Raw genomic sequence first — 56,694 nt, forward strand, 5'->3', positions numbered from 1 at the left:
TCCTTCTCCTTTGATGCTGCCTGACCTGCTGCGCTTTTCCAGCAACACATTTTTAAGCTCTGATCCCCAGCATCTGCAGTCCTCACTTTCTCCTAGTACATTTCATTCTGATCAAAATCAGAAATAGGTTCATATTTCTGGACCATTTTCTACTAAAATCAGTGCATTGTTAAAGCATGGTTAGCCAAGACTGATTTAAAATCTGGACTAAACCAACAGCACTCACCACTGCAAATTAAGGACATGTGATGAACTTCATGTCTGTTTAAGAAATAATGTAGCTGTAATGGAAGTTTAGAACTGTACCCTGGTTCAGTTTTGATTCCTGATCTACCCTTTCTTCTTGTTTTCAAAGACCCTGCTGGGGAGGAGACATTGCTAGTTCAGTTCAGAAGGATTTTGCATAAAATCAGCACAATTAATTCCTTCTGTTGTTTTCCTCCCTCTTCCCATGCCAATATCATTCCCTGGTTTAGATGTGAAAGTATATATTGAAACTCCTCCCTCACCTAAATACAAAATCTCAAGAATGAATTGTGGCTGATCACCCATTTAATGAAGCAGCACTTAATAGTTCCAGGGTTTGTAATACAAGTTTACTTGCTCCCTTCAGATCTCAACATGAAGGAAAGAAAATTCTTAAGAATAAACAAATGGAACTCATAGAATCATAGAGATGTACACCATGGAAACAGACCCTTCGGTCCAACCCGTCCATGCCGACCAGATATCCCAACCCAATCTAGTCCCACCTGCCAGCACCTGGCCCATATCCCTCCAAACCCTTCCTATTCATATACCCATCCAAATGTCTCTTAAATGTTGCAATTGTACCAGCCTCCACCACTTCCTCTGGCAGCTCATTCCATACACATACCACCCTCTGTGTGAAAACGTTGCCCCTTAGGTCTCTTTTATATCTATCCCCTTTCACCCTAAACCTATGCCCTCTAGTTCTGGACTCCCCAACCCCAGGGAAAAGACTTTGTCTATTTATCCTATCCATGCCCCTCATAATTTTGTAAAGCTCTATCAGGTCACCCCTCAGCCTCCGACGCTCCAGGGAAAACAGCCCCAGCCTGTTCAGCCTCTCCCTGTAGCTCAAATCCTCCAACCCTGGCAACATCCTTGTAAATCTTTTCTGAACCCTTTCAAGTTTCACAACATCTTTCCGATAGGAAGGAGACCAGAATTGCATGCAAAATTCCAACAGTGGCCTAACCAATGTCCCGTACTTCCCAACTCCTGTACTCAATACTCTGACCAATAAAGGAAAGCATACCAAACGCCTTCACTATCCTAGCTAACTGCGACTCCACTTTCAAGGAGCTATGAACCTGCACACCAAGGTCTCTTTGTTCAGCAACACTCCCTAGGACCTTACCATTAAGTGTAGAAGTCCTGCTAAGATTTGTTTTCCCAAAATGCAACACCTCGCATTTATCTGAATTAAACTCCATCTGCCACTTCTCAGCCCATTGGCCCAGCTGGTCCAGATCCTGTTGTAATCTGAGGTAACCCTCTTCACTGTCCACTACACCTCCAATTTTGCTGTCATCTGCAAACCTACTAACTGTACCTCATGGTTGCATCCAAATCATTTATGTAAATGACAAAAAGTAGAGGGCCCAGCACCGATCCTTGTGGCACTCCACTGGTCACAGGCCTCCAGTCTGAAAAACAACCCCCCCCCCCCCCCCACTACCATCTGTCTTCTACCTTTGAGCCAGTTCTGTATCCAAATGGCTAGTTCTCCCTGTATTTCATGAGATCTAACCTTGCTAATCAGTCTCCCATTGGGGATCATTGTCGAATGCCTTACTGAAGTCCATATAGATAACATATACTGTTCTGCCCTCATCAATCTTCTTTGTTACTTCTTCAAAAAACTCAATCAAGTTTGTGAGACATGATTTCCCACGCGCAAAGCCATGTTGACTATCCCGAATCAGTCCTTGCCTTTTCAAATACATGTACATCCTGTCCCTCAGGATTCCCTCCAACAACTTGCCCACCACCAAGGTCAGGCTCACCGGTCTACAGTTCCCTGGCTTGTCTTTACTGCTCTTCTTAAATAGTGGCACCACGTCTGCCAACTTCCAGTCTTCCGACACCTCACCTGTGACCATTGATGATACAAATATCTCAGCAGGAGGCTCAGCAATCACTTCTCTAGCTTCCCACAGAGTTCTCGGGTACACCTGATCAGGTCCTGGGAATTTATCTACTTTTATGCATTTCAAGACATCTAGCACTTCCTCCCCTGAAATCTGGACATTTTGCAGGATGTCACCATCTATTCCCCTACAGTCTATAACTTCCATATCCTTTTCCACAGTAAATACTGATGCAAAATATTTATTTAGTATCTCCCCCATTTTCTGTGGCTCCAAATTCACTTCAATTCACCACAGAACCAAATTAAGTTGGTTTAGCACAACTTTGAGAGACCAAGGTCATTTAACATCTTCGGATTCCTAACCTCAGCAGGTTCTCAGAAGTGAATTTCTGCTCCTTCTCTGATCTGTAGGTCAAGAGAAACATCCAAAACCAAACAATGAAAAGGAGCTCAAACATGGATTAGCAATAATTCTGAATGTTGAAGTGGAACCAATGAATGTTATCTCTAATAACATCTTTTCCAGGGCAGAATCTGCACCGTGTATTTATTCTGCAAATAACATTATAATTTCCAAAACGTGACACAGCAAATTGGTCAATGAAACTTGAAAAAAATGGATGTTTTACAATTGTGCCTATTTCAACCACACAATTTAAAAAAGTTTAACACTTTGTGTTACAGTATGAAATCCTCCTGCTGTTGTATCCCAGAAGTAATCGAGGGAATGTTGTGGATCAGGATTATTGCACTGATTCCACCAAATACTTGAAGCAGGTAAAAGTGAAGCATCTCCAAAGGAGAAAGGCGAACTGAAGGGTCCTGGTTCACTGGTGTCAGCTCGTCAAATAGTTGTGTGTTGGGAGTTTTGGCTTCTTCTTCTTGGTTTTCAATACAGGTGGCAGAGCAATTCTGAAAGCAGTCCTGATTTAATAAAAAAACATTGTCACCAAATCATATAAAAATCAAATATTCAAAAGAATTCAACCAACTGAATTGTATAATACTCACTCGCATGTAGTGCAAATGGGACTAAAGTTGCAAAATACTGATAATTAAAGAGAGAAATTAATTAATAACTAATTGCTGTTTCGTCAAGTAAAAACAAGACCTAGCTGTACTGAAACTCACTTGATAAGCAGACCGAACACACGTAACCAATTTCAATCAAATTACGGTGACAGAAACAGGCAGCTCGATAATCCACATGAACTGGAGGGGGTAGGACAAGCTGAGACCTCTGCTCAGGGTCTGGTAAAAATACCCACTGAAAGGAAAAAAAATACAAACAGAGGGTTAAAAACCCACAAGAACTTACAATTTAGCCTTTATTATTTTGATAAATCTTTGCTGAGTCATGTATCGATGGCTTATGGGACAACGGCAGGTAAATGAAATTGACATACAGGTGAGCCATGATCTAACTGAGTGGAAGTTCAGGATCCAGAGAAGTGTGAGCAGATGTATTTTGGGGAGTCTTCGAGAGCAAAGGAGTACACAATGAAAAGTAGGATCCTAGAAAGTACAGGGCTTCAGAGGGACCTGAGTCAGCATGTACACGGCAAGGAGAGATGGATGAAGCAGTTAAAAAGGTTTAAGGGATACTTGCCTTTATTAGTTAAGGTATCAAATACAAGAGCAGGAAGGTTATCTGGAGCTGTATAACATATTAAGTAGGCTGCAGTACTGTGAGCAGTTCTGGTTGCAGAGCTATGGGGAGGATGTCACTGCAGTAGAGAAAGTACAGAGGAGATGCACAGGGATGTTGCCTGGGCTGGAGCCTGTCAGTTATGAAAGAGAGACTAAATACACTGGTACCGTTTTCCTTAGAGCAGAGAATGCTGAGGGGAAGTTTGATTGAGGTGAACAAAATTATGAGGAATATACACAGGGCAGATCCAAACGTGGCTCCCATGGCGATATAAAGGCCCAGGTCAATATTGTCCACAAGTCCGATTCGATGTAATTTAAAAAGGGCCGCCACATCTTATAGAATGGTTCTGTTTTCTGGCGCACCACATTTATGAGATAATCTTGGGGGACGTGCTCAATCACCAATCTTCGCCTCCCCATGAGACCTGGGGGTGGGGGTTCTGAGATCTAGTTCATTAGAATGTCCTTCCTTGCACAGTGTGAGAGAATATTAAATAATCTCTTCCCATATTCCCATGCAGTGAAGGCAAATTTGGCAATCCCAAAAGAAGGGATACCGGATCCATCTTAACCTTGACTCCCAGAATCCCCTCCAACTCACTAACTATGGCACCCAATATCCACGGATCCTGTAAAATAACCATAAACACCGCGTAAGGGTGCTATGCTAATTTTACATTTTGGACATTCTGCAGATGCTCATTTCTTGAACTTTGCTAACCAGCCTGGAGCCATATAGGCCCTGTGAAGAATCTTCATCTACATAGCTTGCGTTTTATTGCATATCGAAATTTTGTTCACATTCTCCCATGTTTCAAATGAAATTTCTTCTCCTACTTCCTGACTCCAGATTCCAGAGTCTTTCCATATCCTCCAGGGCGCTCCCTCTCTGTAAATGGTGTAGGATACTGACTGAGTGCCTGCACACTGCAGCACTCTTCTCTCTATATCAGACTTATAGGGCTGAGCCATAACAGTGATCCTTCTCTGCATGTAGTCCTAATCTGGAAATAATGGAAGAGGTCCCTACTAGATTGCTCATATTTGTGACTTAATTGATCAAAAGACATCAGGAACTCTCCTTCAGATAAATCTCCCAAACAAGAGACTCCCTTGACCTCCCATGCCTTAAAGCCAGAGTCTATTGACCTCTGCCTAAATCCTGGGGCTCCAACTACAGGGGTGAATGGTGAGGTCTTATGTGAATTTCCCTTGTCCTGCCACATTATTCTCCAAACTTTGACCATTTTTAAGATAATCGGGCTTTTACAATGCTCAATCACGGATTTCATCCTATCCATAAACAGTACATTAATGAGGGGTCACCTTAGCTGCGAAGCTTTGATGTCAAGCCATATCAACCCCCGATCCTTGTGCATCCAGTCAGCCACATAATGCAAGAGGGCATCTGTTTGATATGGCTTCAAATCTGGGAGGTCCACCCTCTACACCACCTCACCCCCCCCACCCCCCACCCCCACCCCCACCCCCCCCACTCCCCCACAACCCATATCCTGCACAAAGTGCATCTTATTAAATGTAATGACAGGGTGTCTATGACACCAGATGAAGGACCCAAGCCAGCAGTTAACCTCCGCAGCACCTGTCTGGGCACCATTCTCATAGGAATTAGTAGCCGAGGAAGAACATTCATTTTAATCAAGGCTATTCGGCCTAACCAAGATATTGGTAAAACCCTCCCACCGCTGCAGACCCTGTCTTATCCCATCAAACAATTGCACAAAGTCAGCTCTGTACAGCTGATGGAAAATGGGAGTAATGAAAATACCCAAATAAAGAAAACTTATTTGCAACCATCGAAAGGGAAACTGTGTTCCATCCTCCAGATCAGACACTCCCACCAAGCCTCCCAAACAGCATAGCTTCCAACTTTGTAAAGTTTATTCCATATCCCGAGAAGATGCGCTTCGGCGGGTCGGTGTGGACTTGTTGGGCCAAAGGGCCTGTTTCCACACTGTAAGTAATCTAATAACTTTTTGTATTAACCGGACAACGACTTCTCCGGGTTACCAAAAATAGGAGAACATCGTCAGTGTAGAGAGTCATTTTGTGCTCTCCCATTCCTATCTTTGGCGCCACTATTTCAGGGTCCTTCCGAATGGCCTCTGCCAACAGTTCAGTTACTAAGGTAAATAATCGTGGCAAGAGAGGACACCCTTGTCGACTGCCTCTCCCAACACTAAAATTATCCAATTTAACACAGTTTGTAAGAATTGCTGCAGTGGGGTCATCGTTAGCACTGCCACCACTTCGCAAAACCATCCCCACCCCCACCCCCCCAAGACCAAAGTGTTCTAGGACACCAAAAAAATAGAAAGGCTCTACCCGATCAAACATCTTTTCGGGTCAAGGAGCCCACCAAATCCAGAATAACCTCTGCTGGCACACCTGCACTATGTTCAACACCCTCCTGATGTTAATGGCAGGGCTACGGCCCTTAATGAAGCCAGTCTAGTTTTCTGTTATAATAGTGGGCAGTACCTTTCCAATCTCAGGTCCAGCATCTTTGACAGGATTTTAAAATCTATATTCAGCAACGAGATAGGTCTATACAGGTATGATTCTGGATTACTGGTGCTGGAAAAGCACAGCAGTTCAGGCAGCATCCGAAGAGCAGTAAAATCGACGTTTCGGCTCAGGGTCTTCTTCTTTCTTTAGAATGAGGGAGAGATTGGCCTCCCTAAGAGAGGGTGGAAGGCAGTCTTGGTTAGAGGAGTGTTTATACATTCCCAGGATTGGCTTAGCCAACATGTTTATGAACCCCTTATAGAACTCACTCGGGAACTGGTCTGGGGCAGGTGCTTTTCCACTTAGGAGCTGGCTTACTGTCGCTTGAGCCTCCTGTGTTGTTAAGGGTGCATTTAAAATGGAGGCTTGCTCTGTAATTATGCCAGGAAGGTCCAAGTCCTCCAAGGGGATTCTATTCTTGCCACCCCATCCCACAGCCCTCCAAGCGGTATAAATCCGCATAAAATTTCAGAAATATGATGTTAATCTTTTTCAATTCGTGAGTGGTAAAACCACAAGACATAGGAGTGGAAGTAAGGCCATTCGGCCCGAGTCCACCTTGCCTTTTAATCATGGCTGATGGGCATTTCAACTCCACTTACATGCACTCTCCTCATAGCCCTTAATTCCTTGCGAGATCAAGAATTTACCAATCTCTGCCTTTAAGGCATTTAACATCTGGCCTCCACTGCGCTCCATGGCAATGAATTGCACAGGCCCACTACTCTCCACCTGAAGAAGTGTCTCCTCATTTCTGTTCTAAACTGACCGCCTCTAATTCTAAGGCTGTACCCACGGGTCCTTGTCTCCGCGCCTAGCAGAAACAGCTTCCCAGGATCCACCCCTTCTAAGCCATGCCTTATCTTACAAGTTTCTATTAGGCCTCCTGTCAACCTTCTAAACTCTAATGAATACAATTCCAGGATCATCAGCCGTTCAACTGGTACTAATACTGGTACTAACTGGCTCTCTCCCTAATGGACACAATGGACAGCAGAGCATTTTTCTTCCTAGCCAGATAAACCAGATATCTATCTGGCTTATCCCTGTGCTCAAATAACCTTTGCTTTGCAAAGGAGATCTCTCTCTTCACCGCCTGAGTAGGCACTGAAGTCAAAGCAGCCTGGACAGCCATGACCCTCTGTAGCCTGACCACAGACGGTCTATTGTAATACGCCGACTCAGCTGCTTTTAGCCGAGCCTTGAGCATCTGTTCCCCTCTCTGCCTTTTCCTGGTTGCTGAATGTGAGATAATCAAATCCCTTAAGTATGCCTTGGTGGTCTCCCAAAGCACCGACAAATTACTAGCTGTACCCGAGTTGATGTCCCAGAAGGCCCCAAACTCCCTTTTGAGGTACTCTATAAATTTACTGTCCTTCAAAAGAAACAGATCCATGCACCAATGCCATGCGTCTATTCCATTATCCTTAATCTTGACATCCAAATTCACTGCCGTATGGTCTGAGATATCTATGTTCCCAATCCTACAGAATAGCACGAAATCCAAACAGACTGGTGGAGCAAAGAACACATCAATTCTTCTGTGGCATGTGTATGGGTTGGAGTAAAAGGTAAAACTCCTTGCATTAGGGTGCAGGCATCTCCACACATCCATCAACCTCAACTCCCACTCCAGTCCACCAGCTTTTTAGATTGCAGGGAGATACCTGAGAGACCTCTTGGTAACCTGTCTACCTCGGGGTCCATGAGATGGTTAAAGTCCCCGCCTATGATCATACGGCGCACCCCAAGAGTCATTAATTTAGAGATTGCATCAATTAAGAATTTAAGGGGATGCGCTGGGGGACAATAGACGTTGAGGATGCCATACTCTTCCCCATGTATTAAGGGCTTGAGAATGATGAAGCACTCATATTCATCCTTAATTTGCTGGTATCTTTGTATTAATATGGCCATTCCTCTATTTTTGGAGTCGAAAGTGGAGAAGAATACCTTACCAAATCCTCCCTGCTGCAACTTCACATGTCCCCCGTCAGTTCAGTGTGTTTTTGCTGCAGCAGAGCTATGTCAACCCTTTCCTTTCTAAGGTTTGAGAACACCTCCTTTCTTTTAATCGGAGAATGGCTCCCTTTTATATTCCAGGTGCACCACCTAAACGAGCCGCTAGCCGTGATCACCCACAGCAACCCGCGGTCCCCTGAGAAGTAGCAGCTTATTCCTGGTGCGCCGATTGGAAAAAACACAGTACTTATAGGATCGAAAAATTATCTCTACAAATATTACTAGAATAAAAAAACTAACCACTGCACTTAACCTAACCGAACAAACATATAAACAACGAACCGCTGGAGATTTCCACCCTCTCCCACAGCGGGTATTCATCTCAAACCTTACAACCATACTAATTCCTTCTAGCTAAGGCCGTGCCCCAGACCCAGGCAATACCAAGCCAAAGAAAACCTATTATTTACACACGTGGGAGTTAACAGTAAGCATCCACCCCATCTCCTCCACACATTCACCTTACATAAAAGAAATAACAACCCCTTACCGTTGTACATAATTGCCTTTGTTTTTTTTCACCCGACCTAAATCGTTGATTTCAAAGAGTTCAAAAGTTCCTCGCTTTTTCTGCCGAGTCAAAATTAAGAACAGACCCTCCATGATTAAAGCGCAGTCCTGCTGGGTACCTCAAAGAGTATTGTATATTCAAGTCTCTCAATTTCTTCTTGACCTCATCAAAGGATTTCCTCTTCCCAGAGAATGTTTGATAAAGCAAAAATAAAATTTGATAAAATTTTCGACCCTTAGTACACCAAGGCCTGTGAATCTCTTCCCAGGCTTCTGGATGCTTCTGTTATCAGCTGCTTCTCTTTACAACTTAGGACTGGATGGGGGCACTGATCCAACCCAGACCTGCGTATCACATTCCAATGGGCCTGCTCCACACACACCTGGCCCAACTTGATCTCCAGCCCCAGAAGCTGTAGGAGCCACTGCTCCAGGAAGGCAATCAGGCTCTCACCTTCCTCATGCCCCGGGAGCCTAACCATCCATTGGTTTTGCCTCCGACCTTGATTCATGAGGTCGTCAACCTGACCCAACGGGTCCAATCCTGGTCTTCCAGTATTTGGATCTGCCCCTCCAAATTCTTCGCCGCAGTCCTTTGTTTGACCACGTTGACACGTCAATCCAATACTTGGATCTCCTACTCATGCTTCCAGCACTGAGTTGATTTTCTCTTGGAATTTAACAAACTCCAAGACGAGACTCTGCTGGTCCAACAGGTTCAAAGGCAGCACCGTGGGAGTCAGGGCCTCAGCTGCGGATGCCTTCCACACTGTTGGGGACTGCTCTGCTGGCTGCGATCCTTTGGCCCCCTTTCCTTTTTTAGACTTCATCTTATACCCAGATCGTCGGGATCCAAATTTAAAAGGTTCTAGGTACTTTAGATGTTATTTTAATGAATCTTTCTTACGAATGACTAGTGGTGGTGGTGGTGGAGTGAAAACCCATCTTACTTGGGTTTTGATGCAGAGCCCCAGCACAGCAGACCTCTCAGATCACTGCCACCTTGGATCTCCCTAGATGGGTTTTTTTGACAATCAATTCATTGTCATCATTAGACTCTTAATTTTAGATTTTCTCATTCAATTCAAATTTCATCTTCTGCCATGGTGGATTTCGAACTCAGGTCCCCAGAACACTACCTCGAGTCCCCAGAACATTAACAGTCCAGTGATAATACCAACGAGCCATTTCATCCTCTTAGTGGGATAAGAATAGATATGTGGTTGATGACCAGTGCAGACATGAAGGGTCAAGGGCATTTTATCGCGCTGCAATACTCTATTGACATAAATTAGAATTGAGAAAGAACAATGGGTTCTTGTCATTTATGACTTAACTCCAGGTGTAGCTGTGGAATTGCAACACCTGTCCCAGCCACTCACCCATGCATGTTCTGCACTGCTAAACAAAATTTGTAGGAAGCAACAAAGAAAGAACTGCTGATACTGGAGATGAGAAACAAAATAAGCAGAAATTGCTGGAGAAACTCAGCAGGTCTGGCAGCATTTGTGCAGAGAAAACAGAATTAACATTTCAAGTCCTGCTCAAGGCACTGGACTCAAAGTTAACTTTGTTTTTCTTCCTCCAAAGATAGTGCCAGTACTGCTGGGTTTTGCCAGCAATTTCTATTTTTGTTTACTTCAGGACGAGCAAGTTCTCTTTTTAAGTGATTATAACTTACCAGTAAATACTGTGAGAGTGAGAGCATCTGTGGTATTTTTAAATATAACCCTCCAGTTATATCAGACGCCTGTAGACAAAAAAAACTGTTTAATGAAAGGTTTAAGATTCCTACCCATGCCCGTTACTACACAACGATTTGTGCTAGATCAGATTCTGATGTCAGTATCCAGTTTTTACGGGCTCTGAAAAGGCGCACAGAGGATTCATGTGGTCGGGGGACTGCCCACTAGGTGCAAGAATCCTGCTGGTCATGAACTCAAAATTCTGAATGTGTTTCCTTCTCCATTCACCAAGAATGTACAAAGTAGGCTTCTAATCCTGACAGAGGGATTTTGGGGTGCTTGTCCACAGATTCCTCAAGATGACAGACAGGTTAATAGAGTTAACAGTTACGAAGCCATACAGGATTCCTTTATCTGCTGAGACATGGATTATAAGAGCAGGGAGGTTATGTTTGGATTTTGGTGAGACCACAGCTGGAGTACTGTGTGCATTTCTAGTCACCGAATTATAGGAAGGATATGATTGCACTGGAGTGGTTGCAGAGGAGATTCAGCAAAATGTTGCCTGGATTAGGACAGTTTAGCTATAAAGAGAAGCTCGATAGGCTTGGTTGTTTTCCTCATAGCAGAGAAGGTGGAGGGCAGGACCTATGGATAGGATTATGAGGAGTATGGACAGAGTGGATAGGAAGCAGCTGTAGCTGTTAGTTGAGTCAACAATACGGGTATAATTTTAAGGAGGTTTAAGAAGATTTGAGGAAAGGTTTATTTCACCCAGTGGGGCGTGAGAATCTGGAATGCACTGCCTGGGAGGCTAGTAGAGGCAGGAGGCCTCACAACCTTTAAGTAGCACTTAATGAGCAATTGAAATGTTACAACATTCAAGGCAGTGGTCCAAATGCTGGAAATCAGAATGAGCACAGGCACAATGGGCCAAAGACCTCTTTTAGGCTGTATGACTTTACGATAGGTGAACCTGGTGACACTGAGGCTTCCACAGGCAATAGAGATTAATGATCAGCAATTCCTGTCACTGCCAATCTCCATCCGTCTTTCAACACTAAGATTCTCCAAGAAACAACAGAATTAAACAGGGCAGATGCGTGGGTTGGTTCGCTCAGTTACTTGCAACATGCAGCAGAATAAAACCAACAGTGTTACTTCAATTCGTGCACTGGCTCACAAATATTTATGGAGGCCCTACCTCCTCACTTTGTTAGACACTTGCTGAGGACTGCTACCCTTCCAGTTATGTAGCCAATTCTCTCTCTCTCTCTCTCTCTCTCCAACCCCCCCAACCATCTTTTTGGGCTAAGGCTAATTAACTAAATAGAACAGGGCAGCTCAGTAAGAACACAGGTTTCCGCTTGAGAATCCACCATTAAACATTAAGTGCCCCTGAAGTGCTCTATTGTTACTTTTATTCAACCAGGTAATGTTGACAGAAATTTTTTAAAAAGTACTTTTTCCAAGGAGTTCATGTTCATGTCATGCTCTGCAGACTTTTAGTTTAAGGGTGTAAATACTAACTTACTTGCTGAAGTAACCCAGATTCGGAGTCCAAAACACATGCATCAATCAGAATATTCTGAAAAAGACAAAGTAACCAAATATTTTATATTGCAAAAACTTCTCTCTCTCTCTACCAATGGCAGAAATGTGTACTGTCAATTGAATACAACAACTCGCTGTTTCATTTTACATTCAGCAAGTATACCTTTAAGAGACACACTGATGACATCACTGTCATAGCATGAGATCCAAAGGTATAAAGGTCTCAGACTCCATCTTACCACAGATCACCTGAAAAATGACATTATACAGGAAGCATATTCTGGATCAGTGGTGCTGGAAGAGCACAGCAGTTCAGACAGCATCCAAGGAGCAGCGAAATCGATGTTTCGGGCAAAAGTCCTTCATCAGGAATAAAGGCAGTGAGCCTGAAGCGTGAAGAGATAAGCTAGAGGGGGGTGGGGGTGGGGAGAAAGTAGCATAGAGTACAATAGGTGAGTGGGGGAGGGGATGAAGGTGATAGGTCAGGGAGGAGAGGATGGAGTGGATAGGTGGAAAAGGAGATAGGCAGGTAGGACAAGTCCGGACAAGTCATGGGGACAGTGCTGAGCTGGAAGTTTGGAACTAGGGTGAGGTGGGGGGGAAGGGGAAATGAGGAAACTGTTAAAGTCCACATTAATGTCCTGGGGTTGAAGTGTTCTGAGGCGGAAGATGAGGCGTTCTTCCTCCAGGCGTCTGGTGGTGAGGGAGCGGCGGTGAAGGAGGCCCAGGACCTCCATGTCCTCGGCAGAGTGGGTGGGGGAGTTGAAATGTTGGGCCACGGGGCGGTGTGGTTGATTGGTGCGGGCGTCCCGGAGATGTTCCCTAAAGCGCTCTGCTAGGAGGCGCCCAGTCTCCCCAATGTAGAGGAGACTGCATCGGGAGCAACGGATACAATAAATGATATTAGTGGATGTTCAGGTAAAACTTTGATGGATGTGGAAGGCTCCTTTAGGGCCTTGGATAGAGGTGAGGGAGGAGGTGTGGGCGCAGGTTTTACAGTTCCTGCGGTGACAGGGGAAGGTGCCAGGAAAAGAGGGTGGGTTGTAGGGGGGCGTGGACCTGACCAGGTAGTCACGGAGGGAATGGTCTTTGCGGAAGGTGGAAAGGGGTGGGGAGGGAAATATGTCCCTGGTGGTGGGGTCTTTTTGGAGGTGGTGGAAATGTTGGCAGATGATTTGGTTTATGCGAAGGTTGGTAGAGTGGAAGGTGAGCACCTGGGGCGTTCTGTCCTTGTTACAGTTGGAGGGGTGGGGTCTGAGGGCGGAGGTGTGGGATGTGGATGAGATACGTTGGAGGCATCCTTAACCAAGTGGGAAGGGAAATTGTGGTCTCTAAAGAAGGAGGCCATCTGGTGTGTTCTGTGGTGGAACTGGTCCTCCTGGGAGCAGATACGGCAGAGGCGGAGGAATTGGGAATACAGGATGGCATTTTTGCAAGAGGTAGGTGTAATCCAGGTAGCTGTGGAAGTCGGTGGGTGTGTAAAAAATGTCAGTGTCAAGTCGGTCGTCATTAATGTAGATGGAGATGTCCAGGAAGGGGAGGGAGGTGTCAGAGGTGATCCAGGTAAATTTAAGGTCAGGGTGGAATGTGTTGGTGAAGTTGATGAATTGCTCAACCTCCTCGCGGGAGCATGAGGTGGCGCCAATGCAGTCATCATTCTAGCCGAGGAAGAGGTGGGGAGTGGTGCCGGTGTAATTATGGAAGATAAACTGTTCTACGTAGCCAACAAAGAGACAGGCATGGCTGGGGCCCATACGTGTGCCCATGGCTGCCCCTTTAGTCTGGAGGAAGTGGGAGGATTCGAAGGAGAAATTGTTAAGGGTGAGGACCAGTTCGGCCAAACGAATGAGTGTGTCGGTGGAAGGGTACTGTTGGGGATGTCTGGAGAGGAAAAAACAGAGGACTTTGAGGCCCTGGTCATGGTGGATGGAGGTGTAGAGGGATTGGATATCCATGGTGAAGATGAGGCATTGGGGGCCGAGGAAACAGATGGTTTAGTGATGGGGGGTGGGGTCATGGTCGAGGGGGCAGTAGGAAGAGGTGTCCTCGAGTTGGTGTTTGGCTTCAGCGGTGTAGAGGTCAGTGCGCCAGACTACCACTGCGCCCCCTTTATCCGCTGGCTTGATGGTGAGGTTGAGATTGGAGCAGAGGAATTGGAGGGCTGCGCGTTGTGAGGGTGAGAGGTTAGAGTGGGGGAGGGCGGTGGACAGGTTGAGGCGGTTAATGTCCTGGCGGCAGTTGGAAATGAAGAGGTCGAGGGCAGGTAATAGGCCAGCGCGGGGTGTCCAGGTGGATGCAGTGTGTTGGAGGTGAGCGAAGGGGTCCTCGGAAGGTGGGCGGGAATCCTGATTGTGAAAGTAAGCTTGGAGGCGGAGGCGACGGAAGAATTGTTCGACGTCATGGCATGTACTAAATTCATTGATGCGTGGACGGAGGGGGATGAAGATGAGTCCTTTGCTGAGGACTGATCGTTCGTCCTCAGTGAGGGGAAGGTCTGGAGGGATGGAGAAAACTCAGCAGGGCTGGGAGCTGGGATCTGGTGTGGGTGTGGAGCTGGGAGTGGGGGGGCGGAGACTCCTCTGTTGTACCCTTGTAGCTTAACACTAGCTCAGACACTTACATGGCTGAAGAATGTGATGTTGGTATATGATACTCACATGTAATAGCCATATGTTGGAATCATCGGTCCCAGAATAACAATAAAAGACCAAAGAACTGCAGATGCTAGAAATCAGAAACAAATTCATAAACTGCTGGAAAAGCTTAGTAGGTCAGGCATCATCTGTGGAGTGAAAGCAAAATTAACACTTCTGGTCCAATGACCCTACCTCAGAAATTATAGTAGCTAATTACTAGTTACTGTCGGTTCTGAAGAAGGGTCACTAGACCCAAAACATTAATTCTGTTTTCTTTCTACAGATGCTGCCTGACCTGATGAGTTTTTCCAGCAATGATGATTTTGTTGCCCACAATATCAAAACCTAGTTTACATGAAGGGGATAACATATACTTTATCACATCGGGTAAAACACACACATGAAGGAAAATCCTCTCTACTTGCCAAGGCTCATTTGACAGCACTTTCCAAACCCTCAATCTTTAACATATAGAAGAACATTCAACAGCACACATGTAGGAACTTCACCACTTGCAAGCTCCCTCAAGTCACTCACCATCCTGAATTAATAATCTGTCACAATTCCTTCACTATCCCAGAATCAAAATTCTGAAACATCCCTTCATACTAACATTACCACAGCATATGGACTGCAACGGTTCAAGAAATCAGCTCACCACCATCTTCTCAAGGAGCATTTCAAGAGGGGCAACAAATGCTCGGTCCTTTTTTTTATTCATTCCCTTATGGGACATAGGTACCACTAGCCAGCACTTATTGCCCATCCCCAGTTGCCCTTGAGAAAGTGGGGGTGTACTGCCTTCTTGAACTGCTGCAGTCCATGTGCTGTGAGTCAACCCACAATGTCCTTAGGGAGAGAATTGTAGGACTTTGATCCAGCAACAGTGAAGGAACAGCAATATATTTCCAAGACAGGGTGGTGAGTGGCTTGGAAAGGAATTTGCAGGTGGAGGTATTCCTATGTATCTGCTCCCCTTGTCCTTCCAGATAGAAGTGCTGGTGAGTTTGAAAGGCACTGTCCAAGCATGACTAAAGAAAAGGTAGAGTTGAGAGTGTGGTGCTGGGAAAACTCAGCAGGTCAGGCAGCACCTGAGGAGCAGGAGAATCAACATAAGCCCTTCATTAGGAATGAGACCGCTTATGTTCCTCGGATGCTGCCTGACCTGCTGTGCTTTGCCAGCACCATACTCTCGACTCTGATCTCCAGCATCTGCAATCCTCCCTTTTTCCTAGATACTGTAAAAGGTACAGAAAATCTACCTGTTTCTGTGCTGCAAAGATAACATTCATAAAATTCATATATTGGGCAGCAGAGTCCTCAGCAGCTTTAATAACCTATGGAGGGAGGAAACAAACAAAATGAACAGAAACCAAAGAGACACCAGCACAGCATTGCATTAATAGGTGGAACAGGTTTAGATACAGCAAACATATCACTGGTTTGTTGGAGAATTTGCAGATCTAGTTGAAAGTTCTCCTCTCCTCATCCTCCGCTCATTCTGGTTTCAGACAGTCTGGCTCCTGACCTCCAAGCATGACCACTTGTGGGCTCGATGGTGAAGAGATGTGCTTGGATGTCATAAGTTGATTACTCCACGGCTCATTTCACAGAGTTTGAATTAAATGCTGATCCTTTCACCCCTTGATGTAGCAACAAGTAAACAACAAACTTTGACTACAGTACTGTAGAACACTTACCAATATTCGGGAATTCAGCTCTTGCCCAACTGTATTGTATGGGAGGAAAAAGAAAACTCTTTTGTAACAAAACATGGGCTGTAATTTGCAAAAGAAACTCAAAACTATTACTAAGTCTGGGTACAATCAACACCATCACTATACCTGACACTCTCTCACACTACTTACTTATAACATTAAAACTAAATTTAGCTCGCAAGTGAAATATCATTGGATCAGGTTATCATGCCCTCAAATCTGTTCTACCATTCAGCTGGAACATGGCTGATCTGCATCTTAACTCCAGCTACCTTTTCAGTTCTGTAAATCTTAACATCCTGATCAAACAAAATTTGACGTATTTCAGTTTTGAAAAGTTCAACTGAACCCCAGACCCAGATGCATACTGGGGGAGACTGACACAGATTTCCATTACCCACTGTGTGAAAAAGTGCTTCTTGTCATTACCCTGAACCAATAAAGCTCGAATTTTAAGATTATGGCATATTATTTTGAATTCCTCCAGCAAAGGAAACAGTTTCTATCTACTTATCGGATCCTTTCAAATACTGCGGACAGCTCACAGGTGTCAAGGTTTACAGATTGTGGTAATTCCCATTCAGCAGTCATGAATGTGAACAGCAGCCTTAGTTGTCTTTCAAATCTAGGTATCATTGAATGTCATAACTATTTTCGGCAAGATTCTATTATTCACCACCTCCTCAAAGAGACTGATAACATAAAACAAACAAAGTGAATTACTTCAATTAAGAAGAAATTGTTAGTCATAGTCAACTAAGAATAATGATATAACAGATCAGTAAGCAATAATACCTTCCAACTCTTTATTCACCTTGTGAATATCTTAGTTCAGAAGTGTCAAGAAAAATGTCAACAGAACAGGGATGAAGAAACAGAAATATCTTGAGATAATAATGGATTAAAATCGATTGTTCAAATTAATCCAGAACTGCAATTCCCTTTCAGCCCAGACCCCACCAGAAGCATAGAAAATGCATAAAATAAAGTGGTTACTTATTAGAAAGAATTCTTTGAAAGTCTGAGGGAAAATTGATTTCCATCAGTGATTTTTGTTTGAAAAATTCGTACATGTTACCCGAGTGTCAGCATTTCCTGCCTGTCCTAGTTGCACCTTCAGAAGGTGGTGGTGAGCTGCATTCTCGAACAGCCACTGTCCACGAGCAGACCCACAATGAGGTAGACCCACAATGCCCTTCATGAGGGGGTTCCAGGATGCTGATCCAGCGGTATTGAAGGAATGGTGATATATTTCCAAGTCAGGATGATGAACTTGGAAAGGGTTTGCAGGTGTTGGTGGTCCCATGTATTTATTGCACTTGTCCTTCTAGGTGGAAGCGGTCCTGGGTTTGGAAGGTGCTGCATGAGGAGCTTTGGTGAATTTCAGCAGCGCATCTTGTAGATAGTACACACTCCAGCTACTGAGCGTCGGTGATGGAGGGAGTGGATGTTTGTGGATATGGTGCCAATTAAGCAAGCTGTTTTGTCCTGGATGATGTCGAGTTTCTTGAGTGTTGTTGGGGCTGCACTCATCCAGGCAAGTAGGGAGTATTCCATCACACTCCTGACTTGTGCCTCGAGATGCTGGATAGGCTTTGGGGAGTCAGGCAGTAAGTTAATCGCTGCAGGACTCCTAGTGTCTGACCTGCTCTTGTAATAACTGCATTTATTTGGTGAGTCCAGTGGAGTTTCTGGTCAGTGATGGCAACACCACTGAATGTCTGACTGGAGATGGTCATTGCCTGGCATTTGTGCAGCGTGAATGTTACTTGCCATTTTTCAGCCCAATCCTGGATATTGTCCAGATCTTATTGCATCTGAACACTGACTGCTCCAGGAACTGAAGAGTCGAGAATGGTGCCGAACATTGTGTAATCATCAAGGAACGTTGATCTTAACGGGATTCAACTTTATATCTAAAATACATATATAATTTTTAAAAGAGGTATTGTATTTACATTTTGTCAATTACCAAAGAGCTAGCTCTTCCTGTTCATGTTGAGAGATATAGCAACAACCTCAGAAACTCTGCAGTGAAAGAGGCCACCATTCGGCCCATTGAATCTGCAGCACCACCAACAAATGATCATCTCACCTGGTGCCATTCTCTCTCAAGCTTCAACATAACACTGCACATTCTTCCTTTTTGTAAAACTGTCCGCTTCCTTTTTGTAAGCCCTGATTTAACCTGCCTCCACCACACTCTCAGACAATGCATTGTGGACCTTAACCACATACTGCATGAAAAAGTGATCCTTTCACCAATGGAAACAGTTTCTCCCGATCAACTCTGTCCCGATCCCTCACATTTCTCTGCATTGAACTTGTCCCCCCATTCCACCAACTTGTCCATTTACTATTAAAGTTCTACACTATCCTCCTTCGAGTTTTCAATGCTTACAAGTTTGAATTGTTCACACTTTTGAAACTGTGCCCTATACACCAGGGTCTAGGTCATCAATATGTATCAGGAAAAGAAAAGGTCCGAACTCCTGGGGAACTCCATTATAAAGCTTCGTCAGCCTGAAAAACATCTATTAACCACCAGTTGCTATTTCCGGTCACTCAGCCAATTTTGTAATCAATCATGTTGCCCTGTCCCTTTTGCTTCTTGAACTTTAACCTTGTTCACAAGTCTGTTGTTGTGTCAAAACTTTCATCTTTTGAAAGTTATTGCACCAACAGAGTTACCCTCATTGACCCTCTCTGTTACATCTCCAAAACCTCTAGGAAGTTAGTTAAATATAACTTTCCCTGCATATATCCATGCTGGCTTTCCTTAATTAACCTGCATTTGCCCAAGTGGCCATTAGTTTGTCCTGAATTACTATGTCCAGAAGGTTCCCCACTACTGAACTGATTGGGCTTAACTGATTACTGCTGGGCTTCACATTAGACAATTCTTTGAATAGGGTGCAACAGGCTGATAGGTGTAGAGAATGCTGGAAAACTAGAGAAATTAAGGGTTTGGTTTAAAAAAAAGAAGGAAGCATATGTCAGGTATAGACAAGAGAGATCAAATGAATTCTTAAAAGTGTATAAAGGCAGAGGGAAATCAGGAGGGCAAAAAGGGGACATGAGATAGCTTTGGTAAATAGAGCTAAGGAGAATTCAAAGGATTTTTACAAATACATTAAGGACAAAAAGGTAACTAGGGACAGAATAGGGCCCCTCAAGGATCAGCATGTAGCCTTTGTGTGGTGCCACAGGAGATGGGGTAGATGCTAAATGAGTATTTTGCATCAGTGTTTACTGTGGAGAAGCAGATGGAAGATGTAAAATGTAGGGAAATAGATGGTGACATCTTGAAAAATGTCCATATTACAGAGGAGGAAATGCTGGATGTCTTGAAACGCATAGAAGTGGATAAATCCCAAGGACCTGATCAGGTATACCCTAGAACTCTGTGGGAGGCTAGGGTGGTGATCGCTGGGCCTCTTGCTGAGATATCTGTATCATCGATAGTCACAGTGAGGTGCCAGAAGACTGGAGATTGGTTAACGTGGTGCCACTATTTGAAAGATGGTAAGGACAAGCCATGGAACTATAGACCAGTGAGCCTGACGTCAGTGGTGGGCAAGCTGTTGGAGGGAATCCTGAGGTTCAGGATGTACATGTATTTGGAAAGGCAAGGATCGGTTAGGGATGGTCATCATGGCTTTGTGCTTGGGAAATCATGTCTCACAAACTTGAGTTTTTTGAAGAAGTAACAAAGAGGATTGATGAGGGCACAGCTGTAGAGTGATCTATATGGACATCAGTAAGGCATTAGATAAGGTTCCCCTTGGGTATGTGTAGGAAATGAGCTGACAGAGGAAGTGGTAGAGGCTAGTACAATTATAACATTTAAAAGGCATCTGGATGGGTATATGAATAGGAAGGGTTTGGAGGGATATGGGCTGGGTGTTGGCATGTGGGACTAGATTAGGTTGGGATACCTGGTTGGCACGGATGAGCTGGATTGACGGGTCTGTTTCTGTACTGTACATCTCTATGACTTGGCACCATCCAAGGTCTAAGAAAATTCTGACCAGTGCATCCAGAATTTCCACTTCCACTTTCCTCACAATCCTTGGATACATCTCCTTCTGTCGCTGATGCGTTATCAACCTGAAGTATAGATCACCTATCTACTACCTCCTCCTCTTTCACTTTAATTCATTCAAGTCTACTCCTCCCCTTTCAAATGGCAATGTCTCTACAACTGGAATATTATCAAAACATGAAAGAGGTAGGATTCCAGCAGTCAGTATTTATACACTGCTTGTGTTGAAAAGAAATTCAGTTACTAATCTTGCCGTGATTAGTAATCAGCACTTTCTCCCTGTGGGAAACGAAGCAGTTAACTAGTGAAAACCTCTGAATTAGGCAGAATTCTTTGCAGATAACTAATGAATTTTTTAATAAAATTATAAGTGGAAAACAATTTGCATCTTCACAAAGTTAACCATATTGTAACTAAAACAAAAAAAATCTCAAAGCTTCTGAAGTCATTCCTTATGCAAGGATACAACAAAGTGCCTTTGCCAAAGATCCTGCCAATAAAGTTTCTGTAAGTTGGGCTCTCACTTCAGCTGAAAAACAGCAAAGAAAGTTGTCACAAAAGTACATCCATTGTGCCCCAAAATCTGGGCAGAACAATGTCTCCTCTCATTTTGAAGTTACAGTACATTGATTATTGATGGGCAGCTCGACACTTACTCTTTGACATTAGATCTTTAATTTCCTCTGTGATTATGTCATTTCCAATGGCTAGGAGTTCGTATTTACCATCTTTGCTTCCAGAACAGTTTGATTCTGTGGAACCGATGTCACCACTTTCTGCAAAGTTTCCCATTTTCCAGTGTTTACCTGGATACAGAAAACGGCTGCAGGAACAAATAAAATGAAATATTGGAACATATATTGTGTTGTGGTCCTGGAGAAACAGCTACACAAACACAGATTTCTCCTAAGCTACTGGATGTAACAGACTTGCAGTGATCCTTACCTCTCCTGACTGTGACTTGCTATGATTGCCAGTCTGTGTTTGCGGCTCATGGCTAAATGGGAGTTTCCCATGACCATCACTGCATCCATACATTTCGACAGGGTGAACTGTAAAACATATCAATTCTATACAGCATGTTACTGATGGCTCGGGGTCCAGTCTCTCCCCACCCCCAACAAGTTAGTTAAAATTCCAATAAATACAAAATATTGAAAATGCTGGAAATCTGAAATAGCAACAGAAAATGCGAGAGAAACCCTGCAGGTCTGGCAGCATCCATGGTTAAAGAAATACAGCTAAAATTTCGGAAGAAGCTCTGAAGGTGCTGCAGACCTAGCCAGACCACCGTAGCAATTTTTGTTTTTATTTATAATTAAAATTCCACTTGGTTGGTCTCTAAAAATATACACAAGGGATGGGATAAACTACAAAACCAACTAACACAGCAACAATTTGAGGAGATCTTGGTTTTTCGGGGAAACACTAACAGATTTTTCTATCAATTTTCACTTAAGTGTCAGCTCCTACAGTTTCAGACACCATGCAAACCTTTTTCGCACATAAACTTCAACACTGATTCGAGGCAGACTGCGCCATTTTGAATGATGCTGCAGGTTAAAGGCTTGGATGTTGGAGGGTAGGTTGCTCAGGCTTTGGTTCTGATGTGCTATTACTTTTTTGATCAGTCTGCCATGAGGGAACCAATCAAAAGCCTTACTAAAGTCAATAAAGACCACATCAAATACATAATACTCTTGGATACCACCTCAAAGAAAAGATTAAATTTGTTAAATGTGAATTTCCCTAACAGATCCATGCTGGCTATTCCTGACTAGATTGTGCCTCTCCTGTACACTCTGTTCCTTACATTTTTCTACTAATTTCCCCACCAGTGAGAATAAATTCTGGCTGAGGTCTGTATCCCTTCATCCCATTTTTTTTTTAAAGATATTTTTATTAGAAATTTAATATTTTGACAGATTTACAAAAATAAACAGAACTTTCAAGCACAAACATTAATATAAAAATAGATCTTAAATATATAATCATCAAAATTCAAAGGAATGATACTAAAGAAGAAAGAAAAACAATGAAACTCAGTTAACTACTAATCTAATCCACAATTATCCAGAGTGTATAGTTGAGTCACTTACATCCTTCAAACAAGAGAAAATGTTCTCTAATACACTCATGACAGTATAATAAAAAGGAAACTATTTCCAAACAATAAGAACAAAAAAAACATGTTTGAATGGAGATCCTCCCCCTTGTTCTCAGGGGGCCTTACTTCCTTTGTAAAGGTCCACCATATCCTCTCCCAAACAGTGTCCCACCCTTGACCCGGGCGCTCCTTAATAGGATTTAGATATAATACCGAGCTAGAGTTAACAGTGAGCGCCCCACCCCTCCCCACCCATACCTGAGTATATCTGATAGCATCAATGCCACGTACAAACACACATAACTATAAAATTACAACTCCAACAAATTACAGTTAAGTATAATAACATAAAATAGCAAAGGAAGACAACCCTGCTCCCAGAAGCAAAAGTAAAGTAGAGTAAAGTATCCACTTCTCCCCACGGAGTGTGGAAGAGGCAAGCCAACATAAATTATCTCTTACGATTTATTTAAACGAGTCTAAAAGTTCCTTAGCCTCTTCTGGTGATCTAAAATTATACTCGGATCCTTCGTGGTTAAAGCATAACGTCGCTGGGTAGCGTAAGGTGTATTGAATATTTAAGTTCCTTAGACATTTCTTCACCTCATCAAACGCCTTCCTCCTTTGTGCCAAAGCCGGGGAGAAGTCCTGAAATAACATAATCTTGGATCCTTCATGGATCATGGCTTTAGGATCCTTTCCAAGATTTCTGGAGGCATCCAGGAGTATCTGCCTCTCCCTATAACTCTGCAGCCGGAACAGGACCGGGCGTGGGCGCTGGTTTGGGCCAGATCCGCGTACTGCGACCCGGTAGGCCCACTCCACCCTTACCCGGTCAGTTTCAGCCCCCAGGTTTAAAAGCTGGGGCAGCCATCGCTCCAGAAATACTGCTAACTGTCCTTTCCCTTCTTGTTCAGGGAGGCCCAGAAGACGGACATTCTTTCTCCGATTTCTATTATCCAGGTCATCCATGTAGATTTCAAAGGCCCGGACTCTCTGCTCCAGAGCTCGCACCTGTTCTGCAGCTGTTTGTGCTGCAGCCTCGGAGGTCGTGGCCTTTAGCTCTGCCCCCTTCACTCGGCCCTGCAGTTCCTCGAGAGCCTGGCTGTGCTTTTGTAGCTTTTCTTCGAATGCATTCCATCTCTGTCTGGATTCTACAATGAAATTGACGAGTGTCGTTTCCAGCCTGGCAATCATCTCTTCAAGGCCTGTTTTTACATCAGCTGCAGCCGGAGGAGGAGAGGAGGGTGGGGGAGGGGTCTTTGTTTTCTGAGAGCTGCGGGGTCCCTTTGGTTTACTCATTATCCACTTAATATTAAACTGCTTAAATATAATAGTAAGCAGCTAATTAAGGTTAGAAAATGTTTTTGGGTGGTTTGGTAAGTGAGGTGGGGGTGAGTAACTCACTTTACCCAGGTTTTGGGAAGAGCTCTGTAAACTCAGACTTGCTGAGTCGCCGCCATCTTGGATCTCCCTCATCCCATTTTTAATAATGAGACAACGTTAGCAGTCTTCCAGTTCTCTGGCACCTGACTTATAGCCATGAAAAATTTGAAAATTACTATCAGGGTGCCTGATATTTCCTCTTTTGCCTCCAACAATAGGCTAGGATATATCTCATCTGTGCCCATGGATTTATCCACTTTTAAGAATGCTAAATCCGAAAGTGTCTCCTCTCTTCTATGTTATATTTTACTATTTCGCTATCCAGAATCTTGGTGTCTATACTTGCTTTGTCCTTTTCCATTGTGAAGACTGTCACAAAGTAGTCACTGCAAGACAGTGCCACACATTCTGTATCCATGCACAGATTAACTTTATGGTCCCTAACGGATCCTACTCTTTTCCTAGTTCTTCTCCTGCCCTTTTTATATTTAAAAAAATCCCTTTGGGTTTCCTTTATTTTACTCAAAAATGCTTTCTCATGCACTCTCTTTACTTTCCTCGTGTTTTAAGCTCGCTCTGCACTTTTTAACAGTCCTCCAGCGATACTGCCATATTGGTATCTGTCATAATTTTCTGTTTACTTCTTAATCCTAACTTTTATGTCCTTTAACATCTAGGGTTCTTCGATCTTGATCTCGCCCTCTATCTTTACAAGAACACATTGTGCATGACCCTCGCTATTTCCCTCTTGAATGCCTCACACCACTTTGTTGCGATTTTATCTGCATCTAGCTGCTCCCAGTCCACTTGGGTCAAATCATATCCTGGTAAAATTAGCCTTTCCCCAGTTTAAAGCTTTTTACTCAATCCATCCTTGTCCTTTTCCACAACTATCCTAAATCTAACAGTGTTAGACCACTAACTCCGAAATGCTCCCTTACTGATATGCTTTCCATTTGCTTGGGCTCATTTCTGAAAACAGGTCCTGTACTGCCTCTTGCCTTGTTCAGCTTTCTATGTACCAACTAAAAGAGTTCTCTTGGAAACTATCTAAGAGTGTTGTTCCCTCTTAATCTAAGACTAATACACCGTTTTACAATGTCTATGATGAGGGGTCATAATTTTAAACGAATGAACACGAATATTTAAATGAAGGTGGACAAGGGGACAGAGTAACTGTCCCATGCTTGAAAATGGGAAGCCTTCAGAAATGTGATAGCGAGAGTCCAGAGAAAGTACGTTCCTGTAAGGGTGAAAGGAAAGGCTGATAGGTGGAGAGAAAGCTGGATGACTAGAGAAATTTAGGGTTTGGTTAAGAAAAAGAAGGAAGCATGTGTCAGGTATAGACAGGATAGATCGACTGAATTCTTAGAACAGTACAAAAACAGTAGGAGTATACTTAAGAGGGAACTCAGGAGGGCAAAAAGGGGACATGAGATAGCTTTGGTAAATAGGATTAAGGAGAATCCAAAAGGTTTTTACAAATACGTTAAGGTCAAAAGGGTAACTAGGGAGAGAATTGGGGCCCTCAAAGATCAGCAAGTCGGCCGTTTTGTGGAGCCGCAGAGATGGGGGAGATACTAATCGAGTATTTCGTATCAGTATTTACTGTGGAGAAGGACATGGAAGATAGAGGATGTGGAGAAATTGATGGTGACACCTTGGAAAATGTCCATATTACACAGGAGGAAGTGCTGGATGTTTTGAAACGCATAAAAGTGGATGTATCCCCAAGACCTGATCAGATGGACCAGAGAACTCTGTTGGAAGCTAGAGAAGTGATTGCTGGGCCTCTTTCTGAGATATTTATATCATCGATAGCCACAGGTGAGGTACTGGAAGACTGGAGGTTGGCAAATGTGGTACCATTACTTAAGAAAGGTGGTAAGAAAAAGCCAGGAGACGATAGACGAGTGAGCCTGATGTTGGTGGTGGGCAAGTTGTTGGAGGGAATCCTGAGAGACAGAATTTACACATGTTTGGAAAGGCAAGGACTGGTTAGGGATAGTCAGCATGGCCAAAAGAGAAATTGCTGTAAAATCTCAGCAGGTCTGGCAGCATCTGTAAGGAGAGAAAAGAGCTGATGTTTCGAGTCTAACTGACCCTTTGTCAAAGCGAAAGTAATTTGCTTTTATATATTCAGCATGGCATAGTGTGTGGGAAATCATGTCTCACGAACTTGATTGTGTTTTTTGAAAAAGTAACATAGAGGGTTTGTGAGGGCAGAACAGTGGATGTGATCTATGTGGACTTCAGTCAGGTGTTCGACAAGGTTCCTCTTGGGAAACTGGTTAGCAAGGTTAGATCTCATGGAATACAGGGAAAACTAGCCATGTCGAGAACTGGCTCAAAGGAAGCAGACAGAGGGTAGTGGTGGTCGGTTGTTTTACAGATTGGAAACCTGTGACCAGTGGAGTGCCACAAAGATTGGTGCTGGGTCCACTATTTTTCGTCATTTATATGAATGATTTTGATATGAACATAAGAGGTACAGTTAGTAAGTTTGCAGATGACACCAAAATTAGAGGTGTAGTGGACAGCAAAGGAGGTTCCCTCAGATTACAACGGGATCTTGATCAGATGGGCCAGTCGGCTGAGAAGTGACAGATGGAGTTTAATTTAGATAAATGTGAGGTGTTGTGTTTTGGGAAAGCTAATCTTAGAAGGACTTATACACTTCATGGTAAGGTCCCAGGAAGTGTTGCTGAACAAAGAGACTTTGGAGTGCAGATTCATAGCTCCTTGAAACTGAAGTTGCAGGTAGATAGGGTAGTGAAGAAGGTGTTTGGCATGCTTTCCTTTATTGGTCAGAGTACTGAGTACAGGTGTTGGGAGGTCATGTTGCGGCTGTACAGGATGCTGGTTAGGCCACTGTTGGAATATGGTGTGCAATTCTGGTCTCTGGATCAGTGGTGCTGGAAGTGCACAGCAGTTCAGGCAGCATCCAACGAGCAGCGAAATCGACGTTTCGGGCAAAAGCCCTGATGGTTTTTTGCCTGAAACGTCGATTTCGCTGCTCGTTGGATGCTGCCTGAACTGCTGTGCTCTTCCAGCACCACTGATCCAGAGTCTGGTTTCCAGCATCTGCAGTCATTGTTTTTACCTCATTAATTCTGGTCTCCTTCCTATCGCAAGGATGTTGCGAAGCTTGAAAGGGTTCAGAAAAGATTTACAGGATGTTGCCAGGAGTTTGAGGATCTAAGCTGTAGAGTGAGGTTGAATAGGCTGGGGCTGTTTTGCCCGGAGCGTCGAAGGCTGAGGGGTGACCTTATAGAGGTTTATAAAATCATGAGGGGCATAGATTGTATAAATAGACAATAAATAAATTCACCCTAGGGTGGGGGAATCCAGAACTAGAGGGCATAGGTTTAGGGTGAGGGGGAAAAGATATAAAAGGACTTAAGGGGAAACGTTTTCACGCAGAGGGTGGTACGTGTATGGAATGAGCTGCCAGAGAAAGTGGTGGAGGCTGGTACAATTGCAACATTTAAAAGGCATCTGGAGGGGTATATGAATAGGGAGGATTTAGAGGGATATGGGCCAAGTGCTGGCAAAGGGGACTAGATTAGATAGGAATATCTGGTCGGCATGGACAAGTTGGACCGAAGGGTATGTTTGTGTGCTGTACATCTCTATGACTCTATGATACTGGCTGAAAGAGATTAGACATAGCATTGCTCGCCAGCCCCCACATTAAGGAATATTAATAGGGTCATAAGGGAAAGAAGGGGCAAAAAGATTGAGGATCATACGCTACCCTATCTCCTTGGGGGATGTTTCCCTGTATCAGTCAGACTGTTGACACAACAGTTATACAAGTCATCGAACCAGGAGCTGTTTTGGAGAATTGTTTTTGGATCAGTGAAGCATTCTTATCTGTCATGGCTTGTATATGTTTCTTTCTTTGACTAATTAACTAATGTACCATATATAAACTGCTGCTTCTAAACTATCATAAAATTACTATAATTCATTGATGCCTAGTCTTGGGTAACAGTGCTCACAAAACCCCTACAATCAAGATTGAGGGAAGCATTTAGGAACGAGACGCCCAGCGTCACCATTCATTCCCAAAGAAAACTAATTTCACCACACACCATCACTCAAATTACATTCTGAAATTTTACCTTCTGAAACTAATGTATTAATTTTCATTTGAATGAAACAACATTATTTCCTTCAATGTGTTCTTCTTACCTGGGACTCCTTCAAGATCTGCTGACCCCACCAAATAGGATTTACATCCACCACTATAACAAGCAGACTAACATCACCATCTGCAGGAAAACAAACAAAGAAAATATGAGCACATGTCTGTTGTTTCTCTGGATTGTTGCAAGTCTTTGAATGCAACAAAATCTACAAGCTTCAACGCAATCAGTGAGATACCAACTATGTTGGAAGTGAACACCAATGCACAATGAAGCAGAACTATGAAGCAGAAAAGGGTCCTTCAAACCCCTTTAGTTTGCTCTATAATTTGAATACATCATGAGTAAAATGATGCTTGGACAGAGAGGTTATGAAATAAAAGCTGTTCTTACAGAGTCAGGCCCAATTTAGAATCATGAGGGGCACAGATAAGGCGAATAGCTGAGGTATTTTCTCCATGTATGGGAGTTCAAAACAAGAGGCAATAGGTTTAAGGGGAGAGGGAAAAGATTTAAAAGGGATCTGAGGGGTAACTTTTTCATGCAGAAGGTGGTGCAAGTATAGAACCAGCTGCCAAAGGAAGTGGTGGTGCCTGGTACAATTCCAATATTTAAAAGGCACATGGATGGGTATGTGAATAGGAAGGGTTTAGAGGGATATGGACCAAATGCTGGCAAATGGGAGAAGATCGGGTTGGGATGTCTGGTCAGGGTGGACAAATGGGCTGAAGAGTCCCTTGGGTCCAACCTGTCCACTCTGACCAGAAATCCCAATCTGATCTTCTCCCATTTGCCAGCATTTGGTCCATATCTCTCTAAAACCTTCTTATTCACATACCCATCCTTGTGTAAAAAAAAGATATATGTTAGAGTCCAACCGAAGCACAGTCCCCATAACTTGTCCTACCTGCCTATCTTCTTTTCCACCTATCCACTCCACCCTCTCCCAACCTATCACCTTCATCCCCTCCCCCTTCACCTATTGTACTCTATGCTACTTTCTCCCCACCCCCACCCTTCTCTCACTTATCTCTCCACCCTTCAGGCTCTCTGCCTGTATTCCTGATGAAGGGCTTTTGCCCGAAACGTCAATTTTACTGCTCCTCGGATGCTGCCTGAACTGCTGTGCTCTTCCGGCACCACTAATCCAGAATCTGGTTTCCAGCATCTGCAGTCATTGTTTTTACCTTCGGTCCAACCCGTCCATGCCGACCAGATATCCCAACTCAATCTAGTCCCACCTGCCAGCACCTGGCCTATATCCTTCCAAATCCTTCCTATTCATATACCCATCCAAATGCCTCTTAAATGTTGTCATTGTACCAGCCTCCACCACTTCCTCTGGCAGCTCATTCCACACACTTACCATCCTCTGCGTGAAAAAGTTGCCCGTTAGGTCTCTTTTATATCTTTCCCCTCTCACCCTAAACCTATGCCCTCTAATTCTGGACTCCCCCACCCCAGGGGGAAAAGACCTTGCCTATTTATCCTATCCATGTCCCCTTGTGATTTTATAAACCTCTATAAGGTCACCCCTCAGCCTCCGATGCTCCAGAGAAAACAGCCCCAGCCTGTTCAGCCACTCGCCATAGCTCAAATCCTCCAACCTTGCCATCAACATCCTTGTAAATCTTTTCTGAACCCTGTCAAGTTTCACAACATCTTTCCGATAGGAAGGGGGCCAGAATTGCACACCATATTCCAACAGTGGCCTAACCAATGTCCTGTACAGCCGCAACATGACCTCCCAACTCCTGTACTCAATACTCTGACCAATAAAGGAAAGCATACCAAAGGCCTTCTTCACTACCCTATCTACCTGCGACTCCACTTTTAAGGAGCTACGAACCTGCACTCCAAGGTCTCTTTGTTCAGCAACACTTCCTAGGACCTTACCATTAAGTGTATAAGTCCTGCTAAGAGTTGCTTTCCCAAAATGCAGCACCTCGCATTTATCTGAATTAAACTCCATCTGCCACTTCTCAGCCCATTGGCCCATCTGGTCCAGATCCTGTTGTAATCTGAGGTAACCCTCAGTGCTGACCATTTTGCATTTCTATTTGGTAAAATAGTTAAAAATCTACTGGGGTGGGGTTCTTACTTCAAATCTACATCTGTTGCAGACTCGGTGATAAAGACTGCTCACTGGAAATTGTCAATAACTCCATGGTCATTCTAATTTGTAACTACCAGAATAGAAAAGGGGACACTCTGTCAGCTTCAATCACTTTTGTCTCTCATCATTCCCTCCCTTTACCCGCTCCCCTCTCTTCACACTCCCCTCCATTTACCCCCTCTCCTCCTCCTTCCCCCCTCTCTCCCCCCCTCTCTCTCTCTCCCCCTCTCCCCCCCTCCCCCTCCTCTCTCCTCCCCCTCCCCCTCTCTCCCCCTCCCCCTCTCTCCCCCCTCCCCCCCCTCCCCCTCCCCCCTCTCCCCCCCCTCTCCCCACCCCCTCCCCTCTCCCCCACCCCCTCCCTCCCTCCCCTCTCCCCCTCCCCTCCCTCCCTCTCTCCCTCCCCTCTCCCCCTCCCCTCCCTCCCTCTCTCCCCCCCTCTCTCCCCCCCCCTCCCCTCTCCCCCTCCCTCTCTCCCCCCCCCCCTCTCCCCCTCCCTCTCTCCCCCCCCTCCCCTCTCCCCCTCCCTCTCTCCCCCCCCTCCCCTCTCCCCCTCCCTCTCTCCCCCCCTCCCCTCCTCCCCCTCCCCTCCTCCTCCTCCCTCTCCCCCCCCTCCCCTCCTCCTCCTCCCCCTCCCCCCTCTCCCCCCCCTCCCCTCTCTCCCCCCCTCCCCTCTCCCCCCCCTCCCCTCTCCCCCTCCCTCTCTCCCCCCCCTCCCCTCTCCCCCTCCCTCTCTCCCCCCCTCCCCTCCTCCCCCTCCCCTCCCCCCCTCCCCTCTCCCCCTCCCCTCTCTCCCCCCCTCCCCTCTCCCCCCCCTCCCCTCTCCCCCTCCCCTCTCCCCCCCCTCCCCTCTCCCCCTCCCTCTCTCCCCCCCTCCCCTCTCCCCCTCCCTCTCTCCCCCCCCTCCCCTCTCCCCCTCCCCTCTCCCCCTCTCTCTCTCCCCCCTCCCCTCTCCCCCTCCCTCCTCCCCTCCCTCTCTCCCCCCTCCCCTCTCCCCCTCCCCTCTCTCCCCCTCCCTCTCTCCCCTCCTCTCTCCCCCTCCCTCTCTCCCCTCCCTCTCTCCCCCCTCCCCCTCCCCCTCTCTCCCCCCTCCCCCTCCCCCTCTCTCTCTCCCCCCTCCCCCACTCTCTCCCCCACTCTCTCTCCCCCCCCACTCTCTCTCTCCCCCCTCCCCCCTCCCTCTCTCCCTCCTCCTCCCCCTCCCCCTCCTCCTCCCTCTCTCTCCCCGCCCTCCTCCCCCCTCTCTCCCTCCCTCCCCCCTCCCCTCCCTCCCTCCCCCCCTCCCCCTCCCTCCCTCCCTCCCTCTTCCCCCTCCCCCTCCCTCTCTCCCCCCCCCTCCCCCTCCCTCTCTCCCTCCCCCCCCTCTCTCCCCTCCCTCTCTCCCCTCCCCCCCCCTCTCTCCCCTCCCTCTCTCCCCCCCCCCCCTCCCCCTCCCTCTCTCCCCCTCCCTCCCCCTCCCTCCCTCTCTCCCTCCCCCCCCTCCCTCCCTCCCCCCCCCCTCCCTCCCCCTCTCTCTCTCCCCCCCTCCCCTCTCCCCCTCCCTCCTCCCCTCTCCCCCCTCCCTCTCTCCCCCCTCCCTCCCCTCTCCCCCTCCCCTCTCTCCCCCTCCCTCTCTCCCCTCCTCTCTCCCCCTCCCTCTCTCCCCTCCCTCTCTCCCCCCTCCCCCTCCCCCCTCTCTCCCCCCTCCCCCTCCCCCTCTCTCTCTCCCCCCCTCCCCCTCCCCCTCTCTCTCTCTCCCCTCCCCCTCCCCCTCTCTCTCTCCCCCCCTCCCCCTCCCTCTCTCCCTCCTCCTCCCCCTCCCCTCTCCCCCCCCCTCCCCCTCTCCCTCCTCCTCCCTCTCTCTCCCCGCCCTCCTCCCCCCTCTCTCCCTCCCTCCCCCCTCCCCTCCCTCCCTCCCCCCCTCCCCCTCCCTCCCTCCCTCTTCCCCCTCCCCCTCCCTCTCTCCCCCCCCCTCCCCCTCCCTCTCTCCCCTCCCCCCCCTCTCTCCCCTCCCCTCCCCCTCCCCTCTCTCCCTCCCCCCCCTCTCTCCCCCTCCCTCTCTCCCCTCCCCCCCCCTCCCCCTCCCTCTCTCCCCTCCCTCCCCCTCCCTCCCTCCCCCTCCCTCTCTCCCTCCCCCCCCTCCCTCCCTCCCTCCCCCCCCCCTCCCTCCCCCTCCCTCTCTCCCTCCCCCCCCTCTCCCCTCCCTCCCTCTCTCCCCTCCCTCCCTCCCCCCTCCCCTCCCTCCCCCTCCCTCTCTCCCTCCCCCTCCCTCTCTCTCCCCCCCCTCCCTCCCTCCCCCTCCCTCTCTCTCCCCCCCCCCCCCCCCCTCCCTCCCTCCCCCTCCCTCTCTCTCCCCCCCCCCCTCCCTCCCTCCCCCCCTCCCCCCTCCCTCCCTCCCCCCCTCCCTCTCTCCCCTCCCCTCCCCCTCCCTCTCTCTCTCCTCCCTCTCCCCCTCCCTCTCTCTCCCCTCCCTCTCTCTCCACTCTCCCTCTCTCTCCTCCCTCTCTCTCTCCCCCTCCCTCCCCCTCTCTCCCCCTCCCCCCCCCTCTCCCCCTCTCTCTCCTCCCTCTCCCCCTCCCTCTCTCCCTCCCCCTCTCCCCCTCCCCCTCTCTCCCCCTCCCCCCCCCCCTCTCCCCCTCTCTCCCCCTCCCCCCCCCCCTCTCCCCCTCTCTCCCCTCCCCCCCCCTCTCTCCCCCCCTCCCCCCCCTCTCTCCCCCCCCCCCCCCCCCTCTCCCCCCCTCCCCCTCTCCCCCCCTCCCCCCTCTCCCCCCCTCTCCCCCCTCTCTCGCTCCCTCTCCCCCCCCCTCACTCCCTCTCCCCCCCTCTCTCTCGCTCCCTCCCCCCCCCCTCCCCCTCTCCCCCCCTCTCTCTCCCTCCCTCCCCCCTCCCCCTCCCCCCTCCCCCTCTCCCCCCCTCTCTCTCCCTCCCTCCCCCCTCCCCCTCCCCCCCCCTCCCCCTCCCCCCTCCCCCTCCTCTCCCTCTCTCCCCCCTCCCTCCCCCCTCTCCCTCCCTCCCCCCTCCCTCCCCCCTCTCCCCCCTCCCTCCCCCCTCTCCCTCTCTCCCCCCTCCCCCCCCCCTCTCTCCCCCCTCTCTCCTCCCCCTCCCCCTCTCTCCTCCCTCTCCCCCCCTCTCTCCTCCCTCTCCCCCCCCTCCCCCTCTCTCTCCCCCCCTCCCCCTCTCTCCTCCCTCTCCCCCCCCTCCCCCTCTCTCCTCCCTCTCCCCCCCCTCCCCCTCTCTCTCCCCCCCCTCCCCCTCTCTCTCCCCCCCCCCCTCCCCCTCTCTCTCCCCCCTCCCCCTCTCACCCCCCCTCTCCCTCTCACCCCCCCTCTCCCTCTCACTCTCCCCCCCCCTCCCCCTCTCTCCCCCCCTCTCCCTCCCCCCCCTCCCCCTCTCTCTCCCCCCCTCCCCCTCTCTCCTCCCTCTCCCCCCCCCTCCCCCTCTCTCCTCCCTCTCCCCCCCCCCCCCCCCCCCTCCTCCCTCTCCCCCCCTCCTCCCTCTCCCCCCCCCCCTCCTCCCTCTCCCCCCCCCCTCCCCCTCTCTCCTCCCTCTCCCCCCCCTCCCCCTCTCTCCCCCCTCCCCCTCTCTCCTCCCTCTCCCCTCCCTCTCCCCTCCCTCTCCCCCTCCTCTCCCCTCCCTCTCCCCCTCCCCCTCTCTCCCCCCTCTCGCGCCCCCTCACCGTCCGCCATGTCGCTCTGCTCTCAGTCCGTCCCCCCCCCTGCCGAGTGCAGCGATGAAGTCTGTCCGGGTGTCTCCGGCCCGCTTGTCGCTGGCAGTGTGTTCCGGGGGAGTGGATTGTCGGGTGCCCCCGGAGCCGGGGTTGTGTTGACGGTTGGTGTGGAGCGCGGGCCGGTGTGAGGATGGAGGAGGAAGGTAATCGGCCAGGATTATCCATCAACCCTGGGGACTGAGGCCGCACACTGTCCGGGAAATTACAGAATAATGCCCGGAGACTGGGATAGAGTTTAGTTACCAGCATGGACTGACAGGCTGAACGGTCTCCAGGATTCCCGTGACACTTAGTTGGGTCAGTGTTTATTGCCCGACCCTAGTTGCCCCTTGAGGAGGTGGGGGTGAGCTGCAGTCCATGTGCTGTGGGTGAATTCACAATATCCCTGAGGGAGGCGAGTCCAGGATCCTGACCCAGTGACAGTGAAGGAATGGTGATAGATTTCCATGTCAGGATGGTGAGGGGCTGGGAGGGGAGCTTACACAGGCTGGTGTTCCCATGTATTTATTGCCCCCTGTCCTTCTAGATGGAAGTGGCCGTGGGTTTGGAAAGTGCTGTTTTAGGAGCCAATATGAATTTCTAGAAACATAGAAAATCGGAGCCGGAATAGGCCATTTGGCACTTCAAGACTGTTCCACCATTTACTTCCATCGTGACTGATAAACTGAAGTACCATGTTTCTGCTTTTACCCATATCCCTTCAGCATGTGCTATATCCAACTCTTGGAAATCATACAACGCTTTGACATAGTTTGCTTTTTGTGTTAGGGAATTCCACAGGCTCACCGGTCTCGGAGTTTGGAAATTTCTCCTTCGTTTCAATCCTAAATAGTCCACTGTGTATCCTTAGACAGTGACTCTTGGTTTTGGGCTCTTCCCATCCCACCCCCATAACCACACTACCACGATCAGTCATTGGGAACTTATTTCCTGCATCTACCCTGTCTAGTTCTGTTAGAATTTTGTAGGTTTATATAAGATCACTCATTCCCCTCAACTCCAGTGAATATAATCCAACCCAATTCAACCTCTGACAAATGGCAGTTGATTCTGGATCAATTGTTAATTTTAAATCTGAGGTAGATATATTTTTGGTGAGCAAGGGTATTAAGGGATATGAGCCAAGGGCAGGTGTATGGAGTTAGGCCACAGATGAACCTTGATCTCATTGAGTCATTGAAAATACAGCACAGTACAGGTCCCTCGACCCTCAATATTGTGCCAATCTTTTATCCTACTATAAGATCAGACTAACCTACGTACCCTTCATTGTACTATCTTCCATATGCCTATCCAAGAATCGCTTAAATGTCCCTAATGTATCTGACTCTACTATCACTGAGTGGCACGGTGGCATAGTGGTTAGCACTGCTGCCTCTGTGTGGAGTTTGCACATTCTCTCTGTGTGGAGTTTGCACATTCTCTCTGTGTGGAGTTTGCACATTCTCTCTGTGTGGAGTTTGCACATCCTCCCCATGTCTGTGTGGAGTTTGCACATCCTCCCCATGTCTGTGTGGAGTTTGCACATCCTCCCCATGTCTGTGGAGTTTGCACATCCTCCCCATGTCTGTGTGGAGTTTGCACATTCTCTCTGTGTGGAGTTTGCACATCCTCCCCATGTCTGTGTGGAGTTTGCACATTCTCTCTGTGTGGAGTTTGCACATTCTCTCTGTGTGGAGTTTGCACATCCTCCCCATGTCTGTGTGGAGTTTGCACATCCTCCCCATGTCTGTGTGGAGTTTGCACATCCTCCCCATGTCTGTGTGGAGTTTGCACATCCTCCCCATGTCTGTGTGGAGTTTGCACATCCTCCCCATGTCTGTGTGGAGTTTGCACATCCTCCCCATGTCTGTGTGGAGTTTGCACATCCTCCCCATGTCTGTGTGGAGTTTGCACATCCTCCCCATGTCTGTGTGGAGTTTGCACATCCTCCCCATGTCTGTGTGGAGTTTGCACATCCTCCCCATGTCTGTGTGGGTTTCCTTCGGGTGTAAAAACAATGCCTGCAGATGCTGCTGGAAACCAGATTCTGGATCAGTGGTGCTGGAAGAGCACAGCAGTTCAGGCAGCATCCAACGAGCAGCGAAATCGACGTTTCGGGCAAATGCTCTTCATCAGGAATAAAGCTCCTCCGAGTGCTCCAGTTTCCTCCCACAATCAAAAATGTGCAGGTTAGGTGAATTGGCCACTACATTGCCCATAGTGTTAGATGAAGTGGGGAATGGGTCTGGGTGAGTTGCGCTTCGGCAGGTCAGTGTGGACTTGTTGGGCCGAAGGGCCTGTTTCCACACTGTGAGTAATCACTGCTGGCACTGCATTCCACGCATCCACCACTCTGAGTAAAGAGCCTACCTCTGACATCTCCTCTCAACCTTCCACCAATTACTTTAAAATTATTACCCCTCATGATAGACATTTCCCCCATGGGAAAATATCTCTGGCTACCCACTCTATCTGTGCCTCTCAACATCTTGTACACCTCCATCAAGTCACCCCTCACCCTTCTTCACTCCAGTGAGAAAAGCCCTAGCTCCCTCAACCTTTCTTTATAAGACATGCCTTCCCGTCTAGGCAGCAAGCTGGTAAATCTCCTCTGCACCCTCCTAAAGTTTCCACATCTTTCCTACAATGACGCGACCAGAACTGAACACAATATTCCAAGTTTCGTCCAACTAGGGTTCTGTAGAGCTGCAGCGTAACTTCGCTGCTCTTAAACTCAATCCCTCTGCTAAAGAAAGCGAACACACCATTTGTCTTCTTAACAGCCCTATCAACATGGGTGGCAACTTTGAGGGATCTATGGTCATGGACTCCACAATCTTTCCATTCCTCCACACTGCCAAGATTCCTGCCTTTAACCCTGTATTCTGTATTTAAATTCCACCTTCCAAAGTGAACGTATTCATACTTCTCCAGGTTGCACTCTATCTGCCACTTAGCCCAGTTCTGCATCATGTCAATGTCTCGTTGTAACCTACAACAGCCCTTCATACCATCCACAACTCCACCAACATTTGTGCCATCGGCAAACTTACTAATGCACCCTTCCACTTCCTCATCCAAGTCATTTATAAAACTCACAAAGAGCAGAGGTCCCAAACTGATCCATGCGGAACACCACTGGTCCCCAAGCTGCAGACTGAATATTTTCCATCAACCACCAACCTCTGTCTTCTATGGGCCAGCCAATTCTGTATCCAGATAGAATGGTCTCCTACTTTTTTTTCCTTCTGTTCCTATGTTTGGGACATTTTATTGTACTAAAGTAAATGCAAGTTGTTGATTGAAAACCTGTCCTAGTAGTCAAAAATAATGGTCTGCATAAGGAAAATAAAACGCAATGTTGGTAAATTAGTTGAATTTAAAAAGTGGTACCTGGCCTGTTGCAGATCTTGTGGACTATTTCAAAATCCAGATGAAAGAGAATGAGGATGTTGCTTCAGCTGTTGCAGCCATTCGCACCTTGTTGGAGTTTTTGAAGAGAGACAAAGGTACTTGAGAACAGAATTATTCTAACACTTTAAACAACTTTCATACATACAGGGTTGTTGAGTCTGTGCAATCTTACCATGTTAGATTTTATATAACGGATCTAAAATCATGCTGAGATTTATGTGTAGAAAAGGATTTGGAGGAATATTTTCAGTTTTTTAACTGAATTGACGTTTCCATGGATTTCTTTTAAGAACTGAAAATTCTGGAAAGAGTATTTTCCTTTTCTGCTCTGGGCTATGGGTCTGTACTGTTCTATAGAGTCATAGAGATGTACAGCACAGAAACAGACTCTTCAGTCCAACCCGTCCATGCTGACCAGATATCCCAACCAAATCTAGTCCCACCTGTCAGCACCCAGCCCATATCCTATTCATATACCCATTCAAATGCCTCTTAAATGTTACAATTGTACTAGCCTCCACCACTTCCTCTGTCAGCTCATTCCATACACGTACCACTCTCTGTGTGAAAACGATGCCCGTAGGTCTCTTTTATGTCTTTCCCCTCTCGCCCTAAACGTATGCTCTCTAGTTAACATAGAACATTATAGCTCAGTAGAGGTCCTTTGGCCCTCGATGTTCTGGACTCCCTGACCCCAGAGAAAAGACTTTGCCTATTTACCTTATCTATGCCCCTCATAATTTTGTAAACCTCTATAAGTTATGGGCGGCACAGTGGTTAGCACTGCTGCCTCACAGCGCCAGAGACCCAGGTTCAATTCCCGCCTCAGGCGACTGACTGTGTGGAGTTTGCACATTCTCCCCGTCTCCTTCCAATAGGAAGGAGACCAGAATTCCTTGCAATATCAATGTCCTGTACAGCCACAACATGACCTCCCAACTCAATACTCTGACCAATAAAGGAAAGCATACCAAACGCGTTCTTCACTATCCCATCTACCTGCAACTCCACTTTGAAGGAACTATGAATCTGCACTCCAAGGTCTCTTTGTTCTGCAACACTCCCTAGAACCTTACCATTAAGTGTATAAGTTCTGCTAAGATTTGCTGTCCAAAAATGCAGCACCTCGCATTTATCTGAATTAAATTCCATCTGCCACTTCTCAGCTCATTGGTCCATCTGTTCAAGATCCTCTTGTAATCTGAGATACCCCTCTTCGCTGTCTACTGCACCTCCAATTTTGGTGTCATCTGCAAACTTACTAATTGTACCTCCTATGCTCGCATCCAAATCATTTATGTAAATGACAAAAAAGTAGAGGACCCAGCACTGAACCTTGTGGCACTCCACTGGTCACAGGCCTCCAGTCTGAAAAACAACCCTCCACCACTACCCTCTGTCTTCTACATTTGAGCCAGTTCTGTAGCCAAATGGCTAGTTCTCCCTATATTCCATGTGATCTAACCTTGCTAATCGGTCTCCCATGGGGAACCTTGTTGAATGCCTTACTGAAGTCCATATAGATCACACCTACCGCTCTGCCCTCATCAGTCCTCTTTAGTACTTCCTCAAAAACTCAATCAATTTGTGAGACATGATTTTCCTGATGAAGGGCTTATGCCCGAAACGTCGAATTTCCTATTCCTTGGATGCTGCCTAACCTGCTGTGCTTTAACCAGCAACACATTTTCAACTTACCACACATAAAGCCTTGTTGACTATCTCTAATCAGTCCTTGCCTTTCCAAATACATGCACATCCTGTCCCTCAGGAATCCCTCCAACAACTTGCTCACCACCGACGTCAGGCTCACAGGTCTATAGTTCCCTGGCTTGTCCTTACCACCCTTCTTAAACAGTGGCACCACGTTTGCCAACCTCCAGTCTTCCAGCACCTCACCTGTGACTATCAAAGATACAAATATCTCAGCAAGAGGCCCAGCAATCACTTCTCTAGCTTCCCACAGAGTTCTTGGGTACACCTGATCAGGTCTCGGGGATTTATTCACCTTTACCTGTTTCAAGAAATCCAGCACTTCCTCCTCTGTAATATGGACATTCTGCAAGATGTCACCATCTATCGGACGGCACGGTGGCACAGTGGTTAGCACTGCTGCCTCGCAGCGACAGAGACCCAAGTTCAATTCCCGCCTCAGGTAACTGTCTGTGTTGAGTTTGCACATTCTCCCCGTGTCTGCGTGGGTTTCCTCCGGGTGCTCCGGTTTCCTCCCACAGTCCAAAAATGTGCATGTTAGGTGAATTGGCCATTCTAAATTGCCCATAGTGTTAGGTGAAGGGGTAAACGAAGTGGAATGGGTCTGGGTGAGTTGCTCTTCAGAGGGTCAGTGTGTAGTTATTGGGCCGTAGGGCGTGTTTCCACAGTAAGTAATCTAAATTTCCTTACAGTCTATATCTTCCATATCCTTTTCCACAGTAAATACTGATGCAAAATACTCATTTAGTATCTCCCCCATTTTCTGCGACGCCACACAAAGGCCGCCTTGCTGATCTTTGAGTGGCCCTATTCTCTCCCTAGTTACACTTTTGTCCTTAATGTATTTGTAAAATTTCTTTGGATTCTCCTTAATTCTATTTGCCAAAGCTATCTCATGTCCCCTTTTTGTCCTCCTGATTTTCCTCTTAAGTATACTCTTACTTCCTTTATACTCTTCTAAGGATTCACTTGATCTATCCTGTCTATACCTTACATATGCTTCCTTCTTTTTCTTAACCAAACCCTCAATTTCTTTAGTCATCCAGCATTCCCTATACCTACCAGTCTTTCGTTTCACCCTGACAGGAATATACTTTCTCTATGTTATATGCTGTAACGTGGCTCAGGCAATCCCTTGGAAATCTGGTAAAACACTTGTTGATGTCTAAACTAATAGCATTGTTTTCCACTCTCAATGAGCTGTAAGCAGTCAATTTTGTTTGTTTTCTGGAATTAGGTGAAACCATTCAGGGTCTGAGAGAGAATCTGAAGGCAGCTATAAAAACCCTGACCAGTGTAGATTCTTCAGTGGCAGTGTCTTCTGGTGGTGAACTTTTCCTTCGTTTTATCAGTCTCACATCCTTGGAGCACCCGGTATGTACTGGGTGTGTGAAACCCCCCATGTTATATATTTTTAAAAGTAAGCTCTTGAATTTTCTCTTTTCACCTCTGTTGTATCTGCTGCAATAATGCATGCCTCTGAATTACCTCCTTGTTCATGATTTTGGTCACCTCTTTACGTCTCTTGGTGTCAGGTATCAGTCCTATGAAGAGGCTTGCGCTGCTTTATTTGCTAAGATGCTAGATAAAATGTATCTTTTTTCAGCAAGCATTAAGGTAAAGTTGCCCTAGTCCTAATGGACCATGGAGAGAGATGAGTCGTGGTTTAACCTGTGAGCCTCAGGCAAGAGGAGAGTTTGAGGAGAGTCCTTTATGGTAACCTCAGTCGGTGATGGGAATTGAACCTACGCTGTTAGCTAAGTATACTCAAGGGGACAATATAGATTATAGGTGCTCTAAATTGTAGCTTTTGGTTCAGACACACCCAGAGGTGTCAGAGAGCTGGCGCTCAGCCTCTGCAATGTAGAGGTCAGACTGCCAGACAGCAACAGTGCAACCCTTGTTGGTAGGTTTAATGACAAAGTCAGGATTGTATCTGAGAGCACAGAAATGCAGTCAGTTCAGATGGAGATTAATTCAAATGGGTAAGGCGACAGATGTCACGTCATCAGTTCTTAATAAAGAAATCAAGTGCGGGTAAAAGGTCAGAGGGAAGGGTCCAAGTGGAGGGGCAGTGTTGGAAGTGGGTGAAGGGATCTGTGGATTGGGGAGAGGACTTGTATCCAAAGAAATGGGCACTGAGGCGAAGGTGATGGAAGTTCAATGTCATGTCTAGTCCGAGATTCTTCGACGTGGGGACGTAAAGGTAAGACCTTTACTGAGTACAGAAGGTTCAACATCAGAGAGAAGAAAGTCAGAATAGCTAGTAAATACCTGACAAGTAATGGGATCAGGAAAAAAGATGGAATCAGAGAGAAGGGGAGAGGAGGAAGGTTCCAGAGAGGTGTGGGTATCTCTGAGTTGTTCCAACTTGTGTTCCTTAATGTTTGAAATGAAGATAAGTATTTCTTTTTAGAACATCAAACAAGCTGGAGAATGAAGTGGAACTGGAGGGCAGGACCCTCTGAGACAGCGTGACATGGTGCTGATGGAAAGGGAGATTGGGAGTGTGCATATGGCAGTGCATACCACTAAGTGTGGTTCACAGTTAACCTTATGTTAATTTTGATAGATGCGTAGTATTGCATACTCTCAGTGGATCCTGCAACCCTATACAAAAACTCCTTTATTTGCCTGTAGCAGTTGTTTTTTGTGTCTTGATTGTTCCCCTGATCTGAGCTCTTTTTGATTATGATCATCAGTGAGTGATGTTACCAATGTCTCATTCCTGGATATGGAATTTCTAAAAGTCTCTCCAGCCTTGGATCCATAGAAACGGAGTTCAACGAAGTACAACTGGGCAGGAGTTACAAAACTCCATCTCAATTGAGTTCTGAGAACTCTCTTTGTGCAGTGACTTATGAAATAGTATTTGTTCTAAGTGTGTTTCAGCTTATGCGGATATCTGTTTTTATGCCAACCAATCAGTTTAAAGTCTTGTTTTGACGTTTCCTGTCAATTTCTTTTTGTTATAAATTCCCTATCCACATTTGTAATTAAAAATGTGACAGTGTAATTCCAGACCTCTTCTACTGGAGATGTTGTGCTGCTTTAGGAGCTAAGGATACCATTGCAACATGAAAAGTTTTCACAAACAGTTTACATTATAGATGCAAACATATAAATTTAGAATGAAAGTATAAAAATAAGGACAGAATGCCTAACTTAAAATGGAGCTGAATTAAGTTTCAGGGCTATGGCTCGTGGGTCTCGGGTTTGTGGTTATATGTGACAAAGATGGGAGAAGTCCTGGGTTCATATCCTGGATGAGCCCCCATCACCTGTTCCCGTTTTTAAGGTATTATCGCTGAAATGTTAACCCCGAGATCCAAGTTAAGTCCTGGGGACCTGAGTTTGAATCCTGCCATAGCAGATGGTAGAATTTGAATTCAATAAAAATCTGGAATTAAGAGTCTAATAATGGCCATGAATCCATTGTCAATTGTCAGACAAATCTATTTGGTTCACTAATATCCTTTAGGGAAGGAAACTGCCATCTTTACCTGGTCTGGCCTACATGTGACTCCAGACCCACAACATCTCCAGTTGACTCTTAACTGCCCTCTGGGCAGTTAGGGATGAGCAGAGAATGCAGGCCCAACCAGTGATGCCCACATCCTGTACATGAATACGTATTAAAAAAAAATTCCCTGATCTCATTCCTGACCTAATTCCTACTTCAGGGAAAGATACATAGAATTCAAATGTGTGCAATGTTTCAAGATTAATTTTGGATATTTTTGAGATTTCCAGTTTTTCTTTCATTCTTTAGTATCTTGGAGTTTGACCTGATATTACTTTGTTATTGCAGGATTTTTCAAAATGCAAAAAGACAATGATAGACAGAGGAGAGCTTTACTTGGAGAAGATATCTGTCTCGAGGAATAAGATTGCAAATCTATGTCACGTATTTATAAAAGATGGAGCTGTAAGTACTGAATCAGCCTGATGATGATCTCTGTTGCAGGGAATAAGACCTACATAGCTAATTGAAAGTTGTGTCACAGGGAGACGGTAGTAAAGAAGGCGTTTAGAACACTTGCTTTAATTGATCAGATCATTGAGCTTAGGAATTGGGATGTCATGATGCAGTTGTACAGGACTTTGGTGAGGCCACTTTTGGAACGCTGTGTACAGTTCTGGTCGCCTTGCTATAGGAAGGATATTATTAAATTGGAGAGGGTGCTGTAAATATTTATAAGAATGTTACTGCAGAGTTTGATTTATAAGATAGAGTCAATAACTTGGGACTTTTTTCACTAGAGCATAGGAGTTTGAGGAATGACCTTATAAAGGTTTATAAAATCATGAGGGCCATAGATAAGATGAATAGTAACAGTGCTCTCCCTAAGTTTGGGGAGCTTAGAACTAGAGGGCATAATTTTAAGATGAGAGGAGAAAAATTTAAAAGGGAATTGAAGGGTAACCTTTTCACACACAGGGTTGTTTATATGTGGAATGAACCGCGAGAGGAAGTTGCAGATGAGGTACAGTTACAACATTTAAAAGACGTTTACAAAGATAAGAAAGGTTTCGCGGGATATGAACCAAATGCAGGCAAGTGGGACTAGTTTAGTTTGGGAACCTTGGTTGGTGTGAATGAATTGGACCGAAGGCTCTGCTTTTCCATGCTGTATGACTCTCTGACTCTACTCGAATTCCTCCCAGTTCACCTGGTTTGATGTGCCTTACTTGAGCTCAACACAGTCACTTCAGCACAAGACGAACCCATTTGACCCATGTGTCCATGCTGGCTCTCAGCATAGCAACGGAGTCAGTTCAGTTTTGTCCTGCTGTAGCTCTGTAATCCTTTAAGATTATATCCCTCAAGTTTCCATTTCAAATCATTGATTGACGCTGTTTCCACCAGCCACACAGGCAGAGAGTTCCAGGTTGTTCACACTTGCTGCAAAAAAATTCTTCCCACATCTGTCCCTGGTTCTCATGCCCTGAGCTTTAAATTTGTGTACACTAGTCCTTGTAACATTGTGATGGAAATTTCTTTATTGTCTGCCTTGTCTAAACCTGTCTTAATTTTCTTGTATGCTTCTATTAAATCTTTTTTCAATTTTCTTTGCTTTGTTATGAACACAGCTTTTTGTTACACCAGACAAGTCAGGTCTCGGATAGCAACCTGGCTTCATAAATCATAACTTTGTTTTGGTTTTTACTAAGAGCTCTCTTGCTGAAACATCACTTTATCTTCAAAACACCACATATATAATACTTACGCCAGAGTCCCTGTATCTAATACCTCAGTAGTTTTAAGTCACTCGGGATTTGAAATATGATGGCTTTTTTCTGGAGCTATCGTAAACTTGAACTTTGCTGCACTTAGCTTACGCAACCAGTCCTGGATCTTTAATTGTTCTAAAACCAGCACTGATGTCATTCTGAGGACTAACTCACCAAATCCTTATTTTCGCAGGTACACTGCTCTAAACAGTGACCCTGTTTCAATGTCATCACAGGAATGAAATCACTACAGAGTGAAATTAGTGTCTCTCTCTGTAATGGGCATTTCCCTTGAGCTTAAACGAAACCCCAGATTACAGAATTCTCTAACGAATGTTTGAGGCCCCATTATTTACCCTGCTGGCTCACAATTATTGTAAAATGAACAAAAGTCTATTAGGGCACAAAACACATTCACTCTATTGCCAGGCTTCATTTAAAAAGAAATCACCATGGTTACAGAAATACTGATAAGTTAACTCCTAACTTGAGACACACAGAAAAATCCACTGGGTACTAATTCAAAAACCAAACCTAAACTCACCACAAATATTTTAAAAATTATGAATGTAAATCCCACAGTTTGCATCACAGTTCTGAGGAGAACAACCCTAGCTTATTCAGTCTAACCTTACAGCTAAAATCTCTCATGCCTGGAACCGTTCTTGGTAAGTGTCCTCTACACTTTCTCAAGAACTCTTAAATCCTTCCTTGGTTTGTGCTGACAAAAATGGGCACAGAACTCTCGTTGTGACCTGACTCGAACCTCATAAAGGTTCAGTCAAATATCCTTGCTTTTGTGCTGAACAGCTCTACTTATTTCTGATGCCCATAGCCTTGTATGGTTTTCTCATTACTTCCCCTCCTTCAAAGATTGATGCATGTGAACTGCATACTCTCCACCCAAATATCCCTTCGTACTCTAGATATTTGCCATGAGGTTTTTATTTTGCTACTCCCTATCCCTATACCAAAATACTCTGTCTCATTTTCTGAATTAAAGATAATCTGCTGTTTATCTGCCTCAAATCTTAATGATGATTATTTCGGAACAATACCTGCCTACCCAAAAAGCATTGGATCCAGCACTGACTCTTGGGGAGCACCACTGTCCACCATCCTCCATTTACCATTACTCATTATTTTCTCTTTTCTTTTTAAAGACATATTGACACAATCCTACTCAATGAGCCTCTTCATCTATTTGAGGCCTCACGCTACCTTTTACTTCCTCTTTACTATTTACATGCAGTAGAAAATTTTGGAGTTTCTATTCAATAGCTATTCTCATATTGTCTCTTTGCAAGTGTTGTTTTCATTTCCTCTTCTCAACTTTGTGTATTTGGCCTGATTCTCACTTGAAGGATTTACTTGTTATGCATCATATAGTCTGTTTTGATTTAAAAGAAAATTTATCATTTTCACTATTGTTACAATACAGAATAAACCTCTCTGCTAATTTAAACCCGACACAGAGAGGCTTACCTCACGCTGTAATCTGTTAAATTTGAAAGGCAAAGAACTATCCCAGATTTCACTGTTTAAAGTGAAAATTAACACTTTCATTCTTTACTCAGCGAATCGTGAGTTCGTGGAATGCCCTGCCAGTAGCAGTGGTGGACTCTCCCTCTTTATGGGCATTTAAACGGGCATTGGATAGGCATATGGAGGATAGAGGGCTAGTGTAGGTTAGGTGGGCTTGGATCGGCGCAACATCGAGGGCCAAAGGGCCTGTACTGCGCTGTATTTTTTCTATTTCTATTTCTATTTCTAAGTCCTAGAGAGAACATGAAGACCACTATTTACAACTCCTTTCTCTTAAACCTATCTTGTACCTCCCACTCCACAATACTAGTCCGATTTTAAAAAAACCCTGATAAAGATATACAAAAAACATCACGTTTCAAAATCAGTCAGCTTTGTCAATTTTCCTCTGTAGATTTTCCTGGGTCATCTCTTCTTCGGTCTTCTGCTGCACAACTTTTCTTATGGACAGATACCTTTCAGAGAGCTGTTCAACTAGCAGTCTGTACTTGTTGGTGTTCTTGGTAGTTCTTCTCCTAACTGTTCAAAATGTCCAGTTTAATACCCCAAAACATCAGATCATTTCATTGGTTTGATGTCATAAAAATACTAAATTCAAACTTGAATAGATGTTGGTATCTGGAGCATAATTTAAACTGATTGACAGAATTTGAATTTGTTTTTGTTCCATGGCAATGCAACTCCAAATATTTGTTTCAACCAAGTGTTATATTTTCACCTTGTTGATCACTTTCTCTGCTTTCAGTCAGTCCTTGCCAGCTTCCTCTCTCTCTTAAATGTATAGTACACACCTACACCTTCACAACACTACTCCCTTAAGAAAATATGAACCATGATAATGAAAAGATGGTTTCATTTTTCTCTACTCCTTAATCAAATTATCATGACATACATATAACATTAATTTAAGTTCACATTAACTTCTTCCCACACATATAACATTGAATAGATACCAATCTGATCTATACTTTATCAGTTAAATCCGTGATAACGCATCTGAAATTACATTCTTATGACCCGCATCATGTAGGATTTATAAATTAAAAGTCTGTAACATAAGACTCCAACAAAATAGTTTCATATTATTGTCTTTAAAGCATTCTAAGAATGTAAGCGCATTGTGATCTGTACGCACAACTGTTTCCGACACATTGTTCGTGACGTACACATTAAAATGTTGTAAGGCCAGTACCAAACTCAATAGTCTTTTTCGATTGTGGACTATTTCTTCTGGTGGCTGTTGAATTTTTTTGTAAAGTAACCAATTGACAGTTCAATCCCATCATCATCTTCCTGTAGCAGTACAGCTTCAACCCCTATGTCACTAACATCAATGGCAACTTTGAAAGGTTTCAAGAAGTTTGGTGCAGCTAAAATTGGTGCGGTGGTTAATATTGCTTTTAAATGGTTGAATGCTGAAAATGTGTTGCTGGTTAAAGCATAGCAGGTTAGGCAGCATCCAAGGAATAGGAAATTCGACGTTTCGGGCATAAGCCCTTCATCAGGAATCAGGAATTCCTGATGAAGGGCTTATGCCCGAAACGTCGAATTTCCTATTCCTTGGATGCTGCCTAACCTGCTGTGCTTTAACCAGCAACACATTTTCAGCTGTGATCTCCAGCATCTGCAGACCTCATTTTTTACCCTTTAAATGGTTGAATGCCTCCTTGCATTGTCTGCCCACCAAAACTTTGTGTTCTTCTTCAGCAAATCGGTTATTGGTGCCACTACACTACTGAAGTTTGGAGCAAACTTCTGATAGAATCTGCTTAGTCCCAGAATCCAAGCACCTCTTTCTCCAAGGTTGCTCGTGGAAATTCTGATTCCTACCTATGTCTTCATACTGCAGTAATAAATCTTTCAACTGTGTTCTTTATTCCTGAGACAGATAGTTTACTAAACTATCCCACTCCTCAAGGACTTCATCATTTTTTAACTATTTTGAGGCACATTAAAATCCACAACATCTGGATTTGATTCCTCACAGTGGGGCAGTAACTAACACCTGTTTCTCCAGTTCTTTTTCTCTTGTAGTTCTCTGGAGGTGACCTACACAATCAATTATAACCTACGTGAAAAGTTCTGCAAATGTGGGAATTGGCAACAAAGGTGTTGGTTTTATAGCCGCCTGTGGCTTACCTATCATTTGGCATGTATGACACGTTTGGCAAAAGTTAACCACATCTTTGTGCATTCCAGGCCAGTTAAAAACGTTTTTGTATCTTAGCCTGAGTCATTCTTTCCCCTAGGTGACCTCCTTCAGGTAATTCACGTGCTACCCATAACACTTCCTTCTGTATGCTTCCGGCAACACAATCTGGTGCACTTTGGCCCATTTCTCCTCTGCACTAACCTGCCGTGGTCTCCATTTCCATCTTAGCATTCTATCTTTCAGATAATAACTCTCCAGAATATTCTCTGTCTCCTTTTCAGAGTACACATCCACATATGTATCTTTTATCGTCTTGTCTTTCTGCTACAAGTCCCTTAGTCTTTCACGGCTAAACACTTCTGTCTGACCCTCTGCCTGTTCAGGTTTTCCCTGCACCATTACTTCAAACAGGGTGTCAACCTCAACTCCTTCATCTTTCTCTTTAGTTTTTGCTTCGTGCTGTGGTTTATGATAGTAGGATCTTGTTATTGCACAGTCTGGGAAATACCAGGATATTTTTCATTTAACTCTTCAGTTTCTTGGTCTTCCTTGGGCTTTTCCAAAACAAGGGTGTCACTCCCATTTTGGACCCTGCTAAATCATTCCCAAGAACAAACTGGATTCCTGGAACTGACACTCTATCAAGCACTCCCACCATTACTTTTCTAGTCTTGAGTTGGCACTCCAACCTGATCTTACATAGGGGAATGCTAAATTTCTGTCCTTCCATCTCACAAATTATCACACTCTCAGGTAACAGATCAGAAAGAGTGCAAATTCGCTCATCTCCTACTATTAGAGACTGGTTAGATCCTGTATCTCTCAAAATTATGACCTCTTGTCCATCTCCCTCTGTTCTTTGAGTAATCTTAACCACAGAGGTGAATTCTTTATAGAGATCAGGCACTAACTCCATACCCAGCCCCTGTCCAGGCTGTGCACTCTCCTGCAGATTCTCGGCTCTTCTTGGGGTTTCCTTTACTACCTTCACTAATGCCACTGATTAGCTTCTTTTACCACATCTTTTCCCACAGTGCCTTTCTTTAACGACCAGCACTGTGACTTTACATGTCCCACTTTACCATAGTGGAAACACCTGAGGCCTTTCACCTCCTTTCCACCTTCTTGGGCTTCTTTGTTAACCTGTGGTAAACACCTACCAGTGTTCTCTACTCATTGTTTCGTACCCCTCACAGGACGAAATTTTGGCTGGAAGCTTGTCTTATGCACCAACATGTATTCATCTGATAATTCTGCTGCCTTTCTCACTTCTTGAACTTTCTGTTCCTCCACATGAATTCTTATAATCTCTGGAAGTGAGTTTTTAAACTCCTATGGTAGAATAATCTCTTAGAGCCTCGTAGGTCTTATCTATCTTTAACCCATTTATCAAAATGACTCCGTTTAATTCTTTTGGAACTCAACACAAGTCTGACCTGGTTCCTTTATGTTTCTGAACCGCTGTCTATATGCTTCTGTTCCGAATTCATAAGAACTTAAAATAGCCTGTTTGACCTCTTCCTAATCTCTTGACCCCCTCATCTGACAGCATGGCAAATATCTCACTAGCTCTGTCTACCAGTTTAGTCTGAACTAGTATTACCCTTTAATCCTTGGACCATGCCATCTGCCTAACCAATTTTTCAAATGAAATAAAGAAGGCATCATCATCTTTCTTATCAAAATGTGGCAGAGTTTTGACATATTTGCATATATCACTAACTTCTCTTTTAATCTCCATCCTGTTAACTTAATTTGCTAAGTTGCAACTTCTCAAGTTCTCTCTCTCTCTCTCCCTTTGTTTATCTTCTAACTCCATTTTCTTCAATTTTAATTTAAGTTTTTCGAACTCTACTGCCCTTGTCTGTTTCTCTGGCACACCTAAATGTTTGAGTAATTCCTTTACAATTTCAGCTTTACTTTTGTCCTTGGTTAAATCCAATCCTAACCTCTTTGCTGATTCTAAGAGCATGGTCTTTTCTTTCTAAACTTTCTTGGCAAATTTGGGAATCATCTTCAAACCCTAGAATCTCTTTAACAATTTTAAGAGCCATTTCTCTCACTTTTAATTTAACCAACCCCAAGTCACTGAAATTAAACAAATTGTCTCATCTACGTTTATTTAAAGATATAGGACACTAATAAGCAATTGTTTAAATCCATTGGGCTTGTCTTTCGTACCCTAAATCTATTCAAATCTGTCCAAATCTCAGACTAGATCTAAGTGGACGAGAGCTCCCAAGCTGTTATGACACAGGGTAAGTCCCCTCTGCTCATTTAAACCCAACACACCTTGCACCGTAATCTGTTAAATTTCGAGAGGCAAAGAACTGTCCCAGATTTCACTATTTGAAGTAAAACTTAACAATTTTATTCTTTAAGCCCAACAGAGAACATTGAAACCACCATTTACAACGCCTTTCTCTTAAACCTATCTTTTACTTCCCACTCCACAATACTGGTCCGATTTTTAAAAAAACCTTGATTAAGATTTACAAAAAAAATCACATTTTAAAACCAGTCAGCTTTCTAGATTCTTCTCTGTAGATTCTCTGCTGGGTTTTCCTGGGTTGTCTCTTCTTCAGTCACTCTTATTGGACTGTAGAAAGCCTGTATCTGGAACATCTCCTCCTTGAAGATCACCCGTTGTTCTCTTATTTTTCTTGTCAGCCTTTGACTAGATCCCTTCTCATCCCATTGAATTAGACCTCTTCCAGTTTAGAGGTTCTACTTCAAATTGTTTATTGCTGTTCTGTCTGAACCTTATAATAGGATGATCACTCTTACCTCAGTGTTCCCTCAGACACTTGGTCCATGTCATTCTTCAGTCCCACTAGACCCAGCAATATCTCTTTTGTTAGTTATCAATATGAAATGATATGACCAAAGCAGTTGCTATAAATATCTTTGTATTGATTTGAATTTGCTCAATTGTCTGGCCTTTCTTTCCAAATGATAGATGGATACTACAGAAAAAGGCCATTCATTGATGAGACAGATTAATATCAAGGTTTCTTATTTGATGGATTCATGTAACTTCTCCACAACTAGCATTAAACTGACATCCTTCAGTTTCTGATATCTTTCTGTTTCTCTCAATCAATAGAGCAGCAGTTTTCTGACCCATGTGATCAATTCCCAATTCTGAAGCATTTCTTAAAATTATGGCTGTGCTTTTCTCACCTTTTAATACTTTGCACTGATAAACATCAGTTCTTGCAGACTTACCTACTCCAAGTCCAACTATTTTCTTTTTTTAAAAACTTAAATGAAATCCACTAGGTTCCTCCTCCTGATTTAGCTTAACGTCCATGGTCTTTATGGTATTTTGACCTCTTTCTCTACCATGGAAACTGAAACATAATATGGAGGTGGAAGGCTGAATGTCCTGTTGATTTGAAGATGTCCTGAGATGCTTGCCCCTTTCTGAAGTAATCTTTTGCTGCATTTGTTACTTTTCATTACAGGACAGGTTTAAATGATGAATAATTTGACAATTAAAACCCAGAGTTTGACATATTGTATATAGAATGAGTATGCTCTGCACTTCAGTCCATATTCTTTTACAATTTTAATCTCTTTAACAGAAAATATTAACTCATTCTTCCTCACGGGTTGTGCTGCGAGTGTTGGAGAGAGCAGCTGAAGCCAAGAAACGCTTTAGTGTTTATATCACAGAATCACAACCTGATTTAGCAGGGTAAGTAAAACATGTGGAGTGTGCGCTTCTTATACTAGTCACTCAGAGAAACTCCTGTGCAGTATCTGCTCCAGAAGTACAATACTCTCATTGAACGATTCTGCCTGTGCCATACAGCTGACTAACAACATCTCTGCTCAGTTACTGCCATGACAAAAGTATGTTAGCAGGGGCAATGTTAGCTTTGTATGGTACCCATACAACAAATCAGTTGGATATTTCTACATTTTACTCAGCAAAGATATTGACTGTTATCAACAGCTCTGCTCGAATTCCTTTGTGATTGCCAATATTTTGAATGTTACATTGTGTTGCGTTCTTACCCCACTGCACTTGACGGTGATTCTTGCGTCCACCTTATCCTGGACGTAAATTCATCTGTTTTTAGAAGTCCTTCATTGTGCATCATTTGCTGCTCAGTTATCAGGAACTTTGTTCTGGCATAGAGTTTACTATTGATTTTTCCATGTCAACATCAAAGCCTTAGCCCCTAATGGACTCTGTAGAATTTGTTTATTAAGTCATTGCCCAGCATTGTACATTAAAAGTTTCCACTTCAGCAGCTTTGTGGGCTTTTATATAAAATGTTTCTTGTTGTGTGCAGTCAATCAGTTTTGCTATTTGCGTTACAGACTGAAAAGTGCAGAAAAGCTGCAGAAGCTGAACATTCCTGTAACAGTGATCCTGGATGCTTCAGTAGGGTATGTTAAAGAACATTGTTTTTGCTAGTTTGTACCAGATATGGTAATGTTACTTATGCTGTGTTAAATGAATTAGTAACACAACTGATGAGATGATTAGTGATAATGCGGCAGCAATCACAGAGATTTTTCCCTTTGCAGGTACATTATGGAGAAAGTGGATCTGCTGCTGGTTGGTGCTGAAGGGGTGGTGGAAAGTGGAGGCATCATTAACAAGGTAACAGTTTGGTCCTGTCCGTTCACTTAATTGGCTGGGAGGTGCTTTGGGACATCCTGAATTTAGTGCAGTACAAATTCTTTTACTCTAGTTCTAAGCCCTCTCAAACAATACATCCTGTTGACCATTCGCAGTGGACAGCAGGTCACTTGTGCAAAACAAGCCCATACATGGACGTCTAGGAGAAAGTAAGAACTGCAGATGCAGGAGATCAGAGCTGAAAATGTGTTGCTGGAAAAGCTCAGCTGGTCAGGCAGCATCCAAGGTGCAGGAGAATCGACGTTTCAGGCATGAGCCTGTCTTCAGGGCTCATGCCCAAAACGTCGATTCTCCTCCTTGGATGTTGCCTGACCTGCTGCGCTTTTCCAGCAACAATTTTCAGCATATATGCACGTCTCAAAAGTACATCCATTATTTACATGTGAATCTGCTATTTGAAATCAATAAGTCCCTTTGTGTTTGCTGCAGTGATATTGCTTGAAACCAGAATGTTTCTGAAAATGACAAGCTCCAAATGTCAAATTACATGTTTGAGATCTTGCTGATCAGTGCTTTATAGGTGAAAAGTTTCTGCACAGTAAAGTTGTCAGAGGTTTAATTCCTGCTTTGCAATTCTCACCATTGCCATCAGAATAGCATTGTTTTTCCTTTCAGATTGGAACTTACCAAATGGCTGTGTGTGCAAAATCACACAATAAACCTTTCTACGTGGTGGCAGAGAGTTTCAAATTTGTCCGCCTTTATCCCCTTAATCAGGAAGATGTTCCTGATCGATTTAAGGTGAGAAAACCAAACTCAGCATTTGTGTAAATTGAAGTTCCTCTTGCTTTTAATGAGTGTAAATCTTGAGAAGACTAGATTATAGTTAGTCATGAACCTACAAGTCTGACAAATTGGGGCAGACTCATTGTATTAAAATTGTGTATTCCTGAAATAGACATGTTTTGTTAAAGCATTTTGTGAAAAAAAACTGACAAAATGTGTCCCATTTTTTCCCTACAATACTCAAGTTCTGTACTAGCAAGTGATTCATGATGTATCTAGTTATCTTCTCAGCAGAAATACAGGGCAATGAGGAATAGGATTTAGCCACAGAGATCTACAACACAGGAAAAGGTCCTTTGGCCTGCTGCATCTGCATCGGTCAAACACAACCACATAACTGTTCTAATCCCTTTTTCTAGCACTTGGCCCGGAGCTGTGTGGGGCTTGGCATACCAACCTTAGAGGCAGAGAATTCCAGATTCCCACCACTCCCTGTGGCTGAAAGATTTTCCTCGGATTCTTCTAAACCTCCTATCCCGTAGTCATAGATCCCTCCATCAATGTTCCTTCCTGTCTACACTATTTATGCCCTCAATTTTATACAACTCATTTATGTCCTCCATCAGTCCTCTCTGCTCCAAGGGAAACAACCCTTTTCCTTGTTACTGTTTTACCCTTAATGTACTTGTAAAATAACTTGATTTTCCTTTCTTTTCCCCTTTTACTTTCCTAATTTCCCTCTTGCACATTTTATATTCATTTGCTTTAAATTGTCCAAGCAAAGAGCTGAGTGACCTTCTGCTGTGATCGATGTGATTATAAAATATTAATTTTTTGTTTTTATTTCAAACAGTACAAGGCAGACACATTGAAATCAGTGAAGAATCTTGCAGCTGAGCATCCCACAGTGGATTACACCCCACCGTTGTTCATTACACTTTTGTTCACCGATCTTGGGGTTCTCACACCATCTGCTGTTAGTGATGAATTAATTAAATTATACTTGTAATAATCAAAGACTGTGGACTTTTTAAACTGCACAGCAACTAACCACAAGCAAGGTGACAGGTAAAACTAGATAGACAAATTACATAAATCTTTTACATATGTCCTAGTATCAATTAGTATTTCTTACTAAATTGCTTGCATGAAGTGCCAAAAATATTTGTTTTGAAATGGCCAGAGCGTGGAAAACAATAAGAATCGGCCTCTGCCACAACTTGGAGCATCATTGTGTTGACTTCCTCACCCCAATGCAGGAATGTTCTGGAAAGGTGAAAGTCCAGGCCAATTCAAGAGAGAATTTTAAATTCATTACCTGCAACCATATTTGTAAATTAAGTGACAACAGAACTAATGATCCAATTGCAGTTGGAGGCATCCTGGCTCAACAGCAATGCTGACTCAAAATCAGAAGGTACCATGTTCGAATATTGCTCTGGGGAATTTGGGTGAGCACAGACTGGAGCTCAGCTTCGAATTTCAGTTCAAACCCTGTGGATATGTGTATCCATTGAGCATTGGAGACCTCTACCACCAAAGGTTTGTAAGCCTGTAAATATAGGGCTGAAAGTTAAGAACAAAAGCAGAGATAAACACTTTTTTGTCATAGGATAGTGAAGGTGGCTTTTGGTACGCTTTCCTTTCTCAGTCAGAGTATTGAGTACAGAAGTCGCGAGGTCATGTTTTGGCTGTATAGGACATTGTTGGAATTTTGCATGCAATTGTGGTCTCCTTCCTAACAGAAAGAAGTTGTGAAACTTGAAAGGGTTTGGATATCTGGTTGGCATGGATGGGTTGGACTGAAGGGTCTATTTCCGTGTTGTACATCTCTGTGGAAGGAGCATTTAAATTCAAAGCAAGACTGTAAACAGAATTTTGTGGTTCCCAAAATGGGGAGTAGATAAATATTTTAAAGGGTTAGAGGCACTGAGCTAGCAAGGGGATGATGGGCCAAATGATGTGTTGTAGAATCAATACTTCAGTTGATTATCTAAAATAGCAGCACGGTGGCTCAGTGGTTAGCACTGCTGCCTCTCAGTGCCAGGGATCCAGATTCGATTCCAGCATTGGGTAACTGTGTGGAGTTTGCACATTCTCCCCGTGTCTGCGTGGGTTTCCTCCAGGTTTCCCTCCCACAGCCCAAAGATGTGCAGGTCAGGTGAATTGCCCATTGTGTTAGGTACATTAGATTTTTTTTTAGATTAGACTTACAGTGTGGAAACAGGCCCTTCGGCCCAACAAGTCCACACCGACCCGCCGAAGCGAAACCCACCCATACCCCTACATTACCCCTTACCTAACACTACGGGCAATTTAGCATGGCCAATTCACCTGACCCGCACATTTTTGGACTGTGGGAGGAAACCGGAGCACCCGGAGGAAACCCACGCAGACACGGGGAGAACGTGCAAACTCCACACAGTCAGTCGCCTGAGTCGGGAATTGAACCCGGGTCTTCAGGCGCTGTGAGGCAGCAGTGCTAACCACTGTGCCACCGTGCCGCCCACCAGTCAGAGGGAAATGGCTCTGGGTGGTATTCTCCTCAGAGGGTTGGCTTAAGGGCCTGTTTCCACACTGTAGGGAGTATAACCTAATCTAAAATAGGATGTTTTGGAGAAATGGGACCTGAATTTTTTGGGGGGCAGAAAGATGAAATATCCATTTCTGAATTCTGCACTTTGTAAGGTGAAGAGATGGACTAGTTGCTTTTATTGATGTGAGAAACCAGAAGTTGTCTTGCACAGGAATGGTAAATACTCTTTTCAGAAATGGGAGCTAACTATCTCCCCAGTTGCTAAGGGAACAGATTCATTTCTGATCTCTTGCTTTAAGGTACAGCAGCTACCATTGCTCCTGGGTGCAGCACAATGAATAAAAATAAATATGGCTAATTATGTATTGTTTATGGTTTCCCATCTTCATTCCTTTTATTTATAAAAAGATTACTGGCACATCTTTCCTCAACTTAACTGGATCTTTTTTCTTAAGTATTTTGTCAGTTCACACTTAAGTCATGAGATTTATGGTTTGGTTTTCCCTAGGACCCTGACACTGGTCTCCATTGTCAGTACAAAAGGCACTGAAAAAAACTGGATTTCCTGGAACTGCCTGTGGTACCTCAAATGCAAAAGATTAAAGGGTTTAGTTATGCTTCATTTATAGCATTAGCCAAATACAGCTGAATAGCAAACAGCCAGGTTTATACAAAAACACTTGCATTTATATAGCACCTGTCATCTCCTCAGCATATCCTAATGAACTTCACAAACACTGCAGTCATTGTTGAAATGTAAGAAACACAGGCAACTAATTTGCATAAAGTAAACTTCCACA

General features: G+C 44.8%; 2 protein-coding genes across 6 annotated transcripts; one reads left to right on the forward strand and one right to left on the reverse strand.

Moving 5' to 3' along the window:
- Window positions 1-2,649: 2,649 nt before the first annotated feature.
- On the reverse strand, window positions 2,650-33,977 carry gtf2h3 (general transcription factor IIH, polypeptide 3). 5 transcript variants are annotated; one of them, XM_060843319.1, is made up of 14 exons: window positions 33,884-33,932; window positions 30,217-30,301; window positions 28,162-28,241; window positions 21,417-21,541; window positions 21,128-21,294; window positions 20,938-21,000; window positions 17,222-17,251; window positions 16,409-16,437; window positions 15,971-16,045; window positions 12,053-12,106; window positions 10,515-10,583; window positions 3,251-3,386; window positions 3,131-3,167; window positions 2,650-3,043 (listed from the first exon to the last, which is right to left on the reverse strand). In XM_060843319.1, the coding sequence occupies exons 4-14, from the start codon at window positions 21,503-21,505 to the stop codon at window positions 2,956-2,958; spliced, it is 837 nt and encodes a 278-aa protein (XP_060699302.1). In that variant the 5' UTR covers window positions 21,506-21,541; window positions 28,162-28,241; window positions 30,217-30,301; window positions 33,884-33,932; the 3' UTR covers window positions 2,650-2,955. The 5 variants fall into 5 exon arrangements, with proteins under 5 accessions (XP_060699302.1, XP_060699301.1, XP_060699299.1 ...); XM_060843318.1 differs by having other exon boundaries at window positions 21,417-21,523; window positions 33,884-33,931; XM_060843316.1 differs by lacking the exon at window positions 30,217-30,301 and having other exon boundaries at window positions 21,417-21,523; window positions 33,884-33,977.
- eif2b1 (eukaryotic translation initiation factor 2B, subunit 1 alpha) lies at window positions 33,978-54,375 on the forward strand. The gene is made up of 9 exons (XM_060843321.1): window positions 33,978-34,077; window positions 37,324-37,425; window positions 40,281-40,417; window positions 42,855-42,971; window positions 51,563-51,675; window positions 52,308-52,376; window positions 52,518-52,593; window positions 53,248-53,373; window positions 54,212-54,375. The coding sequence occupies exons 1-9, from the start codon at window positions 34,065-34,067 to the stop codon at window positions 54,365-54,367; spliced, it is 909 nt and encodes a 302-aa protein (XP_060699304.1). The 5' UTR covers window positions 33,978-34,064; the 3' UTR covers window positions 54,368-54,375.
- The last annotated feature ends 2,319 nt before the right edge of the window (window positions 54,376-56,694 follow it).

The sequence above is a fragment of the Hemiscyllium ocellatum genome, chromosome 24, assembly GCF_020745735.1.
Source record: "Hemiscyllium ocellatum isolate sHemOce1 chromosome 24, sHemOce1.pat.X.cur, whole genome shotgun sequence".
Taxonomy (NCBI): Eukaryota; Metazoa; Chordata; class Chondrichthyes; order Orectolobiformes; family Hemiscylliidae; genus Hemiscyllium; species Hemiscyllium ocellatum.

Bases quoted from the DNA above. Each gene is read 5' to 3' on its own strand.
- eif2b1 (XM_060843321.1), top strand. The intron at 37,426-40,280 runs GTACTTGAGAAC...TTCTGGAATTAG, and splicing joins GTTTTTGAAGAGAGACAAAG to GTGAAACCATTCAGGGTCTG. The intron at 52,594-53,247 runs GTAACAGTTTGG...TTTTCCTTTCAG, and splicing joins GTGGAGGCATCATTAACAAG to ATTGGAACTTACCAAATGGC.
- gtf2h3 (XM_060843316.1), bottom strand. The intron at 21,524-28,161 runs GTAAGAAGAACA...TATGTTTTACAG, and splicing joins AGATCTTGAAGGAGTCCCAG to TTCACCCTGTCGAAATGTAT. The intron at 3,168-3,250 runs GTGAGTTTCAGT...TTTAATTATCAG, and splicing joins GTGTTCGGTCTGCTTATCAA to TATTTTGCAACTTTAGTCCC.